Source organism: Poeciliopsis prolifica, unplaced genomic scaffold (assembly GCF_027474105.1).
Source record: "Poeciliopsis prolifica strain line A6 unplaced genomic scaffold, Auburn_PproV2 SCAFFOLD078, whole genome shotgun sequence".
Classification (NCBI taxonomy): Eukaryota; Metazoa; Chordata; class Actinopteri; order Cyprinodontiformes; family Poeciliidae; genus Poeciliopsis; species Poeciliopsis prolifica.
The window spans coordinates 725,103-794,316 of NW_026562453.1; the positions used below are offsets into that span (position 1 = coordinate 725,103).

General features: G+C 38.7%; 6 protein-coding genes and 1 long non-coding RNA gene across 7 annotated transcripts in view; 4 read left to right on the plus strand and 3 right to left on the minus strand.

The window, feature by feature from the left end:
* Positions 1 to 1,949: 1,949 nt before the first annotated feature.
* tm9sf3 (transmembrane 9 superfamily member 3) lies at positions 1,950 to 16,188 on the plus strand. Its single transcript, XM_055021660.1, has 15 exons — positions 1,950 to 2,169; positions 4,118 to 4,313; positions 4,425 to 4,547; positions 5,713 to 5,873; positions 7,339 to 7,416; positions 8,360 to 8,491; positions 8,588 to 8,754; positions 10,075 to 10,169; positions 10,240 to 10,370; positions 11,476 to 11,615; positions 12,690 to 12,758; positions 12,838 to 12,984; positions 13,508 to 13,591; positions 13,684 to 13,760; positions 14,720 to 16,188. Exons 1-15 carry the CDS (start codon positions 2,077 to 2,079, stop codon positions 14,785 to 14,787), a joined length of 1,761 nt encoding a protein of 586 aa, XP_054877635.1. The 5' UTR covers positions 1,950 to 2,076; the 3' UTR covers positions 14,788 to 16,188.
* Positions 16,176 to 21,254, minus strand: prdx3 (peroxiredoxin 3). The gene is made up of 7 exons (XM_055021661.1): positions 21,167 to 21,254; positions 20,251 to 20,362; positions 19,533 to 19,674; positions 18,632 to 18,767; positions 18,446 to 18,549; positions 17,990 to 18,155; positions 16,176 to 16,378 (listed from the first exon to the last, which is right to left on the minus strand). Exons 1-7 carry the CDS (start codon positions 21,200 to 21,202, stop codon positions 16,328 to 16,330), a joined length of 747 nt encoding a protein of 248 aa, XP_054877636.1. The 5' UTR covers positions 21,203 to 21,254; the 3' UTR covers positions 16,176 to 16,327.
* Positions 21,255 to 21,774: 520 nt separating this feature from the next.
* Positions 21,775 to 26,362, plus strand: sfxn4 (sideroflexin 4). The gene is made up of 14 exons (XM_055021663.1): positions 21,775 to 21,914; positions 21,983 to 22,048; positions 22,126 to 22,182; positions 22,262 to 22,288; positions 22,387 to 22,441; positions 23,157 to 23,182; positions 24,099 to 24,152; positions 24,229 to 24,291; positions 24,364 to 24,432; positions 24,523 to 24,613; positions 25,126 to 25,241; positions 25,319 to 25,404; positions 25,661 to 25,778; positions 25,850 to 26,362. The coding sequence occupies exons 1-14, from the start codon at positions 21,876 to 21,878 to the stop codon at positions 25,925 to 25,927; spliced, it is 945 nt and encodes a 314-aa protein (XP_054877638.1). The 5' UTR covers positions 21,775 to 21,875; the 3' UTR covers positions 25,928 to 26,362.
* A 70-nt stretch (positions 26,363 to 26,432) lies between these two features.
* On the minus strand, positions 26,433 to 32,820 carry dennd10 (DENN domain containing 10). The gene is made up of 9 exons (XM_055021662.1): positions 32,546 to 32,820; positions 31,507 to 31,703; positions 30,496 to 30,575; positions 30,266 to 30,414; positions 29,947 to 30,058; positions 29,776 to 29,876; positions 29,086 to 29,193; positions 28,555 to 28,649; positions 26,433 to 28,483 (listed from the first exon to the last, which is right to left on the minus strand). Exons 1-9 carry the CDS (start codon positions 32,589 to 32,591, stop codon positions 28,316 to 28,318), a joined length of 1,056 nt encoding a protein of 351 aa, XP_054877637.1. The 5' UTR covers positions 32,592 to 32,820; the 3' UTR covers positions 26,433 to 28,315.
* Positions 32,821 to 33,981: 1,161 nt separating this feature from the next.
* eif3s10 (eukaryotic translation initiation factor 3, subunit 10 (theta)) lies at positions 33,982 to 44,157 on the plus strand. The gene is made up of 22 exons (XM_055021665.1): positions 33,982 to 34,152; positions 35,379 to 35,569; positions 35,653 to 35,789; positions 36,471 to 36,634; positions 36,782 to 36,981; positions 37,286 to 37,494; positions 37,568 to 37,739; positions 38,287 to 38,391; positions 38,502 to 38,600; positions 38,678 to 38,794; positions 38,880 to 39,065; positions 39,305 to 39,652; positions 39,788 to 39,892; positions 39,977 to 40,090; positions 40,255 to 40,377; positions 40,456 to 40,609; positions 40,719 to 40,891; positions 41,382 to 41,455; positions 41,536 to 42,035; positions 42,741 to 42,876; positions 42,952 to 43,256; positions 43,859 to 44,157. Exons 1-22 carry the CDS (start codon positions 34,104 to 34,106, stop codon positions 44,047 to 44,049), a joined length of 3,852 nt encoding a protein of 1,283 aa, XP_054877640.1. The 5' UTR covers positions 33,982 to 34,103; the 3' UTR covers positions 44,050 to 44,157.
* Positions 44,158 to 47,126: 2,969 nt separating this feature from the next.
* emx2 (empty spiracles homeobox 2) lies at positions 47,127 to 51,020 on the plus strand. Its single transcript, XM_055021649.1, has 3 exons — positions 47,127 to 47,846; positions 48,764 to 48,948; positions 49,945 to 51,020. The coding sequence occupies exons 1-3, from the start codon at positions 47,456 to 47,458 to the stop codon at positions 50,110 to 50,112; spliced, it is 744 nt and encodes a 247-aa protein (XP_054877624.1). The 5' UTR covers positions 47,127 to 47,455; the 3' UTR covers positions 50,113 to 51,020.
* Positions 51,021 to 68,515: 17,495 nt separating this feature from the next.
* The window catches only part of LOC129352638 (uncharacterized), a 12,657-nt gene continuing 11,958 nt past the window's right edge, over positions 68,516 to 69,214 (minus strand). Inside the window, exon 3 of the long non-coding RNA XR_008604905.1 lies at positions 68,516 to 68,700. This is a non-coding gene — a long non-coding RNA (uncharacterized LOC129352638). The remainder of the gene's footprint in view (positions 68,701 to 69,214) is intronic.

Below are 69,214 nucleotides of genomic sequence, written 5' to 3' on the forward strand. Positions count from 1 at the left end.
TTAGATTAAAAAGGATTGAGGGTGAAAAAAATGGCAAAATACTTTTTTAAGATGGAAAAAAGAAGCTTTGAAAGAAAATCTTTGTCCAAATTAAATATAAATAATTTTGTAACAGAAGATTATTCAGTAATTTCAAAATATATATAAAATTTTTATCAACATCTTCATAACTGCACAGATGTATTACACTCTTTTGTAGAAGTGAACAAAGCTAATGACTCTTTAAAAGAGGATTGTGATTAAATACTCCATATTGAGGAGATAAAATGGGGCATCAGTCACCTTAAGTCATTGTCACCAGGCAGTGATGGTTTGACATCAGAATTTTGTCACAAATTCTCGACTAAAACTTCAGAATTTCTTCTTGCAGTTAATAATGAATCTATTAAAAAAGAACTACCTCCATCAGTGAAACAGAGTCTTATCACTCTGATCCTAAACCAAATAAAGACCATTTAATAATAGATAATTGGCGTGGCATCACTCTATTAAATAATGACTAGTTTTTAGATTATCAAAAGGTCTTTGATACAGTTAGTCACAACTTTATTTATGACACATTGTCTTTTTTTAAACGTTGGTATGTTTTTCATTAAAGCCTTTAAGACACTTTATAGAGATAATAGATCTATAAAACTTCTATATGGCACATTTATTGATTTAAAATCAATAAAGGGGTTTGTAAGAGACGTCTCCCATCCCCTCACATTTTTCTGCTTGTTGACCAAATTCTAAATTATTTAATCAGACAGAGCTCATTTGAGGGAATTAAAATATTTGATCAAGAACCTAAAATTTCACAACTTGCTGATCATACTACAATTCTAATGAAATTCCTGTTGCTCTGTCTGTTATAGCTAAACTCTCAAGCATTTCAGGATTGAAACTCAATCTCAAAAAATGTGAAATCCTTCCTTTATAGACAACAGCTATTACTGTGTAATATCCCTTTAAAAAACACTGTAACTTACCTAGGAATTAAAATCTCCACCACAATAACATGGGTATTAATTTTACTCCTGATTGTGAATCTATTAAAAAGAAATGTAACAGTTGTTAGATAGGGATTTAACTATTTATACTAGAGTACTATTAAGCAAAACAGAAGGAATGTCAAGGGCGTCTTATCTTTTCGCATCATTAGATGTTAGTAAATTGTTGTTAGTAATCTGGATAAAATTCTCTTCAAGTTTGTATGGAAAAATAAGGCCCATAAAATAAAAAAATCTGTTCTGTCAAACTCTTTACCTGAAAGAGGTTTAAATGTTTTGACTTTTACTATTTTTAATCAAATGTTAAAAATTAATTGGATTAAAAGATTTCTAAAAAAATCAAAATTCCATGTGGAATATTTTCCCAAATCATCTGTTTAGTAAACTGAACACCCTCAATGTCTGTAATTATTCTTTATTTGTTTTTTTTAAATAATATTTTAATATTTGTCTTTGAATTAACAGGTGAATGTATGTTCATGTTGTTTGAAATAAAGTTTTTAAAAAAGTTAGAATTCTGACTTTAATCTCAAAATTTTGATTTTAATCTCAGAATTTTAACCTTAATTTCAGAATGGTTACTTTTTTTCTCAATATTCTGACTTTAATGCCAGAATTCTGTGATTAAAGTCAGAATTATTTTTTTTCAATGGCCCTTATCCTCTTCCGTACTTTTAGGTATACTCCACAAATGTGTCACTTTAAGAATAGCAAACAGGGTGACAGCCTTAGGCCATTGAGAACAATTTAAAAGTGTTATTTTATGATAAACCCCCGCACCGTCCACGCGTGCTCGGGTCTTCAGAGGTGAAGCTCTGGTCTTGGCAGTCGGGATGACGTGGCTGAAGCCTGCGGAAGATGCGCCGACAGAGTTCCTCCAACCACCGCTGGAGCCATCGCTTTCTGCACTGATTGGACGCCGAGCACCACGTGACACTTCTCGACCAATCCAGTGTAGGTTTGGTGAGAGTGTTCAGAGAGCATCACTGAAAACTGCCTCTGTCATACAACCAGGAAGAAGGTGGGATATTAGCCCAACGTAGCTAACAACCCCAATCTTTCTGCATACTTTCACCAAAAAATAATGGGTTCTTCCCGGTGGAAGTTGGCAGTGGCGGCTTTCCTTGCAGTAATGGGCTCTTTATTACCTGTTGACGCGGATGAGCATGAACACACGGTAAGACGGCGTTTAAATGAGGCCGACTGAGAGAGGGGGGGATCGTTGAAAAATAATGGACGTTTGTGCTGTGGGGAAGCTGCTTGCTGCGGTTCAAGAAACGTGATCGCACACATACTAGGGTGTATAACTTTAGTCTGTTGAGTAATAAATCGATACTTGTTGTGCTATTGAACAGATAAGCATTCAATTAGCCAGCTAACATGCAACCCTTAATCGGCCTAACCACTCATGCTAACTGTTAGCTTTTCACAACGGCTCCACACTAGCTTTCCTTTAGCACCGGTGGAATTTGTTCGTATGGCACCAAGAGGCTTCCATTAGTCAGTTGAGTACATTAAAAGTACATTTAGCCTTAAAACAGAAGTAGAACCGTAAATAGGCTAAGCTGGAACACCGGGGAAACGTTGAGGCCTGTTGGTATTCACTCTGTTATACGTTTGATTGCAGTCAGATACTATCTAGAAGAGTTGAGCAGGTCTTGGACTCATTGATCAGTCTGAATAAAAAATAACCTGCTGTAGGTATGAGAGCAGTGGGATGAGCAGACTGATACAACGTGGAAGTTCACTTCCTTGAACGTAAGCAAACGCAGCCACCGCATATCGCTTTCTGGACAGGTGTACCTGAAAGTGATAACTGGTGTATTTTCATTAGTTTGCATTCAAATTTGAATACATCTGTTGTAGAATCAATCCAAAATATATCACGAATTTAAATTAACGTGTTGTACTTCTACTAGAGTATGATGGGAAACATAAGTTAATTGACATGTAGTAATCCTACTTTGAGTCCAAATGTTATCTTCGTTACTGTAGAATAAGACATTTACATAATTACAAAGGAGTATTTCTGCCTTAAATAAAAAAAAACAAAAAACATTCAGCTTAGATTCATTTTGAAATTAAACATTTTTAAACTCTGAAATGAATCTATAAATCATTTTCCGTTTTGGATGGAATGTGATCCTGATCTGGGCTAATATTTCAGAATAAAGATTCTAGAAAAGTTGGGTTGTTTTTCAAGATTTATTCTCATCTTCAGGTAAATTAAACATAGTTTAGCAATTAACTTTGGCTGTTTTGTAGTAGGTATTGAGAAGAATAAATACTAATTTTTGTGTGTTGAATTTGCATTTGAAAATATTAGACCTATAACTTTCAATAGCAAATAAAAGGTGTTTATTTTTGGAGACATCAGCTACTCACTCTTCAGATCTGCATTGTATAGAAAAGCAGGTTGTAGGCTTGTTGCAATAAATCAATTAATTGCATGATAAATTAAAACAAACTCAATAATTTCCATTTGCATGATTTGTCAATTTTCTCTTTTTTTACACCAAAAACTGGATCATAAAAGTCTTCAGTCTGCTGTTTTGGAATCAACTAGACCTTTTTTGAAAGCTAGTTTTGTTTATGGATACTTCATAATTCATTTTATTTGTTGTTTCTGTTGTTTTATTTATTTTGGATATTTAAAATGTCTTCCGGTTCTAGTGTTAAATGTTCATTAGAATTTACAGTTTATTGACCTTTGAGAATGTGTTCTTGTATAATATACCATTTGCATTATATTACTTGAAATATTATTGTTTACCGCAATAACTTCTGGGGCAATTTATTGTTCAGCAAAATTTGTTATTGTGACAGATCTATCAGGTTGGCATCTCAATAAAAAGATTTCACTTTTGTGCAGTTTTGAAACACTTTTAAAAAACCCCGTCATGCCTTGATGTCGGTAACTTACTGATGAATACTTTACGCTTTAATGGTTTCCCTATTTTTATTTAAACCTCACTATCACAGTCTGCTGAGTTGCCACTGATATAAAACTGTACCTAAAGGTAATTATGGCTCTGGACTGTATATTCAGAAACCCGATGGACCTGCAGAACAAGTGTCGCATTCTTGAACTGCTCTGAATAAATCCCTTTATTTTCCCTTTGTAGTACACAGATAAGGAGGAAGTTGTTTTATGGATGAACACAGTGGGGCCTTACCACAATCGACAGGAGACATACAAGTATTTCTCTTTGCCCTTTTGCGCGGGCTCCAAGAAGACCATCAGTCATTACCATGAGACCCTCGGAGAGGCTCTGCAGGGGGTGGAGCTGGAGTTCAGTGGCCTGGACATCAAGTTCAAAGGTTTTCTGCTTTGTTTGGCCCAAACGCATGAGTAAAACCGTTAATGTATGTATATATGTTTCACATTTTACGGCACCTAATTCAAAATGTTTTGTCCCATTATCTCTGCAGAGGAAGTCATGCAGAACACATACTGTGAAATTGACTTAGATAAACCCAAACAGGATGCCTTTGTTTACGCCATAAAGAACCACTACTGGTATCAGATGTACATCGATGACCTGCCCATCTGGGGTAAGAGACGCTAATTTCAACCTCTGGGTTTTGGTTGATGCTAAAAAGTTTTGGGATTTTTTAATATTGCTATGTTTTTCCTACCACAAAAGAAAAAACATAGTTCTGGGAATGAAGATGCATCACTGTGCTGTTTTACAGACTCTGATGCAAACGACCCACAGTAACGTGCCAGTAGTGTATCCACCTGTGCAAAAGAGCTTTGATATCACACAACCTATACTATTAGAGGGATATGAAAGACCCTTCTTAGGTCTCCTCCTCCACACGCTAAACTTGTCACTTATTTATTTTTTTCGCAATAGTAGCCACCACTCCTCTGGCTGATTAAACATCCACCCGTCTACATGCGGATGTTGCATGCAGTGGGTGGGGTGCTGATATTTACTCTGCTGCATTCAAGGGATTAAAACATGATTCATCACTTCTGAGATGCTTAGATATTTAGATCAAACATCTGAAATTTGTATCCTGAAACATGCCAACAATCCAAACACATGGATTCAGTTGGATTGAAGTTTTAAGATAACTTCATAAAATTCAGTGTGGGTTGATAAGCCCAGTCGATTTCACTGAGTCATTGACTTTGCAGCAAGCATGACAGTGAGCTGTATGCACAATCTCAAACACAGCGGACCTCGACTTTATTACTTTATGACCTTGGAGAAACACTTCTGACAGCGTTCTAAATTTGATTGAGTTCAAACCGGGATATTATGTGGATGGGAAAAACACTGGCTGCTATATTGGATTCTAAATGTTCATTATTTTTAGCAGAAAAGTATTTTCTTGTTCCTTTTTAATGATTCCGAAAAGCAAAGCAACAATTTCTGCACAGAAGCAGAATTGTTACTTTGCTTCTGAAAGTATTACAGAAAGTGTTACTTTTGCTTCTCAGCATTTTTGTAAATATTTGTGATGAATTAGTGCGATATAAAAAACTAAATTACTATTTTAAAAAGTTAAGATTTTTGGCAATTTTTTGTACTAAACAGAATAGTAAAAGATATATGGTACACTGTTGCCTTGGAGCAGAAGGTTCTGGTATGGATGGAAATTTATCCGTTGTCACATGTGATGATAAATTTGGATTTTCAGTTGTCTCCTGATAAAAATTTAATTAATGTTTAAGATCTCCCAAAATGATCCGTATTGTTTTGTTCAGGCATCGTTGGTGAGGCGGATGAAAACGGAGAGGAGCATTACCTCTGGTCGTACAAAAAGCTGGAGATCGGCTACAACGGCAACAGGATCGTTGACGTAAACCTGACAAGCGAAGGCAAAGTGAAGCTCATGCCAAACACCAGAATCGCCATGTCCTATTCTGTGAGTACTAAGAGCTCTTTGTACATAGTATGCAAATATTAGGCCTCTGTTTCGTGATTTTATTAGACTCTGGGAAATGCCAATACGTTTGTTTGATCTGTAAAATATATTGAGCATTTGAGACGACACCGCACTGAGTTCACCAGAGCTAAACTAATCTATGAATCTCCCCATTTTTAACAATTGGGTTAAAAAGTTCAGACGGTTAGGGTTAAATAAATAAATTGTTAAATTACAATCTATTAAATATTTTGATGTAATTAAATATACTTGCAGACAGGCTAGTCTTCAGGATACTCAAAGTGAAGATTAGTTTGGCTAACATTTGCTGCTTTTAACAATGCATATCTGCTTATGTTATACATTTGAATAGGTGATGACAGCAAAGCCACTGGCATGAAAACTGTTGCTTTGCATAAAAAGCAGAACTTCAGATCTTTTTTCTCACTGACTGAGTGAAGAAATATAAATACACATTCAAATGTTAGATTCATAAAAATGTGTATTTCAAGACATTATGATGACTTTTTTATATATGTAAAAAACAACAACAACAACGTGCAAAAAATCCAATCAATTGCAATAAAGCATAACAAAAAAACCTCAAAGTCTTTTTGAATTATTTGAATCAAAATAAATACAAAGTATTCTACTGGATTTGTAATTGTCTGTTCTTATTTTGGTGTTTAAAACAAAACAGATTTGTTCTTGCCCTAACTCTGTAGATCACAGAAAAAGTCCAGGAAATGGACGAAGCCTATTTGCAGTGAAACTAAAATGTTCTGAGCTTTTCATCTCTTCTGAGACACAATATTGTTGCTAAATAGAGAAATATCACCACTAACATCATCAGATAAGCAAAACTGTGCCAATATTATTCCAGCATTTATTTTATCTCTTTTTTTTTCAAATGTATTTACATTAGTAAAATATATATGATATTGGTTATCGGTCAGAGCATCAATATTAATACCTATTGGCCAAAATTTTCATATTGTTAAATCCCTACAAAAAATGTTAACAGCTTTACATGTTAGCACAAGAAGCTGACAAGTAACCACTTTTTGCAGTTTTAAAAAGTTTTTAAAAACATTTTACTGATTAGGCAAAAAAAAAAAAAAAAGCATTCCTGATTAAATTTTACTGATTAATAAAGTGAACTTGGAAACTTGCTGGGAGTCTTAAAACAACAAAATGTACAGCCAGTCAATCAGATCATAGAATGCTGATGCCAGTGGTTTTACAAATAAATGATTAAATATGATCAGATTGATAATAATAACTAAAAAATGTGCAATCTCTAGTGGGAGCATGATAGAAAGAAACACTTCTAGGAAATGTTTAAATCACTTTCTGATTAGCTGCTAAGGGAAAAGTGGCAGGAAGTGGGGCGTGTCGCTGGACTCCTCCGTAACCGTGGGTGATGGGATTTGACCTCAAATCCTGCACATTTGTTCCCACCCAGGTGAAATGGAAGAAGTCGGATGTGAAGTTTGAGGACAGGTTTGACAAGTACCTGGACCCGTCCTTCTTTCAGCACCGGGTGAGTGAAATGCTCCTCAGGTTTCATGCTGCTGTTCAGGAAGTGCAAATAAAACTGATGACTGTTTTTCTTTTTCTTCTCAAAAGCCAAAACATTTTTTCCTGCTATATAAGACTTTAATTCTTTATCTATTTATATGTTCTTCCTCTTCTATCTTTGTCCTTCCCTTTGCTCACATTCTGCTTCCATCCTGATCCACAGTGTTTGTCATATTTCCCCGTTTCATCTCTGAAACTCTCTGTTTGGGAACTTCAGATGATTCAGACTAAATCCCCAACATTTTCTCAAATCACCCCAGTTTTACAGCAGATTCACCGACTTCCAGTCATTTACAGAATTTATTTAAGGTCCTGTTGCACAGATTCAAAGCCACTACAACTAAATAAATCAATTAACTGCACAATAAGTTAAAATAATCTTGATCATTTCCATTGGCATGATTGTTTTGTTTCTCTTTCTACCAAAAACTGGATGATAAAAATCTTACATCTGGTGCTTTGGTTTCAACTAATCCCTTGTTTGAAGGATAGTTTTATTTACAGAGACTCAAGTATCAGTTGTATTTGTTGCTTTGTTTATTTAGTTTGTATATTTAAACTATCTTCCAGTTCCATTGGTAAATGTTTGCTGGAAATTGAAGTTGGATTTTTTAGGGGGTTTACTTGCATTATCATGCCATCATGTTACTTGAAAATAGTTCCAAAACAACAATAAATTATCACAGTATTATTGTGATCATTTCAGGGACAGTTTATCCAGTATAATTGATCAGAACAAGCCTTTCCAAAACAAATCAAAATGCTTCTGTTCAAGTTGCCTTTTCATTCTAATCTCCTGTTTTCATTTCTACTGAACGTTTTGTATAGTTTTTTATTTTTGTAAAGTGTCTGGAGATAAAATGAACTGTAATTATATTTATTTAACCCTTTTTTCCTGCCTTTAGATTCACTGGTTCTCCATCTTTAACTCCTTCATGATGGTCATATTCCTGGTGGGCCTGGTGTCCATGATCCTAATGAGAACCCTGAGGAAGGATTACGCCAGATACAGCAAAGAAGAAGAAATGGACGACATGGTGAGCGACCCGTGGGAACTTTGGTTTCATCATGCTGGTTTTAAACGCCTCTTCGTCGCTGACGCTGATCTGCTTCCTGTGGCCGTGTGTCGACAGGACAGGGATCTGGGGGATGAGTACGGCTGGAAGCAGGTCCATGGCGACGTGTTCAGGCCGTCCAGCCATCCGCTCATCTTCTCCTCGCTCATCGGCTCCGGCTGCCAGATCTTCTCCGTCTCCTTCATCGTCATCATTGTTGCGATGGTAGAGGATCTATACACAGAGTGAGTAACTGAACTCTGAACATTGTGTTGTTTTTACCTTTTTATTTTCATTTTTTATGGTAAATTAAATAAATAGTAGAGATGCACTGTTCCAAAATGGAGAAAAGTTTTAGATTGGGTATCAGTGATGAAGCTCCTGATCCATTAGGGAAGATCTATTCAGTCTAATTCTACGCTTCACAACTTGCATTATTTATTTTACATTATTGCTAAGAGCACTTTCTGAGCCATCTGGAAAATGTTTTGCTGCAGTTTATTTTTGATGTTTGATCTCCATAGTCAACCTATTTGCTCTGTCTATTCCATCTTTTTTTGTAATTGTGTGTTTTTTTCCAGCCGTTGCAGTTATGTCCCAAAAGTATCCATTATTGATTGTATTTAATGGGTTTTGCAATCCACAAACATCGTTTTAAATTTGACAAAATGTGTTGCTATTTACAAGTCAGCTCTTGATCTTGTATTGTGTTTTTTCCAAGTTTGACCACTTTACTGTAGTTTCTCTCAGGCTTCGTTTATGTTTTAGATCCTTAGCTAAAAACAAATAAGTGTCTTTAAATTGGATGTTTTATCATTTTTATTGCTTAACAAATCAATTATGATCAACAAAACTAGGAATTTTGACAAAGAAAATTACTTTTAAAAAATGAAAACAGATTTCTTATGACTTTTCATTCAAAAGATGAAATTCCTCCAGTGGTTTATTCAGATGTAGTTTGAAATTAAGGACTATAAATTAAGAGACAAGGATTTGTTTAATAAACTTAAGGCTGGGACAAATATTAAGAACAATTGGAGGAAAGTTAGAGGGATTCATGCGTGGAATATTTGCTGCGAGGAGTTAAAACTATTTTTCACTCTTTAAATTAGAAAAAAGAAGTATAAAAATAATTTGCTAAGAAAACTCAACAAGGCTTGATTCTGTTTTATTGTTTTCTTTTATGAGTTTGTCGACAAACTCAACTAGAATTGGAATTTGGAGACGTCTTAGAAAAACGTAATGCTGTATGTAATAAGCTTATTATACTACACTTTGTGTTTTTGCCATCAAAAGTCATTTAAATGTTTGTATATTTATTTCTGTATTAGTTTCTGCTTTCATCAAATTGTTCAACATTGTATGTTTTTGACAGGTTAAATAATTAAATGAGAGCCGTTTCAGGCTGTTCAACCATCTTTACTGTCATGTGGGACGTCAGGATTTAAGAGATGCGAATAGAAAAAAACAATAAACAAATCAAATACATTTTATGTGGAATAAAACTGAGACATCTTTAGAGGAAACTGTTCACTGGTCTGAATTCAAACCTTTGTTTTCTGCAGGAGAGGCTCCATGCTGAGCACAGCCATTTTTGTTTATGCTGCAACCTCTCCTGTCAACGGCTACTTCGGTGGAAGTTTGTATGCAAAACAAGGAGGTAATAAAGCATCCAAATCATAGCTCATTAAAAAGAAAACCCCTTTAAAATGGTGGGAATCTTATTTCAGGCAGGCGATGGATTAAGCAGATGTTCATCGGGGCCTTCATGATCCCAGCCATGGTGTGCGGGACGGCCTTTTTCATCAACTTCATCGCCATTTACTACCACGCCTCCAGAGCCATCCCCTTCGGGACCATGGTGAGTCGTTGCTTCACATTGCAACACGCAGAAGGAATCTGAGTCAACAGCTTGCGGTGTCGGCAATCTGCTGCAACCCGATTAGACCAATGAGAATAAAACGTTTGGTGGCGGTGATGAACAGCAGAAGTAATGAATCCGCTGGACGAACGGATTAAACTAAAGAGTTCAGCTGAATTAAATGCATTTCACAAGGCGTTTCCTGACTTTATCAATTCACCAACAGCTACGTTCTTAACTAGAAACAGCTGCTTGAAGGCCTGACATGCTGCTCAGTATCCAGTAAATAAGCAGAGTCAGCATTCACACCCTCTGTTTAAACCATAAACCTGAATGTACTTCAGTGGAAGTGTATGTGTTAGAACAAAAGAAACATCATAAATTCAACATAAAAATGTGTCTTTAGCCTCCTTTACTCTGATACCACCGAATGAAATCTAACACAATCGCTGTACTTTAAGCACTACTGACAGAATCTCACATCTCTGACTGATATGTGGCTTGTTTTTCAGTTTAATTCAAGAATGAATTAAACTTTTTAAATACAGGCAGAATTATTAACAATGAATTAAAATCTTCTTCCAGTGCAAAACACATTTGGTTTAAATAACCACATCTATCCAGTGACTTTTATTTTTTAATCAGAAACAGACTTTAAAACACCAAAATCTGTTTTGCATTAACATAATTAAACTTGGTTAAACACAGTGGTCCAAATCCTCGTAAATACCAGTTTTTTATCCACTTAACTAAACTTTTGATTTACAAAAGGACAAATCTTGGTTAAATTTTAAACATTCTTTACTTGCCAAAATGTCTGAAACTCTTCATTCTCCATATATTTATGCTCTTGTGCAGCTGAGCATAAAATCACCAGAAACGATTCAGTCAGTTTGCTCCGTTTACTCCACGTGGTTTTATCTCCCATCTAGTTTCATGAAGAAATCTTTCCTTTTATTTGAGATAAATGGGGAAAAAATAAACTGGACCAATCAGTTGATCTGCTGATCATCTGTGTTGATTTGTCTTTGCAGTAACCACAGTTGGGATGATATGAAACAACACAGCAAGTGTAAAATAAATATATTTTCTCTTTCCGCTCCAGGTGGCCGTCTGCTGCATCTGCTTCTTTGTCATTCTGCCTCTGAATCTGGTGGGAACCATTTTGGGGAGAAACCTGTCTGGTCAGCCCAACTTCCCCTGCAGAGTGAACGCCGTGCCGCGGCCTATCCCCGAGAAGAAATGGTGGGTGGATGATTGTTGCATACATTACAGAAAATAAATGTACAGATGGACAGATTGTCTTGCAAAAACACAAAATCTTACCAAGTATTGCTGCCTAGATTTTAGTGTAAATATCTTATCACACATGAAATAAAGCAAAACTAACTTACAAGCAACATTTCAGCAAAATATAGAAGCTTGTTTTAAGAAAAAAACTCATTATTGAACATCCACTTGAGAAAAGAAAAAGGTTTTTAAATATCTTCTCATTTGCAAAATGTAAAGATTTTGTTCAATTTTGACCTAATTAGTGCTCTGAATAATTGATCTCTTTCATATGGTCTTTTTTTAGTCTGGACTCTGCACAAGTTAACAATTGATTGATTATTAAAATAGTTGACAATTATTTCAATAACTGATTATTGTTTCAGCCCTCGACTTTATAACCAACAAATCCCTGCTGTTGTTTGCACAATCTTTACATTTTTAGAGTCTGTCATTATTTTAAACGCACACCTTGTACATTTCTTTAAAGGGACAGTCGGCATCACATCAAATCAACTTTTTTCAGCTTTATATCAGGTTATAATATTCCTGCATCAAAATAAAACCTGGAGTGTTGCCTTAACTCATAAATGAATGTTTGAGAAATCCTTTAGTCTCCATGGCAGGATGCCTGGTTGGCGCAGCTCCTCCTCTGAGCTGCAGTTTTCAAGCTACCGATCTTTCACCTAACAGAGCAGCCCCACTCAGCTCCTTCAGACTAGCCAGCAGCAATTGCACATTTGAGTATTTTAAGTACGTGCACAGGAGTTTTTTCTTATGCTGTAAATCTGCCCTCACTTGTTCAGTCTGGTATTTTTATTTTGGTGTTATATTTTACCTTTTGTTTGAATCTGGGTCTTTGCTGCTGAAACAGCTGAAGTTATTTCTGTTCTGTAAGTCTGACCTACTGACTCTGAGGACAAATTGCTGCGTTTCATGGAAACATCAGCTGTAAAACAGAAGACAAAAAACGTCTGACTTATCCTTCTTTAAGTGATGAAACATGTGGAAATATAAATGCTGACTGTGTTGAATCGCGTCCTGCCTCAGGTTCATGGAGCCGGCTGTCATCGTGTGCCTCGGGGGAATCCTGCCCTTTGGCTCCATTTTCATAGAAATGTAAGTGTTTCCTGAGGAATTGATTCGGTTCTCCTTTAGACGATGCGTCGCAACGACACTCTCTCTCCTCTCCTGTCAGGTACTTCATCTTCACCTCCTTTTGGGCCTATAAAATCTACTACGTGTATGGCTTCATGATGCTGGTTCTGGTGATCCTCTGCATCGTCACGGTGTGCGTCACCATCGTATGCACATACTTCCTGCTCAACGCCGAGGACTACAGATGGTGAGCGGTTTTTTTTAAACACATCAGGGTTTATTCTCTCCTTCATGTGTTTATGCTACAGAGGTGGCAGAGTAACCAAAATTGTACAGAGAATCCAGAAAGTTTATTCAACTAATGGTTAAAAAAAAATTTGGTAAAAAGTCAAATTAAGTACTAACTGATCAAAACATCAACCATTTCATATTTAAAAATTACATCATAAGATGGACCAAAATGTAAAGACAAGTGGAAACTTAACTTTATATTATAATAATTCATATAAGTAACAAAATCAGAAAAACTTTTTTTTCAAAATAATTTATTTTCAATAAAAGACTTATGAAAGTTTTAACACAAACGTGTTTGTTTCCTGTTGAATTCTCGGTTAAAAAAATACAGAAATTTTCACTCAACTAAGAGTAGAAATACTAAATTATAAAATTGAGTGAAAGTAAAAAGTGCAGCGTAGTAAAATATTCCTAATATTTAAAAAAGTAAATGTAACTGAGAAAATGTAATGTCTGTTTGTCTGATGTTTCTCCAGGCAGTGGACGAGCTTCCTCTCTGCTGCATCGACTGCGGTTTATGTTTACATGTACTCCTTTTACTACTATTTCTTCAAAACTAAGTGAGTGATGGCTGGAGCTTCAATAATTGATAGAAAACTGAAATAAAATAAAAAAAGTAGTGGATTCTAAAACGTTTTCCGGTGTATTTCAGGATGTATGGGTTATTTCAAACATCCTTCTACTTTGGCTACATGGCCGTGTTCAGCACTGCTCTGGGAATCATGTGTGGTGAGTTTCTGTTCTTCTTCTCTGATTTACACACCAAAATGTCACAAACTGAAGCAACATGAGTCTTCTGATTTAAAGTTGAGAACATGCAGCTTCCAATCAGGACTTTCTCTGCTTCCTTGTTAAATAACCACCAGGACTGCAACTAACAGTTATTTTAGGAATCCATTTCTCTGACGATTAACCAGATAAAAAGTGATACATTCTGCTGCTTTTATCCCAGAAATGCATTAAAAGATGCAAAAAACTCATTGCATTTTGTAATTCTGGTTATTTTTGTGTTTATCCAACTAATAATTAGATAGCAAAAGGTGCTCACTGGATTTCTTTTCACTCAGATTGAACCAGTTGAAGCTAAAACTGCAACATGAGGAGTTTAGTAAAAAGATTTGTACACTAAGATTTATTTCTTTTTCACCTTAAATGCAAAACGTGTGTATTTTTGTGCAGTTTTACCTTAATTATTGCTCTGATTATATTTTTTTTTTCAAAACTATTTTCAGTTGGTGCACTCTGGTTAGCAATTCATGACTACATTAGTTGATTATTTCAATAATCAGACTGGTTCAGCCTTAGTTTCTGCATCACAGCTGTTTTTGAAATGGTAACTATTTCTCGTGAAAAACTCAAAAAGCCTGCTTTTAGCCTGCTGACCAGCAGTATGCAGCAACAGGTGGGAGAAGGTTTGCACTGTTTTAGTTTGCACTCCATGCATTAGAACAAATTCTTCTTCTGCTCTTCAATGATGTGACAGGTTTGATTTTGGACCTCAAACTTTTTAAATATCTCCGCCTAATGCCTACTCAGACACACTCCACACAACCCGTTTTAAAAAGTGTTTGATGCTGATCAGGTGTTTTTTTCCTTTTGCCTTCTGGGCTCCCCGGGTCCGACTGCTGCTCAGACTTTCACTAGACCTTCTCTGCAGAACTGACGTGCTTCCTTCAATCTGTTTCCAGGCGCCGTCGGCTACATGGGAACAAGTGCCTTCGTGAGGAAGATCTACACAAACGTGAAAATCGACTAAGCAGCGCAGCAGCAACACGGGGATTTGACTGATCCACCTTCGTGTTCTGGAAGACGGCAGGCACAAGTCATTTATTCCCTTCCCTCTTGCAGAGAGATTGTGAGAATCTCACTTTGTTCAACATTGTTTTGTTTTTGTTTTGTTTTTTTCTGAATAAATTTCAACACCGTGATTTTCAGATCTGTGGAGGAGATGTAAAACTCAAGGTTTTTATTTTTTAATCAGTTGCTTTAGGAAACGGTTGGGAGGGTTGAATGTTTAAAGCCGAATTTTCTCTCTTTTCCCCCCCGAGCCAGTCCCAAACGAGACGACACGTTGACGGAGTAGCGTAGCTCTCTTCAGTGAAGAGGCCGGAGCGTTCGGAAAGCCTTGGTTCTGTTGCGTCGGATTATTCGGGAGCCGGGCTTGTTTCTATTTTGTACTCCTGGAAGTCACTCGAAGTGTTGTCGTATCTCCGCCGTACCGTAGTGTGTTCTTTTGCTTTCACTGAAAACGACAAAAACCTCCGTTTGGCGGCTTAATTCTCCAGAAGCAGTCCATCCAGTCGGTGAGGTTCTGGCCCTGCTGTCGGGTTTCTGAACTGGACAGAAACGGATCAGCAGCTGAGGTGCAGGAAGAACTGATTATTTTTGTTGTTTTTTTCAATGGCCGTTTGATGTGATCCCATCTCCAAGTTAGTCTTGTTTTCTAAATGTTTGGGTTGAATGAAGTCTACATGTAAAGATAATATATGGATGGGGTGGCGTGTATATAACCTTAATAATGTACCTTTAGATGTAGATCCCAAATGTATTTTCGTTGTACAGTTTACTACAGGGTGTCTTTTTTTTTTTTTAATGAATCCTTTAGTTGCATTGATTTGTTTTTCTCTTGGTTCGGTGCTTGGGGTGGGCGCTGTTACAGCTTGCCTGAAACTGCATGAAGTTTTTTCCACATTAACCATCTTCATCAAATTCTGCCTCCATTTTTTTCTGTTTTAAACCCTTAAAGCCACATTTTGACCCACTTTTCTTCGTTTGGAGGACGTTTTTTTGGATTTCAAAGCTTTAAAGAAGGCCCACGTCTTTCGGTAAGCAAAGCTTCGGTAAAAAGAAAAACATTGTTTATCTGCAGGAACGAGGCGGTGCTTCGTTTCTGCTACTGTACAAAGTAAAGTTTATGTACACCTAAAACTAGATGTTCTCATCACCACACTGTGCTGCAGAGTGTTTCTCCCTACTTTGTGTAAATACAGTATGTACCCTACTTGTATGAGAAGTGGCAAATGCCTTTTTTTCTAATTTCCAGTTCTCTCCCACGTTGGTTGATTTTTGGCACTTCATGTTGTGTACCAATGTCAGACATTTTGAACCTGCATATTAACTTGCTGTAAAAAGAAAATAAACATGTTTATGTACAGGGGTTACTCAGTGATTTTTATTATCTTCATACAGTAGAGATGTGAGTTGATAAACAGAAACAAACTGGTCCAGACGAATCAAAGCCGGGATTTTGTCGAACAGATTTATCGGTAAACTAAGAAGCTTTTTATTATTTCCGTTTAGTTGACCTTCTCAAAGTACTCCTTCGATCCTTCAGGGGTTGGTTTGATCTGAAAAGGAATGAGAATTAGACATTATGCTGCTCTAACTGAACATTTAATAAGAGTAGAAACAAAATCCAGCTGGGGATTCAAACCCCGGCCCTTCGTGTTGCAAGGCAACAGTGCAGCTCATTATAAATGATAACAAGAATTTTACATTTTTACTATAGAAAATAACCAGAAAAAGTGTTTTGTGTTTGATGTGACGATTTTGAAATTTTACCAACAATAAGATTTTTTTTGCTTTGCTACAACATGAGAAAATCTGATTTGGATTTAATTTGGTCACTTGACATTCATGTATCCATGGAAACCATCATTAAAGAGATCAAAACTTAAAATGTGTAATGAACTTTCTGTAGAGCAAGAGCTGAAATTCACATGAAATAGCTGCTTTTCTTAAACGCTAAAGCAAAATTAAATTTTACACAAACAGTCAAAAATATGGACTGTCACTGATGCTCATATTTAGTTTCCTTTCTAAATATTTTGATCTGAACTAACATTTAGTTTGAAAATTAAATGTTTAGTTGGGTACTAAATATAATCTAAATATTTATTTGGGAACCATTTAAGTTCCTGAAGGAATAAAATCTGATTGTCTTTTTTTCTTCTCTGTGGAATTTGGAATCTGTTCACTGGGAAAAAACATTTAAACATTTCTTGAATATATTTGCAAAGTAACTCCACACATTTTGACTACAAAAAAGAAAACTAAATTCAGCAGGACTCCTAATTTAACTTTTAGCTCCTTCCAGCAGAAGGTCAACATGAAGGTCACGCTGCAGCCAAGCAGATCTGTAACCTTTGCTCAGGTAAAGTAATGAGATTAGTCAAACATGAAGCAGACGGGCTGATCGACCTCTAACCTTGACTCACAGCTAATCTAATCCAAAACAGGAATGGATTCTTGTTGGTTGAGTAAAACTTGAAGACCATTTTAAAAGTCTGCAAAAAATGTCCTGCCGATTTACTTCTGGCGAACAAAAAGCATCAAAGTAGCTTTGAAAAGCGAAGAGACGCTGTCGACCCATTTCTTAGCTGAAAATGGTGCATCTTTAAAAAGCATACCATAATTTTATTGAAATTTGAAACTGCTTTATAAATCTATAATATTTTGACTAGATGGCATAATAAATCAACATACTTCTAATCATAAAGCAATCTAGTTTTAGATATCTAGTTGATCTGGAGATATCTTACAGCAATTTTGATTAGAAAAAAGGAGGAAATTAGTAATTTAAGTTTTTGGGAAATTGATGCATCTAAAATTAAGGATCTCTTGTTTTTATTCATATTTTTTATATTTTACAGATAAATTTATCATTTTTTAAATTACTTTTAATTAAATTAAATTTTATTTCATGTTTTATTCTTTATCTACCTGTGATGTGAAGCACCGGAAAACTCAAAAGCAAATTTGTAATTTATACAAGTCAGAACATAATTAGAGATATCTTAATTTTCCAATATGTCTTCTCATAAGCCAATTTAAAATATCTGGTTGTAAGAGTGGTGAAACTGATTTTATGTTAAAACGGCCTGCCATATTCCTCCTACTGACAGCATCAGGGATGTTTAGGTGCTGTAGGGATCTGCAGTTTTCCCAGAGATACTCACTGTGGGCGACTTCGGCGTCCAGCTGGCTGGACAAACCTCTCCGTGCGTCTCGACGAACTGGAAGGCCTTCACCAGGCGCAGCGTTTCCTCTACGCTCCGACCCACTGGCAGGTCGTTGACGCTCATGTGCTTCACCACACCGTTTGGATCGATGATGAATAACCCCCTAACACAATGAAACAGAATAGATAAGACAGATATTTACCACATATTTCAATGTATTTTAGACCAACACAACAACTCTGCAGACCCCACACATGCTGGACACGAACAGTTTAGACTAACTTTCGAGTTGGTGCTACAGCCTCATCGATATCAGGCCCATTTTCAATAATTTAACCTCAAATTTGCTGTTTTTGGAGATATAACTTTTGAAAAATCTGGATTTTTATTTCCACCATTAAATTAATAACAGAAGAAGTTAAAGATGTTTACAGGTATAACTCCTGAGCTCACCTCAATGCGATTCCCGGGCCGTCCAGCAGAACCCCGTAGTCTCTGGAGATCTGCTTGTTGAGGTCCGACAGCAGAGGGATGTGGATGTTTCCTAAACCTCCAGCCTGGAACGTCAATAAAAGCCGCTGACACACATATTCATCGACATACGCGCTACAGTCTCTGTGTTCTCAGAGTCATTTGCACCTTTCGTGGCGTGTTGATCCAGGCCAGGTGGGTGAAGTGAGAATCCACAGACACGCCCACCACCTCACAGTTGACGTCGTGAAACTCCTTGGCCTTGTCGCTGAACGAGATGATCTCCGTCGGACAAACGAACGTACTGAAAACAGCGAAAACGCAGGAATTAAAGGGGAAGTACTATCAAGAAAATATGGCAAGTTGTTACAAATGCCATATCAAATACAACAATTTTGTTTAATCTAACAACTGGCTGAAAGTTAGCTTAGCTTATTTTCATAAAGCTTAGCTCAGTTTAACATGATGCTAACAGGAAAAACTTGAATCTTTCTTTTTTAATCCTTTAATTACTAATTATTATTGTTATTATATCTGATTGAACAATCCAATCAAAAGCAAATGTGTATATATTTTGCAGGTTTTATGTGTTAAGCTAACTCAGCTAATTACATATAGACGATAGCTTGTATAAATGCAACAAGTAAGTACAAAAGCAGCTCAGAGTTTTCCAGATTTTGCTCTGATAGAGAAAAAAAACTACAAAAAAAAAGTAGAAAGTTTAAGCAGGAAGTCATTCCTCATTCAGTGTCATACAAATTAAAGGTGCAATTTATGTTTTCCAGGCACATACTATAATTTTATAGCACAATCAAGTAACTGTGTTAATTACAGTTGTTAATAAAGGCTGTAAATGTCAAATATGATTTAAAAAATTTTACTCTGTTAATTAACAGCTCAAAAAGACAATGTTGGAGCTCAAGCAGAGCTGGACGAAAAATTTATTTTATCGATTAATCACGATTAATCTTTTCAACCCAATGCCAATTATAGCAAATTGTTTTAGTTCTCTCTGTTTCTTCATCTTCACATCTGAAAACCCAGCTGGGCTTTTTTCACAGACACTCACAAGTCCAGAGGGTAGAAGAACAGAACAAGGTATTTTCCCTTGAAGTCAGCCAGACTCAGGTCCTTAAACTCCCCGTTGTGGACCGCTGTGGCCTTAAAGCCGGGCGCCGGCTGCGTGACGGCGGCCGCCCATCTGGAGGCGCCTGATAAACAAAACGTCAAACGATTCTTACTCTGTTATCTGAAGATTCGGCCAACAGTTCTCTCTGTAAACCACAAATCAGCAACTATTTGATATGGAAAGATACATTTTTCTCCAATACTAAAAGTTTTAATTTGCTAAATCTTTCTGAAGCTGAGAAAAATAAATTTTACACAGTTAGTAAATTCTTGCTGTAGAGTTACTATAGCAAGAATTCAGTAGATGCTAATAAACTTTGAAGGTAAGAAAGATACAATTTAATCTGTAGTTTGACACCAGTTGAGAAATAAAGAGCTAAGTGACGTACAATTATTAAATCCTCTAGTTGTTTATTCACCATTCGGCTGTAAATCCCTGCTTTTGGTTGCTTTAAAAGCTAAAATAAGAAAAACAGTTGCAAAACGATCCCAAATCATCACAAGACCACCACCGTGCCCAACAGAGCCGTGTTTACTTTAAACAAATAGAACTGGTTCAATCTCATCTGTAGGACTAAAACAATTAATCTGGTTAATAATCATCAACAGTAGAAAGAATAACATTGACTCTTGCACGGTGTTGTTGGTGCGATACCTACTGGTGGAGAAAAAGGATTTCTGGAGAACAGGAGCAGAAAGGACCCTGGCAGCGCCGCCGACTCCATGCTGGCCAGCAGCTGCAGCTTTCAGCCCTCCAGCTGCAACCTGAACCTACAAGACAATAATAAATACTTGAAAAATATAAATTATACTTTGGATGCATTGAATGAGCAAGAAAAAAGTAAGTCAGAATACAAAGGATTTATGCTGCCAACTATTCACTTCCTTCTTGTTTTTTTTTTTTTTTTTACTTAATTCTAAGTCAATTAACAGCATTTGACATTTAATAACAACATATATAAACAAACAAATCACAACTATGATTTTTTGTGATTTTGGTAAATTTTCATGAGTTTCAATGTAAATTGAGGGACAAATTGTCTTCATTTTATTGAAGACAATTTGTCATATGTCATATGGATGTCATCCATATGACATCCATTAATGTCATATGGATGCTAATCTGTTGCGATATTTTAACAAATGGAAAACCTGTGCCAAACATCTTATAAAGTAATATAAATAACTCCACTGTTTTTGACCTTGTTTTAACCTTCATCTTCATCATTTTAAAACTATTTCAGTTGCTGGCCAAATGAAGTCTCGCAACTCTTTTAAAAGTTTTGCAAAAAAAAAAAACAACAACATAATAATAGCGCACATTTACAAATAATCAAAAATAGGTTTGAATTTTTTTTTTTTTTTTTTTTTTATGTTCGCTTGGAGCGCCCGCGAACCAGAGGTTGGAAACACAGTGTCACATTTAGGCATATACGCAGCACATAAAGGCGTTTCTGAACAAATGAATGAAAAACTTCTCCTGACGTGAGTTCATTCCTGCTTCCTGAGCTGCAAACCGAGGTAAACAGAGCGAAAAAACGACATAAGCTGACAGAAACTAGGAGTTTTACTCACAGATGTCCTGAGCTGTCTAACAACCGTGGCCGCCATGTTGGATTATGTCACAACGGGAGGGCGGTTTGAGCCACGTGCGGGACGCAAATCAGTCATTAAAATCAATAAAATAAAATAAATAAATGTATTTTGTTACACTTGGAGAAATTATATAGCATAAAGAATTTAACACAAAATAAAATGTTTCCCAAAGAATAAAAAAAGGCGTCTATCGGTCAAGTTGCCTTCAGGTGCTCTTCAGAACGTCGTACGTCAACGTCGGCGCCATATTGAGAGGGGCGTATACGTTGAAGAACGCGTTGAAGTCAGGATTAATCATATTGTGATTTATTGCCAAACAGGACTATGCAAGAAACAAATATAGCTCAGCCGTTATTTTCTGGTTTCATTATGTATCTCATAAATAATTAAAATGTTTTAATGTCTTAATTCATCAAAGATATGTAACATTTTTCCAGTTTTATTTAAATTACATCAGTTTCGCATAATTACCTAACTAATGATTGATGTATTGATCTAAAATATAACATCTCATTTCTCTGTTTTTTCCTGTCTTTTGAATGCATCGTGAACGCTGATCACGTGACTAAAACGGAAGTCTCGTTTTAAACATCTTGACCTCAGAAGCATGAGAAAGGCATGGTTATAGGATCAGTTTTCAGTGGGTTGTTTCACTTTAATTCCTGTAAACTTTTATTTTTTATTCGCTATGGATGCTAATCTGTTGCAGTGGAAAAATCAAGGCCAGGTAAAACACGCGTGATTAAACACGCAGATCATCAATGATTGTTGCACTGAACCTGTTTGGTGTTTTAGTCTTTTCTCAGTAGGTTGAGGACTTGGGTTTACCTCCTGGATCCATCCCTGTTGCTCTCCTCCGATGTGAGATTTCATAGTAACTGGAGTTCTGCTCTGATGTTGGCCTGGTCATAATGATCTGCTCTCTCTGCTGTCCTCAGGCTGAAATACTGAAAGCCCATTCTCTTATTGGAAGCCCAGAGAAGCTGGATGAAAAGGTCAGAGTGCGTTTTAGTGTTTTTAGTTCGTAAAGTGGTTAAAAACACTGAAAAACTTTAATATATGCATTTCTGACAGGATGACGTGTCAGTGAACCTCTCACTTGTAAGTTTAATAATATTTCACATATTCTCTAATACAAATATCAACTTTTACTGACTGATTTTTTTGCAAATGATATTTATTCTGTCTTGTGTTTACAGTCTTCTTCCCACCCTGGTACTGGTGCTGTTCTTCCACTTTTGTTCCGCCCTCCAGGTACGAAATGAAAATGTGCATTTTTGTCTCAAAACATTCAAAGTTCACCTCAGTTTCTCAGGCATGCTGCAACAATTTAATGCCAACTGATGTTAGTTTTAAAGGACAAAAAATAGTGGTTGGGAACTGAATCTATTATACTGGAGTTAATTATGTGTTTAACCTAAACTTACATGTATTCTGCAATGTTGTTTTTTGTTTTTATTTAATTTCCAAAAAATGTTTTAGAGGTGTAAAGGTTATGGAAGTGAGTTCCAGCATATTTGGTCAGCTGGTTTTACTGCTGTATGCACTGCACAATGGCTGTTTTGTTGTTGACTCTTCATCCAGAAACTGCTTTCTGCGTTCTTGTTGGTTGTGCAGGAGGCTCCACTTCTGCTTTTCAAAGATGTGTGGTTGCGTAATTGCACATCTGTTTGCATCCATTTTCACATGTGAGTGTAGATGTTGAGTTGGGGAGGGCGTGGCCAACATCAGCTTATTTGGATTTAATGTGACAAGAGACCCTAAAGAGGTTTCAATAAATTCATCTGCAATGTTAACGTACTGCAGTATTTATACTGCAATTCCCCTCTCTACCGTACACCTCACCACCGTCTCACTGCTCCACCCTCACACACCTCCAGTTAGTGACGTGAAGTAAATTTCTGAAACACATTTTGTTTCCTGTAGAGTTGGAAAAAATTGTGACTTTCATTCTTCTCTTTCTTTCCAGCATATTTACCAATATCAGGACCTTTGGTAAGTGTGTTTATTACCCGAAGTCTATTTGCCTGCAAAGTAACAGAGCATGATATTCCTGTGTTAGAAAACATACAAAACAGATTTACATCTTAGTGAGTGAAAGAATTATTTTATAATTTTTTTTTGTTTGAAAAGTCCGACCATGTTTTTGTGACTTAAGTTCCAACTGCCGATACCAAATAAAACACCTGTATCCCTGATACTTATTATTTATGGTTAATATAACATAAAACTTATGACTTTTAGGTGTTTTTGTTAAAACCTGGCATAGAATTTGGATAAAGTTTATGGATGTTCACAAAATGCTTTGTGGAAAAATAAAAACATTTGTGGTTTGTTTTCTAAATAAATGTGCAAAAATTATATAATTTGAGAGCAAATTAAAACAAAATACATTTTTATCAGTAGAGTCGAGGAACTACAATACAAAAATAAAATTTCAAGAGGGAATCTGAAACTTAATTATCGATCAAATACTGATATAAACTTGGTATCAATATTATTAGAATTACAAAATGAATTCTTTATTTATTTTGAACAAGATGTTGGAGAAAAAAATAAAATGATTGAAAAAAAACAAAAATGTATCATAATAATCAAACATAAAAAAACTACATTTCATATTCAGTTCAAAAAGTTGTAGGAAGTTGACAAAGCTTATTAAATCCTACCTAAATCTCATCCAAATATGTCCAACATTATATATATCTACACATCAAATTTTTACTCATGTCACAATTTGTACTCTTTTCAAATTATATCTACACAATTAATTTATTACTATGCATTTTACATTGTGCTGTATAGACGTGCATCATGCTTGTTTTTAGTCAATATTCTTTCTCTTCACATTAAAATAAACCTTTATTTTATAGGCTTCAGCTGTTAAAGAGCGACCTTTTCCTGTTTCCAGGTCGTTGGGAGTCTTTTGCCTCACAGCGGAGTCAAAGCGGCTCTGTTCTGGCAGGTAGTGATGCGCGTCGCCTCGCATTTGCTGAGTTTGTTGATGCTGACAAACTGAAGTCATCCATTTTGCCGTTCAGTTTTTGCTGCAGAGTTACAACGCCGCCTTCAGCTACGTGCACAGAAACTCTTCAGCAGAGAAGGTAAAGTCTGTAAAAGCCGACAATGACTCAAAAGTAGCAGGTTTTTCAGTTTCACCTCATCTTTGTCTCCAGGAGAAGAAGACGTCGCTAAAGCAGCTCCTGCTCATGGCGGGAACCGTTTCCTACACGATGTGTGCCGGGGTGTGTGCGGCTTTTCACTGCAGAGTTGGTCACCGAAAGCTAAACAGTTTGAAGAGTTGCTGATTGGATGTTCTGTGTTTATTATTTTAGGCTCTTCCTCAGCTTTTGATCGACAGACTCCACATAAGAAGCTCTGCGTTGCAGACGTTCTGCAGGTCCATTCTCCCCATTCCGCTGTCAGGTGAAGCTCCTGTCCTCAAATTCGGCTTCAGTCGCATAAAAACATCTGAACTTATGTCTACAATCGCATCTCGCATGGGACGTCACATTCTGAAAATTAAGGAGTAAATATGAAAAATTACATTAATAATTTAATAATAATAATTTGAAGTAACATGAAGACCAAATAAGATGGGAGAATCTCTCGCATGTAAAAAGTTTTCTGCATGTTTTTCACGTGTGCAAATTATTTTGCGTCTTAACCAGAGTTAGAAGTTTTGGGTTTTTCATTGTAGTTTCAGTTATTTCATTGACTTTTTGTTTGTCTATGTTCAGTTAGTTTTTATTGAGTGTGTTTGCTAGTTACTAGTTACACTAGTAGTTTAGATGCAGAATTCAAAAAGGTCAAAGTGTTATGAATCTTGTGTGGCCATGTTTTTGATCTTTTTTGTGTTTTGTGGGTCTTTTGTTTGTTTTTCTGTTCTTGACTCTTCCCTGCTGTGGATTCATGATCTTTTCCTTCACCTCCCTCAGCTGCTCTGGCATTTTTCAACGTCTTCACCGTCAGACACCAGGAAACAGAAACGGGGATCCAAGTGTTCGACTGTAACGGAAACCCTGCTGGCGTCTCCAAAGCAGCAGGGTCAAAGGTTAAAAAAGAAGCTAAATAAGTGGAAAAAAACATTTTAATGTAACAGTTTTAGAATTAAAAGTTTGTTTTAATTAGGCCGTGTGGGAAACTGCGCTGTCGAGAGCGGTGCTGTTTGGGACGACTGCTGCCGTTCCCAACCTGTTGGCTTTATTCCTACAAAGGTGACTTTAATTTTTATTATTTTTATATCATTACTAGTTTTTCCTTGAAAATTACTTTAGATGGAGTTTATCTGAGGAAGAACGTCATCTCAAGTTCAGTTTCTCTATTTTACTGCAAAGCTTTCCAGATTATTTTAGTAATTTAATTTAATCCAATAAATTATTTCAGTCTTAGTTTAAACCCTGTGAAAATGTCTGACTGGCTGATATTTTCAACCACATTTGGACAGAAATATAATCTGTTTTCTTCTTGCAGGAGAAGCTTTTTTCAGAGGAACTCTCTGCTGATGGCACCGTGTCGCCACATCGGCGTGGCGCTCGTCCTCGGATCCATGATCCCCGTCTCCTTCAGCCTCTTCTCGCCGGCGGGAACGGTGAGGTTCGGGGTTTTCTGCTTCCCGTCGGCTCTGAGGTTTTCCAAACTGACTCCGGCTTCGTTTCACAGATAAACCGGGACAGAGTGGAGAAGGAGCTGCAGGCCGGAGCGTCGGGCCAAACGTTGTTCTACCACAGAGGACTCTGAGCAGCAAAACCTCAGGAAATCCTCAAAATTAATTTATTAAACCAAGTCATTTAGATATTGACTTTATTCAGTTGTTATATCAGGCGTCTTTTATTCCAAACATTTTATAAAATCATTAAAATACATTTACTTTGATGTTACATGAATTTTAAAATGTAAAACCAACTTTCTTCTTCAAGAGAATGAGGCAAAAAAATTATGATTTTGCAGAAAGAATCAACAATGAAACATGAATAACCTGAACAATAATTTGTGTGAAGCAGCAAAATCAACAGTGCAGTATGTAACGTTTATAAAAATGTTTTGTACAAATTAAATCTGTCACCCTGTCAGATAAGCAGCTGCTTAAACACAAGTATATATACATAAAATAACACTGAATAATAAAAATTTAATGGCATTTAGTTCAAAAAACTAAATGTCATGGAAAAACAACCTCTCTATTGTTATAATTGTTATATAAATAATTGTTAATCTCTTCCTGCTGTTACTTTTGGAAAAATACATCAAACTTGTTTGCTGTAAATTTAGTGTTTATCAGCTGATGTTACGGTCAAATAGTGGAAATAATCTGGTACTTAAACATCACTCTCCGTTTAAAATGTCCACTTTTACTGCTGTAATAACCATAATAACACTGGCATGATGTAAACTAATTGCAGGTATGTTACACACAGAGTAGATTAGGAAGAATAGAACTGCTGAAAAAGTAAAAATGTCCAAATTCTGGTCAGTTTTGACCTGAGATTTTCCAGATATTTGTTAGATTTGGAGAACTTTGCCAGAATTAGGAGGGTTTATAAGACCAATTGCTTTAATCTAGTTTTAGTTTAGTGGTTTGTAAACTTTTTAATCCAGATTATTGTAATGGATTTTTCCCCCAACGGGTTTATTTGGTGTCAAGTTAACAACAAAAAAGGTTTGGGAATAATTTCAAAGTCTCAGCCATCTTGGATGTTAACTGGCTGATGCATTTAAAGGCCGATAAATGGTGGGAATTCCCAGTTTTCACTGAACGGGACAAGAACGTTGGTGTATTTCAGTATATGGCCAGATGATGGAGGTAAAAATCAGCCGGTTCTGATCTCTGGTGCTTCTTTTTACCCACAGCATTTTTCCTATTAGTGAAAAACAAACGTTAAACTGATTAAGAGGGAAAAACCAGCCGTGGTTCTTTTTACTATCTCAATTTTGTAATATCTTGTCACATGAGGATCATTTTCACTCAATCTCCGTTTGAACAAGAAGCTAGAATGTAGTTCATGTAATCAGAAGCACAAACTGAGACTCCTTTTAAAACATAATATAAAAACCGATGTATTGATAATCTGACTGCAGCAATAAGCAGAGATTAAAATTTAAGATTCACCTTTACTTTTTGTTAATTTGATGATGATAAAACAAACAATTTGGTGATAAAGTTTGAATTGTGGATTTTGTTTTTAATCCAGAGTGAAAATTATACATACAGGCTGAGATGCATTCATGGCATTTTCTCTCTAGTTTGGAAAATATGTAATTTTTTCAGAATAGGAATCGGCACCATCAGCCCAAACGAGTTTCTAACTGATTTCAAACATCACAACGTACAGATATTAGGTTTAAATATATAAACTTCAGAGGAAATAGTAAAGGATTTTACCAATGTTAATGCAAAAATGTTGCATTAAAACCCAAACATAAAAATAAAATTATGGTTCTTCAAACAAAAAGCCACTTTTTTTTCTCTTCAAAAAAATCCTGTAAAATTTGCAACCAAGTTGTATTTTAGCTGGACTGAGCGTAAAACGGCTCTTCTAATTATAAAGATTGCAGACGAAGTTTATTTCACTTGACAAGAACAAAACTTATAAACTTCTGGTTTTATATTGACAGAAGCTCATTATTACTCTGTGGCAACGTAAAAGTGATTTTTTTAGACTCCTTTGCTTGAGCAAAAGATGAAAAACTTAAAGAAACACAATAGAGATCGAATCGTTCCAAAATTACTTTTATTTGTAACGTGAAAAATCTGCCAGTGGAACGAGAACGTTTTTATCAATATCAAGGAATTATTTACTTTAAAAAAAGCTCCTATATGTTTCATCTGTAGACAAAAAATGTGTTATTGTTTTAAAGAAAATAAATTCAATGAAGTTGCATATTAAAATCCCATAATAACAAGACATCCATGTCTATGATTTCTGCAGATTCTTACCGTAAATCGTACCACAGAAGCATTAAGAAATAAAACCCTTCAGGTTTTAATCGCATTCAGGATTGAAAACTTTGAATGAAACGTTAATTATCAACGACCTGGAGTCTTCCTCAGGTTCCTCACCTTCAGCAGGGGAAAAAGGCCGTTGAGGAGACAGGAAGTGTCCGAGATTACGCGGCACAAGCTCCAGTTTATATCCGTAGGAGTTGCTCTGCAGCTGCCAGGTGAAACAGGAAGTTCTCGGTGGCCGGGGGGAAGTGATGCTGCTTCAAAACCTCCAGCGTGAGCTTGGAGTCTTCGCAGGCGTCGGCCAGGGCGAACAGGCTGGTGAGGATTTCCTTGGTCTTGATGGAAATGTCCTGATGATGAAAGTTTGGTGTTCAGAGTGGAAGGGAGGCAGAGAGGGAAGCGACTCTGCGTCGGTTCTCACCTTGATGACCTGACTGTCGGGTCGCTCAGCGTCCTCCGCAGACTGGACGATGACTTGAGCCACGTCTTTGTGCAACTTCCCCATCGCCATGGCGTCTGCGGCGACATGCAGGCGCGGCGCAGCATTTCAGTCCAAAAGACGGAGTTACATCAATGAAAACCTTTATTTCAATTCATCAGAAAAACTCAACCAGTAAAATAATAGATTTTTGTCTAATTTATACAGGTGCACCAACTGCACCTTAAAAACAAATTCTGTCCAATTTTTCTTAAATAATACAACAACTAAGTTTATTAGTTGGTATTTTCTAGTTTTTTGTTTTATTATTATTAGTCATTGATTAGATATTGTTCACATTTAGTTGAGTTTCCTAGTGCCAGCCCGGTTTTGATTCCTCTTCTATTGAACATTTGGGTTTTAGTTCATTATCCAAGTTAATACAGATTATTTCCTGAATCACTAAAGAAAATATCCTCTTTGTTGACATGAATTAAAAACCGAGTGTATTTTGTTTTCTTTCAGTGAACATACCTTTGGCCCCCTGGGACACGGTGATCACACTGTCTGGGAGGCTCACAAACACGTCAAAAAGCTCCAACCTGTTGCTCACTTCTGGATCCACAAACCCAGCGATGTAACCTGAGCAGAAAACAGAAACATTAAAACATCGATCACAGATGTTTCCTGAGAAAGGAGCAGAATTGCATGTTTTCTTGCCACATGGAGCCATTTTATAGCACAAACTAACAGCTACGTTACCTTCAGTTGATATAGAAATGCTATATATCAAATATGACTAAATTTTTTTTAAAATTAGGCCTAAGTCTCTTTAAAATCTCCTGCTCTTTCTGAAACTCCGCCTTCAGAAAACCATCCCAACATGGCTCCTCTCTTAGCCCTTCAACAACCTTTTTTTTTTCCTTATTTTTTTTTACCAGACTTTCCCTGAGAAGAAGCTCCTATAATGAGCTCAGGTGTTTGCTAATAGCTGCTGGATAGTCTGAAGGAGCTGAGTGGGGAGGAGCTGTGCCTGACAGGCGGAGCTAGGTCCACCCAGCTCAATGGTTGCCATGCAGATTAAATGATTTCTGCATAAAAGAATCAAGACAACAATCCAGTTTTGTTTTTGATATGGGAATAACTTACATGATGTAAAGGTGAAAAAAGTTAATTTTACATGATACTGCCCCTTTAATTGGTCGGATCTGCAGGCGACCTCACCGGGGCATTTCTTCAGGTCGTCCAGCTCCGCTGCGGTCAGGTGAACGTAGGGATGCAGGACGGACCAGTCCTTCCTGTGCCAGGCCAGCGCCGGCAGCACTCTGCCCAGAAAGAGACGGAGACTCAGAATCATTCCCAGCAGCAAAACGAGAGGAAACATCCGAGCTTCACCTGGTGAACTCCAGCAGCGCTTCAATCCGAGGATGATGGACCACAATCCTCTTCTTCAGCATCAGGGCGGTGTACAGGATGATGGTCTCCATGCCGAACTGAGACACAACATCTGAGGCAGAAGAGAAGAAAAAACAACAAGTTTAGGTTCAGTTCAAAGTGCTTCATCATAAAACATCATAAAACATCATACAGTCACCAACTGAGAAACAAGAAACATTTTGCTACTTTTATCAATAACAAATCAATAATTCTGATCTGGTAGATTCATAATTGATGTGAAGGAAAAGCGTTACAGGTGATTCGTGGACGGTTTTACCTTTGATTGACCCTGCCAGGTACGCCTTTCGGACGTCATAATCCTTGATGAGAAACGAGCCGTTTTCATCATTCTGACAGACGCCTTTGGTCAGGACGGTGATGTAAGCCTCCATCATCTTCACCGGACTGCCGTGTTTGACGTACATCCTGAAAAACAAACCAGCCGCACTGATAAGAACGAACCGCGAGCGTTGAAACGGTGGAAATGAACTTTAGAAACATTGTTACCTGCAGAGTACGCGACTGAGAGCAGCGTATTTCTCAGGGTTGAAGTCTTTTGCTGTGACAACGATAGAAAAATGGGTGACCTGCAAGCAGAAGACAAAACATCAGCATAGATGTATCATTTGTACTGGGCTGGGTGATAAATAGAGTTGATCAATTAATTTAATATTTTGGTTTTTGAAGATTAAATCTGTGGATTTGTGGAAAATCTGGATTTTTTTCCACCAATTGGTTTCCATAGAGTGATGTCAGCACAAAACAAGGCGGCCATCTTGCTTGACAGCCATGTTTTACAGACATCTTGTATTTATTTGGACTTTGAATTCAACTCAACTCTGTGTGGGAATATTAGAGCCAAGCTACAATTTTTAAAAAAAGTTAATAAGAACAAAGTGGAAATTTTATGAGAATTCAAACACTCAAAAAAATAAAATTACCACAAGGAATTTTGATCAACAAGTGAAATTCTACTGTGGCACAAGTTTTATACATTACACTTAATATTTAAACACATCAGCATCAAACCATTCAGTAGGTCTTTGAAACAATCCTTCAAAATACTCTATTTCAAAATAAGAATGACAGACTGAGGCGATCAAATCTGAGAGTTTTAGGAAGAAAATTCTTGTTTTTCTAGAATGTTTCTGAGATTCTGGAGGGATTTTCTAGCCAACGTTCAACCTTTTGGAGCTCAGAAATTCTCAAGTTTTTCTGGAATATTTCTGAAATTAACGTCAAAATTTCACAGTTTTTCCCACAAATTTATTCCTTTTTTCTCTCTTTACAAATGGCCCTAATATACCATCATACATAAGATTCTGATAACTCTATCCAGGCTTTTTTCTCATTAAAACAAAATGTTGTAGCCTACAAAACACTTTTAGGAAATATTTTCTGTCAATTCGAATTTCTATTTTAGAAAAAAAAAGCAATTAAATTGAAAACAATCTGATTTTATTTTCAAGCTTTATTTTAGAGGCGTTCTGATCCAGAGACAGGCAGCCGGGTCAGCACCTTGTTCAGCGCCGTCGGCTCCTGGACCTCCAGCGTTGTGATGTAGTACCAGGTCCGGCTGAACTGGCCGAACACGAAGGTGTGGAAATCCCGTCCATCCTGCGTCAGGCAGCACTTCCTGAGCAGCAGCTGCCTCAGCTCAGGGCTGACGGAGGGATAACACCACACCCACAACGTGTCTCCATTCACGTCTTTCTCTAACGGTGGAAAAATGAAAGACAAGATTCAGTAACTACTCAGGACAAATAGTGAGGAGCAGATAATCTGAACCAACAGCTGCAGCTCTGTTATCTCCACCCAGAGTCAAACTTAGTTTCATTTTGGACCGTATCAATATGACAAACATCCTCTACGAATCGTTTGAGGCGGAATGTGTTGATAAAATAAAACTGTTAAAATGTGACTAAATTACATTCTCTGCATTCGATGAGTATTTATTTAAATCTCACATTGATGAAATTTGACAGCACATTGAGAAAAAGTGCTTTGATTTGATTTATAAAATAAAATTCAACAAAATAACTTTTTTATGTGGCCTTCTGGAGTCTTGAGGGCCGCGTAAAAATCTAATGAGGGCCAGATATGGCCCTCGAACCTTCAGTGGCACACATGTGATCAAGACATTTCTGTTGGTTCTTCTGACCAAAATGTTTTAAAGATGAGCGTCTAAGATCACCAAGTTTAAAGTTTTGTCCCCGTTTCCCATTCAAATTTAGGTCTGGACTTTGACTAGGCCATCATGCGTTGCTTTCTGTCTATCAAATAAATCTTAAGTGAGAAATTTGAGGCGATTCACTGAAGCTTTTTAGTGACTAGATAAAGAGTAAAATAAAGAATGGATCATGATGAGTTATTGAATGTTTGGTGCTTTTAGCTCCAACCTGCAGGATCCGCAGGGCCCTGCTCCTGCTGATGAAGCATATCTGGGTCACACTGGTGTCATGTGATCTCCATAAAGTCCTGAAGCGCCAGCTTAAGTTGTTTAAATTACTGTACACTTTAATAACAGGAAGAAATGTCCTGATCAATACAAACTTACCAATTAATCCGACGCTCAACATCAGCTGAGTCTCAGTCGTTGCCATGTTCCATTCCAGTAGGAGACACAAGTTAAACCACAGCCAAAACACAGGAAATCTCCTCGTTTTTGGAATAAAATTTGTCCCGGCAGAACCTCCAGAATGCCTCAGATGGTTAAATGACTGAAAACAAATCTGGATAAATTCAGAAAAAGCGGAAATAGTAAGTCTGGGTTACTGGGTTTGAGACAGTTCAGCTGTCAATAGACTCCCCATCTCTTTGCAGAACCTCTTCCTTCTTCCGGGACTGGACGGCTGGAAGGGCGGAACCTCGGTGCTCTCAGCCAATCACAGCTGTCCCTTCGGAAGCCATGTTGCTGCGTTCAAGGCCATTGGATAATAGAGCTTCTTCCAAAAGAAAACGACGTTTGCTGTTCTGTAAACATATTGTATTGTATTATATTATTTCTTTGTGATTATTTCTAATGCTGAAAATGGAAAATATAGGTTATACTTAAAACACTATTATTGGGAATAATTTTTATTAGTGTTGTATGCAAGAAAAATCATATTGAGGCAAAAATTAACAGAATACTTCATGTGTGAATTCAGTCATACATGAAAGGGAGAGAAAGAAACGTAAGGTGGTTAATTCCACCCTTTAAAATTAAGGCCTTGCAACCCACCTATTTTGTGTCTTAAATGCCTATTTTTTTTCATTTTAATCAATAGTAGTGACACCCGAAGGACAGTTTATAACTAACTAACGAACGAACGAACGAACGAACGAACGAACTAACTAACTAACTAACTAACTAACTAACTAACTAACTAACTAACTAACTAACTAACTAACTAACTAACTAACTAACTAACTAAATAAATAAATAAATAAATAAATAAATAAATAAATAAATAAATCTTGTATTTTGTTCTTTCTTCTGACAACATAATTCTAAGGCTGGCCATTACCAGTGTCTAGAATTTTCAATAGACTTGAACGCATTATCGGGGAGCACATCCGGGAGTTTTGTTCATCCACCGATGCCAGGTTAGTTATAAATCCCCGTTTAGGAAGAGTGGTATTATAAAGACGCAATCTTCAAAACAGCTAAAATACACGAACATTATTGGACAAAATAGACTAGATTATTAATAGACGACTTTTGGTGCAGGTGTGCCATCTCCAGGATATTGGTATTACCCACTCTGGCAACCCCTTACAAAGCTTTTTGGTGGCGCCTGCTATTTAAAAGGAATATTACTCTTTTCAAACACCAATAATCGAGGAATGTGTTCATACTCATGTTAAATACCTATCATAAGTGATAAAAAATTATTTCAACCAACCCAATTGGTAAAGCAAAAAGCTGATTACACGTTTTTCACTCTATCTGTGGCTTTTCCTAAAGGGGGAGTGTGCTTCGTACCTGGCAACCTCTCTCCGGTCGCTCACGCGGTTCATCCTTTCAGCCAGCGCCGTCGCCCCGAGTGGATGCGTGGCCTGGATGGACTGGTGAAATTACTGCAGTTTTAACCAAGTCAGTCACTTTTGAGTTGCACTAGCACATCACCAAGATGCCGGCGTATTTCCAGCGGCCAGAAAACGCTCTCAAGCGAGCGAACGGTGAGTTTGAGCTGCTCCTGGATTTAATGCTGACTCCAGCCGCGTCACCTTAGAGATGCTAACCGCTAATGCTAGTCGGTAAGCTAGTAGTAGCGAGATCTAGGTCACATTTATACCTGCCACAGTGGTAAGTAAATGGTAACATCGTACATTGTCAGTGTTAACATCATTTGAAAAGACATTGTTGACAACATTTTGTTGCACGTGTCCATTTTTATATAAAACGAACCGACGTTGTTAGCATTTATATGGTTGCACTTTGGGCCTAGTTGCTACAGTCGGTAGAAACAGCTGTGTTTAACGGCTCTCGGCGTTTTTCCACATTTTTGTGGATACCGCTGATATTACCAGTCATGTTTTTATGCAGATTGAGCTCTGCTAATGATATTGGATAGGATTGTTTCTAAACTTGATTTTAGGCAAATTGGATGTTTCGGTTGGAGATCGAGGATGTAAAACTTAGTGGGAAAATGTAATCAAAATGGAAAACTTGGAGCAAACCCAGTGCCACAATTATATAAATATTTACTAAAATTATTAGCAGATGTCTTTATTGTTCAATTTAATTTTACAAATGATCATAGTAATAAATCCTGGCCTGTTACATTTTTAAATAGAAACCATTTTTTCTGTTTTTGTCATTAGAATGTCAGTGAAGTGATTTAAGTTTTAAATAACTTGGAAATTACTTAATTTTTTTACTTTGTGCAGTTTGGTGAAAAACATGACTTTATAGTGAATCTCTTTCAAAAAGGTTTGCAGAAAATGCTAAATTCACAACATCTTCCTCCATTTGGCATCGCTTGAGTTGGATTTTAGTTGTTTTTTTAATTTATTTAAAAGGCTGAAGAAAGATGGAAACACATTTGCAGAATAAGTTCTAACATAACAAACGATTCCATCCATTTTGTGTTTTACCAGAAACACAAAACTTGCTAATTTGCAACTTCTACTTCCTGTTTATTACTATCTTACAAAGTTACGTTTGCATGCTGTGGTTAATTTATGAGAAAGACGGCTAATTTGCATATTAAAAGTCTACTCAACAGTTATAAACAATTGGTTAGAAACATAATACAAATGGTGTTCTATTGAAGCCAGTTTAAAATAGGTATTTACTGCATAATTACCTATACAACAGTATAAATGAGAACTATATTTACTGTTCTGGTTAAATAAAGTTTTATTTGTTTATTAAGGAATTTCTCTGACTTGTTTTTTAACAGAATTTCTTGAGGTCGGCAAAAAGCAGCCAGCCTTGGATGTTTTGTACGATGTTATCAAGAGTAAAAAACATCGAACATGGCAGAAGATCCACGAGCCCATTATGCTCAAGTACCTGGAGTTGTGTGTGGATCTGCGCAAGAGCCACCTGGCCAAAGAGGGTCTCTACCAGTACAAGAACATCTGCCAGCAGGTTGGGAGGAACCAATAACAGCGGCTACATCTGAGATGTCTGTTCACATGGTGGTAAATTAAAGCCTTTGTCTTTCCTCTCAGGTGAACATCAAATCTTTGGAGGATGTGGTCAGGGCTTACCTGAAGCTGGCAGAGGAAAAGACGGAGACAGCTAAAGAAGAGTCGCAGCAGATGGTTCTGGACATCGAGGACCTGGACAACATCCAGACTCCAGAAAGGTGAACTTATGGTTTAACAATCTAATCCAGCATTTCCCTAAAGAACATAACGACTTGCAGTAATTGTTGGTGTTCTCAGTTGATGCTGTTCATTTTGTCAGCCTTTCTGGTAACAGATCACTCTGTGAGTGATTTCTGTTCCTAAGTGGCCGATTGTCTGTTTGGCTTGTTGAACTGAGAGCAATAGTGTTTGCACCAAGTCACACCGCTTGAGTGAGCTCAGCACATACTTTCAAAAGAACGAACACCAAAGTTGACAAAAAGTCATGGGATCCAAATGACCCGACTCTGAAGACCTCTGGAGCGTTCAAAGTTTTAATGGCAGCAGCTTGCAGACCTGCAGGCGTCATCAGGAATAGCTGTCATTACTGTAGTTAAAAGAAATGAAGAGTGCTTTCTGACTGAACTCCGATATTTAAAAACCTGACTGATTTTAACTTATGCCAAGTAGTTTCCGTACTAAATGTTGCAAAAAATTACCAAAGTTGGCAACAGTAGAACGAAGCCTTCTCTTAGAAAAGACAACATCAATGTATTGGTAGAAAATATCAGTTTCACATGCAACTATCAACCAATCATCCAAAATTAGAGAAACTGGGGCTGATCAATCTTCGGTCCCCTAAAGGAAACACGGTAATTAAGGAACCTTTCTGATATTTCATATTCTTTGTGACGTTGCAGCGTGCTGCTGAGCGCTGTGAGCGGGGAGGACACCCAGGATCGTACCGACCGCCTGCTGCTCACGCCGTGGGTGAAGTTCCTGTGGGAGTCGTACCGCCAGTGCCTGGACCTACTGAGAAACAACTCCAAGGTGGAGCGTCTGTATCACGACATCGCCCAGCAAGGTAGCAAACTCTGCAGTAATGACGTTAGCAGACGAATTTCTACACAAGTGCTTAAAGTTTCTGCTACTTCTAGTTATTTGATTTGAAGTTTTTGACAGAAGAAAAAGCTCCCAGAAAACCCAATTCTTGTTTCTTTTTCTCCTGCAGCTTTCAAGTTCTGCCTGCAGTACACCCGAAAAGCAGAGTTTCGCAAACTGTGTGACAACCTGCGCATGCATCTGGGTCAGATCCAGCGGCACCACAACCAGAGCACCGCCATCAACCTGAACAACCCCGAGAGCCAGTCCATGCACCTGGAGACGCGGCTGGTGCAGCTGGACAGCGCCATCAGCATGGAGCTCTGGCAGGTCGGTCAGAACCTCTCCAACAACAATCCCCTGTTTGTTTTGAGCTGGATCCAATCTATTTTATTTAATATTAGTGCTGGGACTTTGTTAAAAGTTTTAATCAAGTTATTTGTTGGATGCACATGAAAATGTACCCTTTTTTAATTTGTTGTTAGTTGCAGTCCTATTGTGAAGTTCGACAATAAAAATAAGCTTTCATTGGAAAACATGAAACTGTAATCTCTGATGTTTAAACCATGTTTAAATTCAGCTTCACAACCAAAACACTCCACTGACGCCTTTACTCCTTGTTTTTGTCCTTTAGGAAGCGTTTAAGGCCGTCGAGGACATCCACGGCCTCTTCGCCCTTTCCAAGAAGCCTCCCAAGCCACAGCTCATGGCCAACTACTACAACAAGGTTTCCACAGTCTTCTGGAAGTCTGGGAACGCTCTCTTCCACGCCTGCACTCTCCACCGCCTCTACCATCTGTCCAGGGAGATGCGCAAGAATCTGACCCAGGATGAGATGCAGAGGTATGGCTGTTGTTTGACAGAGCAGAGTAATGAAGTGAGAACATGCAGTGAAACGGTTTATTTTGATCTCCAGGATGTCCACTAGAGTCCTCCTGGCCACTCTGTCTATTCCCATTACCCCTGAACGCACCGACATCGCTCGGCTGCTGGACATGGATGGCATCATCGTGGAGAAGCACCGCCGTCTGGCCACCCTGCTGGGCCTCCAGTCCCCACCGACTCGCCTGAGCCTCATCAACGACATGGTGCGCTGTAGCTTAGAGCATATGTGTCAAACTGGAGGCTCGCAGGCCAAATCAGGCTCGCCGTAACTGTTTCTGTGGGCCTCCACAATCTAGAGAGTCACAGAAACAGAATTTCAAGCTGATAGTTTGCTTTGCATGATGGACTCATGTTATAAAAACAGACATGCAGTATTGCCCGATTTCAAGACGTTAAATTGAAAAGTCAAAATTTCTTTTGTGTCATATTTGATATATATACATATATTTCGTTTGATTATGTTTGAAGCTAAAGCTAACCAGCTACCCCTGCTAGTTGGCTAACGCCCTGAAAACAGGTCTATCATGGCTAATTGCAAAATTATTGGCCAGTTGGCTGGGCTGAGTCACTTCTGTTGCAACCCACACAAGGCTAAATGCTAATCAAACACTCACCGTAACCCTTAAAGTCTGAAATTTGGCTTTCTGAAGCTTGATTCAGATTTTTAACCTTTTGAAACAGTTTTTTTCTCTTGGCTACAGTGGAATGTTTGAGTTTATTCTCATAAATACTTGAATGTTTCTGCTCTAGGTGAGATTTAACTTGCTGCAGTACGTCGTCCCTGAAGTGAAGGAGCTCTACAACTGGCTGGAGGTCGACTTTCATCCGCTCAAGCTGAGTGGGAGAGTGACGAAGGTAGACAACTCCTCACCATGTGATAATTAATGCGGTTAAAGTTAATTTACGTGTGTTTAGAGAATCTGATCTGGGTCATTTTTTGTCCTGTTTTGTGACTTTGGTCTCAGGTGTTGAACTGGGTGAGAGATCAGGCTGAGAAGGAGGCAGACCTGCAGCAGTATGTCCCTCACCTGCAGAGCAACACCATCCTTAGACTCCTGCAGCAGGTAAATCCTCTTCCTGCTAACCGTAACTTTACTAAAACCTGATAAAGTTTTAATTTGTCTTTTTTTTCTGTTTTAAGGTGGCTCAGATCTACCAGAGCATCGAGTTCAGCCGTCTGGCCTCCCTAGTTCCCTTCGTGGACGCCTTCCAGCTGGAGCGCTCAATCGTGGACGCAGCTCGCCACTGCGATCTCCAGGTAAGCACCTGATTGGACGACAGAGTCCAGCTGCTCTGAAGGTTTTTTTACACAACGTGTCTCGACTTCCTGATGCTTCCTGTAGGTCCGGATCGACCACACGTCTCGAACGCTGAGCTTCGGCTCCGACCTGAACTACTCGACCAAAGAGGATTCTCCGGTCGGTCCGTTCCTGCAGAACATGCCGTCGGAGCAGATCAGGAACCAGCTGACCGCCATGTCTGCTTCCCTGGCTAAAGCCATCCAGGTCATCAAACCTGCCTCTAACCTGGTGAGTTTCCTCGCTCGTTCAACCCTCACCGCTTGCCGTGACCTTTGCCCCCACGGCCAGTCCATGTTAATAATCCGTCATCGTACGTTTTTATGTTCAACACAACATTTTTGCAAGCCTGCTTTCTTTGTTCTGATGAAAATTAAACCAGAATTTGTTCAAAACCATGTTTTTCATCAAGCGATTGGTTCTTATTACAGGTGGATTTTTGAACAAAACTGTTTTTTATTCCTTTCCAGCAAGAGCGCGATGAACATAACCAGCAGGCCATCGCTGCGTATCTGAAAAACGCCCGCAAGGACCACCAGCGCATCCTGGCCCGCAGGCAGACCATCGAGGAGCGCAAGGAGCGCCTGGAGAGCCTGAACATCCAGCGGGAGAAGGAGGAGCTGGAGCAACGAGAAGCCGAGATGCAGAAGGTCCGCAAAGCCGAGGAGGAGCGTCTGCGGCAGGAGGCCAAGGAGCGGGAGAAGGAGCGCATCATGCAGGAGCACGAGCAAATCAAGAAGAAGACGGTCCGCGAGCGACTGGAGCAGATCAAGAAAACGGAGCTGGGAGCCAAAGCTTTCAAGGATATTGACATTGAGGTGAAGTTTAATGACATAAACGCTAATTTAAAGGGCTGAAACGATTAATCTGATTGATCATAATTAATTATTTATTTAGATAATCATCAACTAATTCATACAGACTCAAAAATGTTGATTTTTACTCTGAAACAGGACCTGGAGGAGCTGGATCCTGACTTCATCATGGCCAAACAGGTGGAGCAGCTGGAGAAGGAGAAGAAGGAACTTCAGGAGCGTCTGAAGAATCAGGAGAAGAAGGTTGGCCTCTAATCTGCAGCAGAAGTCTGTCAAGACGTAAGAAAACTGGATGGACGTTAAATTCTGACGGTTGATTTTCTACAGATTGATTACTTTGAGAGGGCAAAACGCCTCGAGGAGATTCCTCTGATCAAGAAGGCTTATGAGGAACAGAGAGTCAAAGACATGGAGCTGTGGGAGCTTCAAGAGGAGGAGAGGGTGTGTGAGGAAACGCTTGGAATCTGTTTTACTCTAAATATTTTGACTTTTGCTCTCATAAAGTTAAAGTCTGAATTTCCGGATTAAAGCCAGAAATGTATTTTTCAGTGGCTCTAATCCTCTGTGGTACTGTTCAGAGTGTAACAGCATGTTTCCTGTTTTAGATCAACAACCTGAAGATCGAGCGGGAAAAAGCTCTGGAGCATAAGAAGCGGATGTCCAGGATGATGGAGGACAAGGAAGGCTTCCTGGCCAAGATCACGGCGGCGCGCAGCTTCATCTACGAGGTCTGCAGCCGCTGAGGGGGGAAGCAGAACCCGATGAGTTTACAGCAGAAATTCAGCGTCTTTATTTGGTCTTTAAAGGAAAAACTAAAAGCGTTCGAGGAGCGTTTGGTGGAGGAGAGGAAAACGCGCATGGAAGAAAGGAAGAGACAGCGCAAAGAGGACCGGCGTAACACCTTCTACCGCCAGAAGGAGGAGGAGGCTCAGCGGATCCACGAGGAGCAGCTCAAGAAAGGTTCTGGTCAAACGATCACAGTTTAGTTTACCGCAGACGGATAACACTTCAAATGAAGCCGCTTCTTCTTACCTGTTGGTGCAAAATGATGATTTGTGTTTTCAAACAGAGCGCGAGGAGCGAGAGCGCCTGGAGCAGGAGCGCCGCGAGGAGGAGGAGCGGGAATACCAGGAGCGTCTGCGCAAACTGGAGGAGCAGGAGCGCAAGCAGCGCGCGCGGCAGCAGGAGATAGAGGAGCGCATCCGGCAGAAGACCATCAGCCCACAAGATAAGAAACCCAAGGTAGGAATGGCAGTACCGGAGTACTGAGGTCCGACGGAACCGGAGGATCAGACAGAACCAGAACAATCTGAGGAATGTTCTTTCTGTAGAAACGAGTTTGACTCTATTCTTCCTTCCTTCAGTTTTAGTCTCTCCTTACATCCATTCTTCCTTCTGTCTTTATCCGTCCTTTTTCCTTATTTCTGAACTTTTCTTTCTTACCTATGAATTTCTCACTTCCGAAATTCAACTGTCCAGCAATTTGTTATAAAAAGGCAGATTTTCTCAACATGTCACCATAGAATCACTTATTGCCATATTGACTAATTTGTTTTTATTATAACTTGACTAAATTTTTATAAAACTCAGTAAAAACCAGTAAGAACCAGTTTTTAATGGTAAAAAACAGTTTTTACTGCTTTAAAGTAAAAACGGGTAAAATAAGTAGAGTCACTGGCTGATGCTGCTTCTGCGGACACTGATTCTGGACCAACACCTTGTCTTGTCACAGGAGGAGAAGGACGAGGGAGGCTGGAGAAGGAAAACTGAAGGCGACTCAGAATGGCGCCGCCCAGTTCCTGACAAGTGTGTATCTTCACATGTGGACACATGGCAGCAGCGTCTGTTTCAGTGTCGGTTTTAAACGGGAAGCGTTTCCTCTGCAGGGACTGGAGACAGGAGGGCCGAGAAGACAACCGAGAGGAGCGAGACGGCCCCTTCAGGCGTGGGGAGGGTCCTCGCCGTGATGGGGACGACCGCGGGCCTCGCCGAGGCTTTGACGACGACCGAGGTCCGCGTCGCGGAGGAGACGACGAGCGTCCGCCTCGCAGGGGGATGGATGAGGAGCGCGGGCCGCGCCGAGGCTTCGACGACGACAGAGGTCCCAGGAGGAGCGGGGACGACGACCGCGGACCCAGACGAGGATTCGATGACGACCGCGGTCCCCGACGCGGTTTCGACGACGACCGCGGACCCAGACGCGGCTTTGACGACGACCGCGGACCGAGACGCGGCTTTGATGATGACAGGGGTTCTCGCCGGGGGCTTGATGACTCCAGAGGTTTCAGACGTGGGGCTGATGACGACTGGGGCCCCAGAAGAGACATGGACGATGGCCCGCGCCGCGGCGAGGACGCCAAGCCATGGAAACCCCTCGGCAGACCCGGTACGGTTCTAACAAAATCATCCTACAGAGAACTGAAATTAAATTCAGGATAAATTTAATTTACCCTGAATTAAAATAAAAACTCAAAACAGAGCAAACCAGACAGAGCATCAGGTCAAACTGTTGCAGGGTCTTATTGACCCATCATATAAGACTGCAGGAGGGCTGGAAAAAAAAAGAAATTTGTGTATCTGATATGAATGTCTTAGATTTATTTAAAATTTTAAGTTGGCCTTAAACACAGTAATCACAGGTCTCATCTTGTTGAGGCAGGACTGTTTACTCTGGTACATTCTGCGTAATTTATTTTTCTCTCTGGACTTTTCTGTCAGGCAAACAGACATTTTCATTAGTTCTATGGCCCAAGGTGGTTGAGGCTACCGCTAACTGGCTGCTAATATAACCTTGCTAGCTAGCTCACCTTTTTGCATCTATCGTAGAAAAGTGTGAATTTATTGCCAGTTGTCTGAACGACGTTCGTCTTTGCAACCGACTCCCTCCTCTTTGTGTCTCGTTTGGCGATACGTGCATTCTGTGCTAACAGTTATTTTCTCATGATGCAGGTCTTAAATGTAATTAATAATGGTCATAAAAGTCTTAAAAAGCCTGAAACTTTGGCTCACAAAAAGAAAAACTGTCCATTAGAGGTCAGAAAGGTGAGATCTGTGTTGAAATGTTACTGATGAGTGAATTTTTGTGTTCCAGGTGGCTGGCGTGAGCGGGAAAAGGCCCGAGAGGAGAGCTGGGGGCCGCCCCGCGGCGGCGCCCAGGACGACGACGAAGAAGAAGGCGATGGAGACGAACGATCCAGCGACCGCTTCAGAGACCGTCGTCCACCGAGGTGAGGATGAGAAAACAGTCACACATTTCCTGTTTCCTCGCATTTTACCAACCTGGAATCCAAAACCGTTTTCAGAGAAGAGAATCCCTGGAGGAGAGGAGGAAACGAGGAAGGAAGCTGGAGGGAGTCCCGCAGAGAAGAGACCGACAGGGAGGAGCGCCGTGGCGACAGGGAGGAGCGCCGTGGCGACAGGGAGGAGCGCCGTGGCGACAGGGAGGAGCGCCGTGGCGACAGGGAGGAGCGCCGTGGCGACAGGGAGGAGCGCCGTGGCGACAGGGAGGAGCGCCGTGGCGACAGGGAGGAGCGCCGTGGCGACAGGCGAGACAGAGACAAACGGGACGATCGAGAAAACAAACCTGCACCTAGAGATACTGATGAAGGTGAGGAAGGCACGGCCCATCAGAAAAAAGAAAAACATCTGCAAACCACAAATATTAAAACATTCCCACTTTTCTGTTTCAGAAACTAATTTTTGTTTTTTGGACAAGTTTTTAACTTTGAAGTAGGGATTCATCGATCCACTGTTTTCACTTTCTGAGGGTTAATAAAGTGAATAAATAAAGCATGATGTCTCTCAGCATGAAGCATAGAATCAGACTGAGTAGATCTGCCCTTACGGATCAGGAACATTGTCACTGATGCCAATCTAGAATTATTTTACGATATCAAGAACGATACCAATAATATCAGATCGGTGAATCTCCTAAATGCACAAACCTTTCAACTGCACATTTTTATATGCAACTAATCTATAAAGTTTTTGTCTTGAATTACTGAAGGAAATGCAACTTCTGCTTGGTCTGATTTATAGAAGTACGACGTTCAGCCAGCAGAGGTCACTATTTACAAATATAAAAACAGCTATAAGGGGCTTCTTAACACACAAACTTCCTGTTTTGAAAAGGTTTTTTACTGTATCCTTTCTTTAATTAGAAAAAGCAACTTATTTTAACTTACACACTTGTTTCTGCGCTGACCTCAGGAAGCTCCTGGCGCCGCGGCGGCGACGACAAACGGGAGGAGCGTGAGCGGGAACGCCCCAGAGAGCGGGAGAGAGAGAGGGAGCGAGAGCGTGACGATGACGGGGAAAAGGCTTGGCGTACCGACAAGGATAACCCTCGCCGCACCAAGAACGAGACGGACGACGACGGTTGGACCACCGTCCGGCGCTGAGCGGCTGCTCCGCCTCCTGGGACGAACTGCTCCAGACAAACATGACAAGAATTACTATAATTATAAGAGAAAAATACTCAGCCAGTGGGTCACAGCTTCTAGCTTCTAATACTGGATGAAATATTTGTAGACTTTAGTTTCATGGGGATTTATTTGATCTTTTTGTGACTTTTTTTTTGACTGGTTCCTCTAATATCAGTAACCAATGAGCTTGTGTGGCCTCATAAACAATAATCTAAAAATGGTCTGACGTTCAATGCAAACTATGTATCACCAACTGCCTCTTAATCATAGACTGCATCGATAATCTGACTCAGATTAGCATCTCCTGTAGTTTAATCTGCCAATGGGTTTCACATCTTGATTTGCATGTTTCAGAAAATTCAGATGGTTTCTTGATATCCAGCGTTTCTGTCCTGCTTCAGCCGCTGGACGCATGTTAACAGAACGACTTTACGTAATAAAAATGTTTGCTCACCGCCTCTGTCTTATTGTCTTACTTTGCAAAATAGACATCTTAATAATTTAACTTCTAAAAATTTTGTTTTGATTGCAACTCAGATTTTAAAAACATGAAAGTCAAATTTATCACAACAGACATAATAAAGTATAAGTTGATTTTTTTTCTGAATACATTTCAAATGTCATCAGTTGGACATAAGAATATAAACCGCATTTTTAAAAATGTTTCAAAAAAGAATATTCAAAAATATACTTAACAAATATTAAAATAATTTTTATACGAACCTGAAAATGCACTGCATTTGATAAAATGTATATTTTAAATACACTCAAGATATATTTTTGTTGATTTTGTTTTTTAAGCAGTAGAACTTTTTTAAAACGTTCCAGGTATTTCCAAATAATGTACTTTCACTGGTCCAGTTACTGTTTAAACTGGAAAAAAGACTTAAAACTCAAAGATCTAGTTCTATTCACTCCTTTATTTAAGCTAAAAGAATAAGACAATTTAATTTTAAGATATTTTATTCCAAAGGGAAAAGCAGTGTAACTCAAATCCAATATCTTTCAGAGTCGTGGATGACGATGTGGGAAGGAAAGTTTTCCAGTAGCAGTCAGTCTTCCATTGAATCTGAAGAGGCTTCTGACTGAAAACTTCCTCTTTGACCATTTCATAGCACGCTAACGCCTCAATATCTGGGCAGCATAGATATTTAAAAACCAGAATTTTTTTTACTTTTGGAGCTAAAAAAATTCCTTGTTTGAGTTTATTAGTGGAAATTTACTCAATTTTTCTCATCGACAGTGAATCTAATGCACGTCGTAGTTGACCATAAAATAATGGGAAATATTTTTAGAAAGATAAATACATTTCTCCGTTATTAAATTGAGCAATAGATGCACATGTTTCCTCCAATATTCTTACAAAGCCACAACAGCAACTAAATCAGCAACTTCTTGCTCCGGATGCAGGTTTGTTTTGGATTTTGTGCCGCTGTTCCCTCGGCGACCACTAGAGGTCAGTAAACCCTCGCAGAAAACACCGGAACCCGCCGGACCACGTGCGCCACGGCGCAGCGCTTCGGTTCCTGCTGCTCGTGTTCAGCAGTCAAGCAGCAGCGCGTAAAAGTTTGGAGGAAATAACAAGCAAGCAGGCCGGGGTCATGACCTGGTGACCCACCGGAGGGTGGAAAAAATATAACAGGTTAATGTTATTTATTAGGAGTCAAAATATGAACCATGCAGAAAAAACAACGAAGTTGATCAATTGCAAAACATTAAATTTATTTTGCAATTGAATATATATATTTATACACACACACACACACACACACACATATATATATATATATATATATATATATATATATATATATATATATATATATATATATATATATATATATATATATATATATTATATATATATATATATATATATAGTAGGAAAAGACAAAAGAGCTCAACTACTCCCAGACTAATCTATGGACGCGCTTGGTTTTTTTCAAATATATATATTTTTCTTTTAAAATGTAAACATGAAAAAACACAGAGACCAAGAACAACAACACAATCACATCGGAGACGCAATTTGCTTAACATGGATATATAAATATGAAGTTTATATATTAAGAGATTTGCATGCATATATATATATATATATATATATATATATATATATATATATATATATATATATATATATATATATATATAATATATATATATATATATATATATATATATATATAAGTTTCAGTGGATGTGCTGCAGTGAAGCTTTTGCTTTTAATTTTAATGTCATAATTTTTTTTCCCACGAAACAAAATAATTCACAGAACATTTCTATAGTAATATATTAGCATGAATATATTTATGCGACACTATGTAATAATAATAATAATAATAATAATAATAATAATAATAATAATAATAATAATAATTGCATGATTTCCAGCTCCTCCGTTTCCCTGCAGGCCTGCATGATGCGTGGCCGTGGACCCGCGTGTCAACTGACCCACGCACAGGTTGGCTGCTCCAAACACCAGAGCGTGTTTTTGTCTTAATTCTGACACGCAGAAACGTTTTAGCGTGTAAAAATGTCGAACACTTAAAGAAAACCGTGAACGCAGCTCGGACTCGTTCAAAACTTTTACTGGTTGTTCTGTTAAAAACCAAAATAAGTGCAAGGAAAAATAAAAGTTTTTCTTTTTTAAATACCCGATGTGAAACCAAAAGAAATAAGTATAATAAGCGGAGTTATATGTTCACACGGGTCGTTAATTGGAGCGAGCTGTTGTGGTTAATTAAAAATAATTATTGGCCGAGCAGTGAGAGCGCTGCACGCGCTCTCCCTCCTAAAATCAGTTTCTGTGAGTCATTTATGATTCTTCCATGCAAACAAGCTGCAAACCTGCAGCTCTCCATGGTTCGGATGAATGAGTTAAATGTCCCGCAGATATGTGTGCGCGCGCGCGAATGAGAGAGAGTGCGCGCGCGTGTGCGGGGGGCCTCCTCTCTGGACGAATCCGTTCCGTGTTGCGCGCTCGAGTCCGCCTCTCCGCGCCCCTGCTTCCCCGTTGACGCACTTTTTAAGCGTCTTCCCCGTCTCCACCTCAAGGCGAGCAGCAGCGGCGGCGGCGGCAGCAGCGACCAATCACCATGCCATTACAGCCTGCAGAGGAAGCTGTTTATGGGGCTGCAGCGCTAATTAGGCTCATGAACTAACAAATCTGCTTGCACCAACCCGGCCGGGGAAAAAAACCAGCGCATCCATGGATTAGTCTGGGAGTAGCTGAGCTCTTTTTCTTTTTTCCTACAAGCTTCCCAACTTATTTCGCAGCGAAGAAAACTTTCCCCCCTTTTCTTTGGGTGTGGAGGATTATTTTAAGCAGCGGCGCCTTCGACAACTTCGACCTAAACTGGGGAATCTGGACTATCAGACAATGTTTCAACCCACACCCAAGAGGTGTTTCACGATAGAATCGTTAGTGGCGAAGGATAATCCGGTACCGGCGTCCCGCTCAGAGGAGCCCATCAGGCCGGCGGCTCTCAGCTATGCAAACTCCGGCCAGATGAACCCGTTCCTGAACGGTTTCCACTCCGGCGGCAGGGGCGTCTACTCGAACCCGGACTTGGTGTTTGCAGAGGCGGTCTCTCACCCGCCGAACTCCGCCGTCCCGGTGCACCCGGTGGCCCCGCCGCACGCGCTGGCCGCTCACCCGCTCTCCTCGTCGCACAGTCCGCATCCGCTTTTCGCCAGCCAGCAGCGGGACCCGTCCACCTTCTACCCCTGGTTATTACACAGATATAGGTACCTGGGCCACAGGTTTCAGGGTAAGTTCTCCTCATGGCGCAGCTTTTACGCGTGACGCGCTCTGACCGGCCGCATTTGGGGCTGACTTTTCTTAAAACTTCCGAGTTTGTTCATAAAAACATGAGAAATTCTGGAAAATCGGTCAAACAAAAAACGCGTTCGAGGCTCAAGTAAAACCTGAGTTTCCACATAGACTGGTGTGTAAAAATATGAGAAATAGATTGAATAAAAATATAATGTTCACTTACAATTATCTAAAGAATAAAAATGTATTAAAACTGAAATAAGGCTTATTTCGGTTTTAATGAAACTAGAGCTAAATAACAACAGATTGTAGCCTGCAGTGTTTAGTTTATTCAAAACTTAAAAAATAAATGTTAAAAATAAACTCTTATATATATATATATATATATATATTATATATATATATATATATATATATATATATATATAATATATATATATATATATATATATATATATATATATATATCAGAATTAATACATATTAATTAAAAATAATTTAGGTTTTTGTTCGTGATGTTTGACTCAGATGGCGTTTTTGTTTTTATTTGTTCGTTTATATTTATTTTATTTGTTCAGCTGCTCATGAACTGTAATATAATGTATAATGTAAAATTATTTTTATTGTACATTATATTTGCGGCTAAAACACATGTAATAAATTCGCTGTAGAAAATTTCGATTTTGTTTCTCATTGTTCAAATCAATAAGACCATAATTATATCCTTGCATAAGGACAAACAAACGTTTTAAACACACATTTCAGTTGAATTATATGCTTTTATTCTCCAAATAATAAACTATTATCCAACACTTCCAGTGTTTCTCTGCGGATGACTCTTTTGGCCTTTTGTTCACGTAAACATGTGAATTGAGTCATTTTCAAAAATCCTCGTTTTCTGCTCGTTTTCAGGCAACGAAACGAGTCCAGAGAGCTTCCTTTTGCACAACGCGCTGGCCAGAAAGCCCAAAAGAATCCGCACCGCTTTTTCCCCGTCGCAGCTGCTGCGGCTCGAACACGCGTTCGAGAAGAACCATTATGTGGTGGGAGCGGAGCGGAAGCAGCTCGCCCACAGCCTTAGCCTCACAGAAACTCAGGTAAGAAGCAAAAACTCCTCCAGGTTCAGCAGTTTTAGTTTTTATTATTACTGTTATTGTTTGTGAATGACAGAAATAATCTGCTTTTATTCCGTTTTGTTTGTATTTTTGCGCATAATGCTGCTGCTTAATGTCACGTTTATTTATTCATGTCTCACCTGATTCCTGATGGGAATCACATGTGACGTTCAGATATTTCCATCGTGCGTCACGGTGTTTTTATTGTTTTTCCTTTTATTGTTATTATTATTATTATTATTATTAGGACTCCATGTTCATCTAAAGATGGCTGTTGACATTTGCAGAACAATAATTCCCAGCGATCAGCGCGCAAAGTGTTTCTGCAGCCGGGCTCCTGCATGCGGCGGTGGGCGGAGGGTGGGGGCTTTCTGCCGGTCATTGTTTTGGCCCCAACCTCATTTCAGAAGGGCTTGGATTACTTTGTTTTGGGGAGGTGGAGGGGCGATGGGTGAGAGAATGTTGCCTTTCAAAATGGAGGGCAAATTAAGCAGTTAACCATTTTATGGGACAGTGGACACAAAGAGCGAGGCGCCGCGGTGTTGGAGCCGCAGTTTGAGCCCGTCAGGCCGCCGTCTTTTGTCCGCTGGAGCCGAGGGGAGAAATGAACCGTCACCTCCTTCAATTAGCCCCTCTGAAGGTTTATTAAACGCACCTCAGCGGCCATTTAGGAGTTTCAAAGCAAAGCAGCAGATAATTAATCGATTTAGACGTCGGTATTGATTATTGACAAATCCATTTAGAGTGTGTTGACATCAGATTGACGTTTTTGCCGATAATAAAAATGTAACTAGTTTCATCATGCATGGTGTATTTATATTTATATTTTGCTCTTTGTTATAATTTGGTAATTTAATCTCTTTGACATTTAAGCGCATTTTTTCTTCTCTCCTTTTTACGCACCGACCAATCGCAGGTTTGTCTGCTGATACTGATCCGGCTCGTTCTCTGTCTCCCTCTTTGTCCCTCTGCTCGCAGGTAAAAGTCTGGTTTCAGAACCGAAGGACGAAGTTCAAGCGGCAGAAGTTGGAGGAGGAGGGCTCGGAGTCGCAGCAGAAGAAGAAAGGCTCGCATCACATAAACCGCTGGAGGCTGGCGACCAAACAGGCGAGTCCGGAGGAGATCGATGTCACTTCGGACGATTAAAACAAGACAGAAAAGAAAAATCCAAAACGGGACTGACTTTCTCAGAATAGTCTGAATGAAGGAGGATCAGGATACAGGATGCGGGGCAGAGACTGATGGAGGAGAACCGGAGGCCGAGGCTGGTCCTGCTGCACGGAGCGGCTCTGTCGGTCCAACCGGACCGGGAAGCTGCGCCTCGGTCCGCCTACCCGAACCACCCCGCTCCACCACTACAAGCCCGCACACCTCCACCTAATTTTACATTTTTCTCCAATTCTTATTGGACGTTTGCACTTCAGAAGATTTTTTTTCCACCCAAGAAACCAAAACACCAAACTACTTTTTTTTTCTTTTTTCTTTGTAAAACTTGAAATGCATGGTTTAATATTTTCCCCCGTAATTCTTTTAATTTGACTAAAGAGGGAAAAAGAAGAAAATCCAACTTGTTTTTCATTTTCGTGCTCCTTCCTTTCTCCAGTGTGCAGTCAGTCTTTCCTTGATGATTCTCGTGTAAAAGTGATTGTGAACACATATGAAGTAGCGGTGTTTTGATTTTTTTAAAGCAGAAGAAAACATTTTTGAATTATTTTTGTTTCTAAAAGGTGAATCTTAGCGCAGCAGTGAAATATATCAGGACGCTCCTTCAACCCAAAGCTTTACCAGAACCAGAACCAGAACCGAGTCGCTCTGCAGCCTCCTGTCAGGACTCAGTGAAGGACTAGAAAAAAAAACAGAAAAAACAAACAAACTTCAGGCACTGAACGATTCCATGTACAGAAATGCTAAAAAGTTCCTGTTTCTGTTCAAACCCCCTTTTACAGAATGTAAATATTTTTGTGTTTGTGTTAAGTTTGCTACAATTTTAACACAAAGTATACTTCCAAGAAGTATGTAATTGTCAATATTTTGTCAATAAAGTTTTATCAGTATGTCGCGCGCAGTACAATTGGATGACTTTTAATTAAAACCGCGCAGCCGCAGTAAACGAGGCTTCTGATGAGGAAATCGGGAAAAAATGCGCAATAATTTGGCGCAGCGAGAGTTTCTTTTTCTCTCTCTCTCTCTTTTCCATTTTGGAAGCGGGATGCTGCAGCGCGTCTTCAGACTGACTGCGCTGGTTTTATTTTTCGGGGGGCGGCTGCAGAGTCTGCTGCGCTGCAGCTACAAAGAGGCCCCCTGTGCAAGGCTTTTGTGGAAGTGCAAATCAGTTTGGGCAATTATCATGCGGGTAATATGAGGGGGGAAAGGGGATGCATTGCCCAGTGGTCCACTTTAATCTCTTAATCCACGGATCCGAAGAGGAGGGGGAGTTAGAGTGGGGGTGGGGTGGGGGGGGGTCGCTTGGACATAATTTAGTACAATCTGACTACCCCTCACGACGCGATAAGGGAAGGTTGCAACGCGCCGCAAAATGGGATCTTTGTCTGAAAAAGTCTTCAGCCTGGGAAGGAACTGTTCATTAAAATCAAACAGAAACACAAAAATATGAAAAAATAAATTCAGCAAGGATTGTTAGACTTTTCCTGACTTTCCAGAAAAACCTGCAGCTTTATGTTAAATTGCTTTATGAAGAGAAACGAGCGTTTTAGACATGAATGAGAATTCTTAATAATCGACCAACAGATTATAACAGCAATAAAACCTAGAAAGAGAGAGAGAGAGAGAGAAAGAGAGAGAGAGAGAGAGAGAGAGAGAGAGAGAGAGAGAGAGAGAGAGAGAGAGAACACCATTAGCTTTAGAGAGAGAAAAAACTAAAAGCTTTATTACAAACCCAGCTTTGAAATAGGGGGGATTAGAGGACTGAAAGGGTCCCACAATTGTTAGAAGAAAAGGTTTCATGCTAATGAGGTTAATGCCCTTTGTATCTCCGGACTCCACAACTTCATTACTCCTATCTCGGGCAACACGGAGCGGCTCAGAGCCTCACAATCCACTCGAGCTTTTCCCCACCCTGCCTATAAAGAAGGATTTGATAGCAGTCCTGTTCAAACTAGATAATTATATCTTTTCAAGTTGGAATTAAGATAAAGAAAGTGCAGTGGAGGCGGTGAGCCTTGATCCGCCGCAAACAAATTTGGCGCACAGCTCTCCCCCAAACCCAGGCTTTGTGCGCCTGTTTGGACACAGAGCGGGATCCTCATTAGCGGAATCTGATCACACACGTTTATTCTCACCTGGAGGTTTTTTAATTAGGCGGAAGTTGACTAAAAACAGAGCAAATTTTAGACACATTTTTGTTTTTTAAACCGGAGATGAAATCTTTGTTTTCTATGTGAATACATAAAAACGTTCCCTCTAAAAAAAAAAAAAAAAAAAAAAAAAACAGGCAACTTCTTCGAAACAATAATTCAAAATTTCTAAAACAACTTTTAAAATTTTATATGACATTTTAAATTATTTATAAAAATAAACAGGAAGCCAAATAAACCTAAAATCCACGAAAACAAAAAACAAAACAAACAAAAAGTCATTTTATACGCGACATTTTCAATAATTTAGATGTAAAATAATTAATAAACCGCGTTACGATCATTTAGTGAAAAATTTAGCACAATAATTAGTTTTTCTTATTTATTTGGTTTCAATCTTTAAAAAACATTAATGATGGGGGGAAAAGCAGAAAATAGATTTTTTTTCAGTTTTACTTTCAAAATATAAAAAAACTTTGAAATTCTTATATTAAAAAAACTTATTTTACATTTTCTAAACGTTAAATAACTTTTTAAGAATAAACAGAATGAAACATTATCTAAAATAAGTTTTACTAAAAAACATAAATATATATTTTAAATAAATAATAATAAAATTCAGACATTTGTAAAGACCAAATTGAGACATAAACATCATGCAGTCCATTCAAACCAACCAGAGCCTGCAGAGACACGTCACATCCTCCCACGCGCTCGCGCTGTGGGTTTCGGGGGTCAGTCCCTCGGTGACCCGCCGCCAGCAGATAAACTGCCCATAAAAGCGAATAAAACACCCGAACTGAAGTCTGGACGTTTTGGACCTGCACGGCCCGCTGCATTAAACATTTATCCCGCCACGTGAAATGATTATCCGGCCCAGAAACGAGTAGCCGGGGCCTATCGAGTGACCCCGCTGACCCAAAACCTCTAATCTGCAATTAGTAGGGATAATTACGTCCGCTGACACCGCTAATGTGAATAGTAGCCGAGGGAGGAATATGTGCGGAAGACAGGGTTCCTATCGGAGCGAGAAGTCAATAATTGATCGAGGTGAAATCTCTTTAAGATGGAGAAGTGGCTTTTCAAAGGAACGCCAGTCTGCATGCGCTGCGTGGAGCGGGTTCGTGTTTTATTCCACTGATCCCATCAGTTAGAGGATCCAACTGAAGGGTGGCACCTGCAGGCCGGCCTGTCCCCATCACAAAGCCCAGCAGGTCCAACCTGATCTGTCCTGTTTCACAAATTGCCTCTGAAATGGATCCATGAAAGGAGAGAATCCTCCCACAGCTCCTCTGGCCCTGACAGAAGGTGCAGCGACAAATATACAAGCCTAATGAGCAATTACCGTCCAATCACTCTCCAAATAGCTTACATAATAATGAATTAAACATCGCAGCTTCGGATTCAGTTTCTCTCTGTATTATGAAGGACGCAGGGAGGGGCGCTGGAGGCCGCGCCGCGCTGCGCGATGTGCGCATGATTATGTTCTCCAAACGCAGCAACTTCCACTTTAACATCGGCTGCAGTCAGCAGTTCTGATCAACTCAGCAGTTCTGATCAACTCAGCCTGACAGAAAGTCAACGAGATGCGGGATCAGTTTTATTTCATGTCGGATTTGTCGGCATCCCCTGTTTAAATGCGCGAAGATGAGGCGTTTAGGTGGCCTGCTGCGTTCAATGACCCTGAAATGTTGCGTCATTATTCACAAGGGGGTTAAGAACAATATAGTCACATTTCAATAAGACTTGATCTTTAAGTTTTCAGTTCTGATTTTAAATTTTAACAAGCAGCTTCTGGAACATTTCAGGTTTTCAGGGAGTTGAGGACGAAATTCCTCTTTTTCTTCTTCTTCTTCTCCTCCATTGTTCATGTCAAAGATGTAATTTATAAATGTATCTAAAGACCAAAATCAATCAATTAGTTTATTATCATTTACAACCAGAAAGCCAATAAAAATTACACGATCAAATACAAAAGAAAAGATAAAAGCACATCAGATGAAACTGTAAATTACCCATGATTCTTAGCACACAAACCATCAGTGGAAAAACAGAAATTAACCATAATATGTGGATGGATTTTCATCAATAAGTTTGAGTAGAAATTATTATCATGCAGGTTTTAATTAGTTTAAAATTGAATGAATAAAATTTGCTGAATTTGACCAAATTTTTCTATAAATTAATATTAGAATTAAAATGTCAAAACGTTTCTTCTAACTTTATACCTTTTTATCAGCTTCCAATACAAAACATTTAATATATTTAAAAGGATTTTTCATTAATGTACATTTGCTATTTACAATCTCAGATCAACTAGTTTAATAGTTAAAATGTTTTAAGTGCTGTTTAGTTTTCCTCTGATAATTTGCTATAAATCAATGAATAATGAAATAATTAGTTTTACTGTTTCACATGAAGACGCTGCAGTGTTGCTGGGAACGTCTGCTGTGCTCAGAGTTCGTCTCTTTTTCTGTGTTTTTACTTCACGGCTGCAGGAAATCCCTGTGTGGCGTTTTAATGAGACCACTGCAGGTTTCTGGGTAATTTATGGAGAAACAGACGACCAGGACGGGGCAGCTTTGATTTCCACCAAACCAGGCTCATCATCGGCACCAAGTGCAAAATAAAAACACCAAGCAGGCAGACGTCAGCAGCCCAGCGGCGCTCTGCGTCCTGACAGTCCAGACCAGCTCAATTAAACTCATTCAGTTCTGCTAATTTCACACAACTTTTAAAATGCAGAGGAATTTTTTTAAAAACTACAATTTTATTTCCATCTAAAATGAAAAGAAGCATCTACCTTTTTTTCTACTAATATTAATCTTTGAAGAAGATAAAGAAAATATTTCCAACTTATTAAGACTTTTAGTCTCAAAACAACAGAAAAACTGAATTTGTGATGAAACCTTAACTTTTTTTAAAAATCTCCCACAAAATTAAGTCTTCAACTCTGTTTACGTCTAATTAGGTTTATTAATTTAGCAACAAGGTAATTCAAGATGAAAACCCAACACAATAACCAATTATGAAACAAGCTTTAAACATTACATGTTGTCAGATATACATCGAATATATTGATCAATGCTCCAGTTATTAGAAATCAAACGTAACTTTAAATGTGGGGGTTCAGCCTGGATTCAAAGGAAATCTGTGTTTCGCCTGTTTTGCACTTTTCTGGCGGTTTGCTGGTAGATGTAGTTTATTGTTTTCACGTCACTGCTGTAGTGAAAACACAGCAGGCACATGCGACCCATTTACCTGCTTTTCATGGCAATCTGAACGACCCAGTTTCAATCTCCTCACCTTCAAAAACCCCGATCGTGTCCCGTCCATATGCAGAACTAAATCAAATATGTGTGGGATTATTTTCAGAGCTTTTGCAGACTGAGCAGCCATCATGGTGCAGAATTATTACGAGTCATGATTCTGCACCAGAAGAAGCCTGACGCTGTAAATCTGCATGTAAACAATGACTGAAAATTATAATTATGACCGAATGAAAGACGTCTGTGTCACTGACAACCACAACATGCTGTTGCTATTAGTTGTGTTTTCTCTTTACTAGCTTCCTTCATCTTGTTATGATCTTGTCAGTTGACCTCCATCGCTGAGTAACTTTAAAATCAATCCAAAGATGGCGGCGTCCGTTATTACTCCCATAAACAGATTGCTGTCAGGGCTTCGTTCTTCTTCGGGTGTTTTTGGGTTGGAAACCGTTTTCACATTTAATTAGTAGCATGAATAATATGAAAAAAGGGATTTTAGCAAAAAACTGGGAATTGAGCATCAATATTTGTATTGCGATCGTGGCCCTGTTCTTCAGAGACCCGTTGGTACCGCAACAGCTGAGCCCTTCAGGATCATTTCAAACTGGGCTGGTTCCACAGATTTGTCACCAAAATTAAGGAATTGATGTAAAAATATAACGATTACCAAACATTGAATTTACAAAATATCAAATTTGATGTAACATAGTAAAATATTTACTTACAGTTTGTTTACAATTCACATTTTGTATTTTTTTTGTTTTTTTTTAGCAATGAATCAAATGTTTTTGGTGTCTGGAAAATGAGTCGTTTCAAAAACTTTCCGATTGTTAAGTCACATTTGATGGGCACTGTGGTGTGACCCTGAGTTCCAGCACGTTTGGTCAGCTGGTTTTACCGCTGTGCAATGGCTTCTGGAAACAACAAGCGCTGGGTTGTTGACTTACCAGCCAGAAACCAACCAACAAGAGCACGTGTGCTCTTGTTGGAGGCCCTGCTAATGCTTTTCAAAGATGAACAGTTGCATAATTGTGGATGTGTTTACAGCCATTTTCAGGTGTGGGTGTAAACATTGAGTTTATACAGCAGCTTATTTGGATTTAAAGCAACAAGTGGCAGAACTGAGGAAACTAAAATCTTATCTAAAAATGACTTTGTGCAAAATATGTGATGAACACGTTCTGTATAGCCAATAGAGAACCCAATCTGTTCACGGAGGCATAAAGGGTCACCTTTAAATTTAGAAATAAAACATACTTGTCTAAAGTTTGATGTACCATAGAACAATATTTACTTCTTTTAAAGTTAGAACAACAAACCTCGATGAGCTGAAATTATATCTATATATTAAAAGTGACTGAAATGAGTTTTTACAGTGTTCTAACTGTTTCACAGCCATGCAGACTTTTGGTCTGCAGGTTCAGGAGCTTCACTGCTTACAGACACATATAGTATGTGGCTGAACTGGGCCTGAACTGGACCTGCTCCCTGCACTGACCACACTGTCCAGACAGCTTCAGGTCCTCATTAGCTGCTTTCCTTCTGCAAACATCTCCTCTCACCGCATTAATATTCCTGCCTTGTGTTTATTTTCTTTAATGATACCGGGGCAATTTGGGCTGTAATTTGCTGCAGCCTCATTTGCATATAAGTGTTTCCCCCCCAGTATATTCCAGCTCTGAAGAGAGTAATTGTCCAGGCGAGCCAACCAGCTCCTCCTGTGAAGCTCAAACCTTCAAACATTTCATAGGTTGGATCTGCGACCAGCTTTCCCCCCTCTGCTCTCTAATGTGTAACACATGGCGGACTGTACACCTGATAAAATACCTCAGGGGCTCTGCAGTTTGGAAAATCCTCAATTCGCTCTCTAAATAAAACAAACAATGGCCTCGCTAAATATATAACACATGTTGGCTGAAGTATTTTTTGCGTTTCTTGACCTTTGGGTCCCCTCGCTGCTCATCCTCGCCGTCATCAGTGCAGGACAGCGTCAGGGGGGTTCATGAGCTGCTTTTCCCTGCTTCTCCGATCTTCATGTGTTGGTGGGTAAAAGCAGAGCTGGATGTGACGTAAACATGCTGAGGTTTTGTTGAGCAGACAGGTGAAACGATGGGCACCTGCTCCTCTGCTCGAAGCTTCGCTGTGTCTCCCCCTCTTGGCGGCTGCAAGGCAGCAAATCTGACCCCCATGTTGGAGGTCGACCAACTGGTCAGTGGATAACAAATAATAACAACAAAATGTTGGGATTTCGTGAACTGATTTCAATCACAGAGTCAGATTAACGTATTGAAGCTGCAGTGCTGCAAACCCCAAACCAAAAAGGTTCCTTCTCACTTTCTTGTTTCACTGTTGAGCAAATCCAGTGTAGATGATTGACTTCTCTGGTGTGGATGACACTTTTGTGTGTTATCAAAAATAAATACAAATAAACTATATAAAAGCATCTGAAATAAGTGAAACGTATTTTCATTTTGGGCCAAATAAAGTTCCTAAATGTCAGAATATATTGATAAAACCATTTACAAACAGTTTAAAATGTAGGAAATAACTGTTCCTGCAAGTTCTTAAAACATTTAAAATATTTAAAATATGTTTTAGATATTTGTTGAGAGAAAATGTATGAAAAAAAAACAAAACGTTTAATTGGACGGGTGTGGATAAGACCAGCATGACATAACATGAACACAAAGGAGTCTTCATGAATGTTTGAAGTGTCATTCTGTAAATAACATTTTTATGCAAAGTTGCACCAAAAGTTGCATTAAAAGTTTCAACTTTGCATTAAAACTCTCATTATTTACTGAATGGCAACAGTTATAAACAAATGAAGAAATAAATGTAATGTTCATGTCGTGTTTATGTCAATCTTTACACAGCCAATCAAATGAAGTGCTTCCAAAAACGTTAGCTCCTCTGCTAACGAGAACAACCAATCAGAGCCAGGAGGCGGGTCTTATCGCTGTCAATCACCTGTGACGCTCTCTGCTATGGTGCAGCTAGCATAGCGTGTTCTGAATGCTAACATAGCCACCGATGACGGAAGATAAACGTTTTTTCTGCAGCAGTAAGTTGTTTCATTAGCACTTTTAGCAGAGAACATGAAGTTGACTGACAGCGGTAAGGCTTATTTACTTATGCTCTGCTGTGTTACCCATTTTGAGGAGTTTTTACAGTTTTACACAGAAACACAGAACAATCAGCAATGCACAGACATTCACACCAAAGGGGAATCTAGAGAGAAAAATGAGCGTAGCACTCATGTTGTTTTGTTTTTGGTCTGTGGGAGGAAGCTGGAGTACCCAGAGAAAACACATCAACTCCAGAGACAGACTTCAAGCAGCCAGAGCAATAAAATCTAAAACAAAAAATGTTTTTGTTGCATTCATCAGCGATGGATTTTTCTGAGGTGGCACTAATAAAAGAAAAGAACAACAATTACTCCTTGAATGCATCACAAAACAGAATAAACTAAAAACATTCACTGACTTCAGGGAAACTTCATTTGAACTTCACCTTAAAAATTAAAGGGGACGTAATTTAGCAAGAACAAAATAACACACCAGATGTTTAAACGAGTTCTGTGCCAATAGATTACGATTTGAAAATCTGTTTTTATTTATTTATGTTCACTCTCTGATCTTTCTACAAACCCGACCAGAAAGCCGAAGCCAAAGTTGCAACAAGAAAATTTTATCTTTTTTGTTTGTTTTTGACAGTTGTGGGGAGAAAGTTCAAGTTTCCTCCTGGTGAATTTTATTTTCTGACCTCTTGACCAGCCAAAAATCTTACTAGTTTTAAGCAAAATTGGAGCCACACCTGCACTTCATTAGCCTGTATTGTTAGAAAACACGTCAAACCAAACAGAAAACTCTAAACAAAGAAGCAGGAATAAAACATGAATCTAGTTTATAAACTCATCTACGCAGTTAAATGGCCTGTGAAATAAAACATCTCATACAAGGTCACTTTAAAGAAAATTAATAATACAATACAAAAACAAAAAACTCCATTTTGTTTTGCCCTGTTCCACAATCAGTGACATCATAACCAAAACAGGAAGTGCCCATTAAACCCGTCCTGGCTGTAGCATCTAAAGGGACGAACGATGAGTGTAAAAGAAGTAATTTACTAAAAATGTACCGATTAAACCAACAAAACATTAAAAACCGGTGACTGAAGCAAAGTTACAACAAACTGAAATGTGCTATAAAAGTAAAATTGATTGATTTATTGATAATATAGCCTCTTTAAGGGACAAGTGTTAAATAAACACAATTTGAATTATTTTGTCACAATGACACAAACTGTGTTTCTATTAGAAACTTTGTAAATATTTCACTAACGAAAAAACACACTATTTCACCATTATGGTGTTTTCATTAAATAAAAAACTAAATTAAAATCATACATAAACAAATTTGTTTATGTGGTAAGTTGTGAAAAAAACCATCCTGCAACCACTTCCTGTTTTCTTCTTCGTGGTTTCCTCCAGTAGTAACATCCTGTTGCTGATCATGTGACTCGTGTGACATGAAAAATTAGTTTCCATTACAAATCCATTGCAAATCTCCATACGGCCCAAAAAACCCACCTCATCCCAGCAACAGAAGGAGAGTCTTTGAAATTATATTTAAATGAATTGATTTTCAAAATGTCAAATTGCTCAAATTGAACTCGTCGTCATCGTCGTTCAGTTCAGGAGCTTCAACTTGAGGGTGACATGACTAATTTTCAGACAATAGTCTGAGAGGGGATTGTGTGCCTCCGCTGTGTGTTCGTGTCCGACCAGATGCTCTGTGGCGGCGTGACGGAGGGTATTAACCCATTCTCTCCTATTTCTGCAGGAAACTGCGATAAAACAGATCAATCTGTGGGTTTGTTCCAGCAGACCGACTATCCTGCTTGTGGTCGGCAGCATTAAAGCGGACGCTGAGCACAAACAGCCGACTACAGACTCGGTTAACATGGTGAGCTTTGAAGCCATAACCTCAGCCCAAGCTCATGTGCAGGAAGTGAGATTTCTTTCTCTTTTTCCGCCGGCAAACAGATGTTCCTGAATCAGACGTCTTAAAAACGGAGCAGCCATGTGTCTGAAGCAGCAGGAAACGTCCTGATGACTGAGAGCAGGAGGTTCAGCTGGTTGACGCGTCAATGATTGGTGGAGGTAATTCAGGTTGTGACATTCATTATGGGCAAATGAACAACTTAGCAGCTCCACAGAGAAACTAACCCAAATTACACCTGCTGATCGGTCACTCATGATGTTCTTTCTCTGAACCTGGAAGCTTAGACATTGCAGGACGAAGAGACGGTGGGGTGGAGATTCACTGTTATGAATAAGAAGAGAAGGAAAAGGCCTCGAAACAATTTCATCTTTTATTGGACTAGCATGACCTCACACTGAAACAATTTTAAAAGAAGTGCTTTCAGCTTCAAATGAATGTCTTGTTAGTCGCTGTTACATTTGACAGTGATCTGTTTTCCCAGAGAGAATCTCTCCAGACCAGAAAGGGACAAACGTTTTACCTCCAGGGAAAAAACCGTCAACTTCAAAAGGCTTCTGGGCAATTTTAAAGGATCTGCTAAAATTAAAAATTGCAAAAAGATTTGCAAATGTTTCATTTTAAATGCACAACTAATACAACATTTTAATAAATAAAAGTCAAAAAACATTTAGATGATTTCTGTTGATTTCCATAAAACTGTACAACAGCCGAAACACTGAGACCAAAACCCACCTGGTTAGAGTTAGAGTTGCTTTTCCACCATAATTTATGAAGCACAACCAACATTTTGACGGATTCCAACATTATGTAGAAAACTTACCCAGAATTCCAATGATTTTCTGGATGATCAACATTCCCACAGCATCACGGATCCTCTGCCATGCTTAACAGTGATGAGGTGCCCTTCTGTTTTACTCCAAACTCACACAGCGTCCATCAGAGACAATCTGACCAAAACACAGCTGCTGTTAATGATCTTTGTTTTATACAGGCTGTAGTGATGCATCCCACAATGCATTGCACCACCAGCAGCAGGAAATGGAGAAGGCGGATGCAGGTAGTTGTTTTTGAAATGGTTTAATTTGGGAAAAAAAGTAGTTTTAGGATGTTTAAGTTGAGAAAGTAAACGCCTCGTGTTCCATTCGGTCTAAACTTTGTACTGATGTTGGACTTTGACAGCATGTTCTCATGTGTTTCCTGTCTTTAAGCGTGTTTTAATCTCGTATCTATAACCCAATGGATTACAATGTTCTTTAAGCTTCTAGTAAAGAAAAATCTTTAACACATTTTTATTTACATCACAATTAAAATAAACACAATTACAATACAATAAATATGTTAAAAATGGAAATTTTCCCAAATAGAGTAAAAAGAGAAGGAAGGACAAAAAATGTTTTTTTCAAAATGGCAAAACTTATATTAAAATTTAGGCTTTTCATTTATCTTCAGGATGAACACCAAACATTCATGCATTTTCAATTAATAGAGTGTAAATGTGAAATATTTAGGAAGCTACTGTTGGAAATTGACTAATATAAACCTTCCCTCACTTTCTAATCAGAAAACCTAGCTGGTAATAAAAGGTGAATTTATTTTACACATCTTCACTGGCGGTTTGCAGCGAGTTCTGCATCTGGAGCGATTTGAGCTTTGAAGTCTGACCAGGAGATGGTTAAAACCTCTCCAACATGGACATTTGTGCAGCACTCCATTATGCATTAAAGCTCCGCTTCACCTGGCTCTAACTGGTGCTAACTCTCACCAGTCCAGCATATAATTGCATGCAGTGTGAACATATGAACCCTAAATGCATGCAAACCCACAGAAAGTGAGTGGCAGCCGGCTTTGAAGCCGAGCGCGATGTGTGATGGTCCACACACCCCTTCAAATGAATAATCTGGAGCAGCAGCCCCAATAAAACAGGGTGGAAACATAAACGAGGTAATGTGTGTCTTCTCCCGCCAAATTACCGCTCAGGCTGAAGCCGCAGCCGCCGCGGCGTCCGCCGGCTGTCCCGTGTGTTTATAAGTGAGGTATAATGGTGGTAGAAGTGCTGCGGGTTGTTTAGTGTTTGGAGGTGAAGACACGGCGAATCGGAGACTTCACACATGAAAGGCAGCAGCAGGTCAATTTAATTCTCTGCCTCTCTTTCCTGGATCTCGCTGTCCTTTTACTGCGACTCCAGAGGCTAGTTAAAAGGTGTCTGATTCTCACCATGAATCTAATTAGATCTCTGACGAAGGTCTTAACATCTTCTTTAAAAAAAAGAAGCAGTACGGTTCTAAAGCACACACACACACACACACACACACACACACACACACACACACACACACACACACACACACACACACACACACACACACACACACACACACACGCACCTCGGCTCCTGTGCACCTTGGCCTGAGCTGTCCCTGGTTCGCTCCGTTTTTTTGGAGGAAAACAAAGTCCTTCAGGCTAATGAAGTTTGTAATTAAGGAGATTCTGTCAGGCTGACTGAGTAATTAGGACGAGGTTTCTCAGGGGTGTTAATGGTGGTCAGGCTCAGCGGAGCTAAGGAGAGTTTCATACCTCACAAGGACAGAAAATGCAATAAAACGGAGCAGCTTTTGTCACTCTTTGCTTAAATTAAACCTCTTTTGACTGAAGATTTTGTCTGAAAAAATATCCACCAATCCTAACAGTTTTTCTGGAAGATTAAACCCATTTTAACATCAGTATCACCAGCTGCTTTCACCACTGACTGCATGAATGCAAAAATAAATGTGCTTAATGGAAACAAACCAATATTTCACTGTGATGAGGTGTGTGTGATTTTTGGGGCAATATCTAAATTGGTTTAAACACATGATCAACACGTGTGGCGCAAACCATGAAGAAGAAAACAGGAAGTAGATGGCGATAATGAGGCAGGAGTTTTAATGACTTATTCAGGTGTGATTTAAAAAAAAAACCATAAAAACAACCCCCAAAGCAATTGCAAATTGTGTTTTTGGAGCAAAATACTTCACATTTTGTGCGTATTTCTAGTATTATGTGCTAAAGACCGACTCGGTTTTGAGACAAAAGGAGGAAATTCATCCAGAAAGTTAACATTTGTTCTCATCTTTAAAAACGTCGCAGCAACTTTTAAATGAGCTTTAATGTTGTTTTTCTTCAGCAGTGGAGTCTTCTGCTGTGAATTTATATCATAGGCTGATGTTCATTTCTTATTGGTTTCTTTAAAGGTATTATATTTGCTATTCTAATTGATCTTTGGTTCTGGAAAAGCTGGAGATCCCATACAGATTATCAATTAGAATAAAACGAATTATATTTATCATTACTGACAGGCAAATTTCAGCTTTTTGCACTCATCTCTTCTTCTTGGTGTAATCTCATGTTATCAATAAATTTATGGACTAATTTAGTTTTACTGATATTTGGTGTGAATTTTCATACTAACAGCTGCATCAAAACTATATTTTCTAAAAATGAATGTCTGTACTATCAAAGAAAACAAAAAAATAAAAAGAGCAATGAGCTTCAAAGCTCCTCTTTTTGTCCTTATTTTAAAATTAACATTCCAAACATACTTGCGCGCAGTTTTATTCACATCTGCACATAAACGCATCGCCACACATGTAAATCTAAACAAACAGGCGCACAGACTCCACAGCTATGACAGTACATCTTGTTTAATGCTCTTATTTTCCCTGAGAAATTTATGCAGAACATTTGCAGCGTCGTCAAAGATCAGAAACACATGGCGGTCGACGTTAAAACCGTTTAAGATGTCCATCTCGCTCGTCTCTTTCAGATTATGTTTATACATCTTAACAGGAAACATCTTCAACATGACTAATTCAGCACAGATTTCTGATGCGTTATGAAATTTAGATGTAATCTGAAGCAAATGGCTGCAGGACCGGACCGCGCGCCGCGCTCAGTGAAGACATCTCTGTTCTAATTATCACATTTATTTCAGATTGGTTCTCTGTGTGGCTGATAAAGAAAGTTCACCTGGCCTCAATTAACTATATTTATCTGAGATTATCCCTCCATGAGATTTGAGCTTTGGTAAAGAGGAAAAAAAAAGATTAGCATTATTAGGAGTCGCATGTGCAGGATGAATACATTTCCAGACAAAGTGACAGCTCATAAGGAGGAGAAATTAAATCAGCGAAGGTGGAGAAAAAAGGAAAGTAGCATGTGTCTTAAGCCTTATTAGCTGCTCACATTTCTGCTTTCAAATCACTTTTTCCTTTCACCAACAAGGTGTTTTCATTTGAAAATTAAATCTGATAATAATCCACTATTAAATGTGGCCACCAAATAAAAGGGAGCCTCAAGATCAAAGATACACTGTAAAAACACAAAATCTTACCAAGTGTCTTTGTCTGGACTCCAGAGCAAATGTCTTTTAGTTCCTTTGAAATACGGCAAAACTAACTCACAAGTAACTTTTCAGAGGAGAATGTTTTAAGTTAATAATTCCTTCATATTGATGAAAAAGTGGCAGATTATTTCACTTATGACATGGGAAAAATGTTTTAAGTTAAATAATCTGCCAAATATTTCACTTATAAATAAGCAAAATAATATTTTTTTGTTAATATTAAGAAATTATTGACTTGACACACACTCCTAGTTTTGTCTAATTTCCAGTGCACTAAGGTATTTTCATTAGAAACTACAAAGAAATACGTTTTTGCAGTAGATAGTGTTTCTGTGTATTATCTGTTCATAAATAAACATAAAATAGTTTATTTTACTTCTGTTTTCATAGAAATAAAGGTTGATGAAGCAGTAAATTTTATTTCTAATGTTTGGGAAAAGAGCAGTTCTTACCTGATTGCTTCTTGATTTAGAAAAATAAACATTAAACTCATTAAAGCACAAAAAAACAGATAAATGTAAGAATATAACAAAAGAAAGATGGGAAACGCAAAGGAAATTTAGATTTTACTTTTGGTTTTGCTTCATTAAAAGTAAATATGACCCATTTCTTATTCAGTCTTGTTGATTCGTGGCTTAGAAAATGTTCTTATATAAATAACTGAGTCAAGCAATCAAGCAGTTTAGGAACCTCAAGTCAGAACCAGAGTTTTTATAAAGAAAAAGAGGAAGAGAGAAAACTATCCAGTTTGTGCAGAAAGCATCGAGAAAACTAAACCAACTTTCAACAAATGATCCAAATTAAAACTGTAATAAGTTTCTATATTTATTCTAACTTTAGAAAAACAGAAGATCTTAATTTTCTTCAGAGTAAAAATAAAAATTATGACAAATAATAAATTTATTTATCAAAGTTTATGCAAGAAACCATCAATTAAGTTATGACACAAATATTTTTACTATGCTACATTTTTACTTTCACAACGTCAGCCATTTTATTATGAAGCTTCATTATTATGACATTATTATGAAGCTTCACTACTTTTCAGTAAAATGTCTGGATTTTCGACCCACTGGATGAAAAACAAACATTAAACCAAAAATTCTCCAAACTCACACCTGAAGTTTTTTTTAAAGCTTCATAAGTTTTTTTTATTGAAAGAAACTAATTTGGAAAAAATGTAATTTTGTATTTATATGAGTTATTCTCATGCCCACATTCTCCTAGAGTCTAATTTTTAAATATTAAATTATGTTTTGATCAGTTGGTACTTTTTTCAGTATGTTGTAGTTTAATGTATTTTAAGTTGTAGTTTTTAAGTTTGGTTTGATGTAGACATGTTTAACTGGAGAAAATGTGTTTCATCCTCTGTCATGCTGTGTTTTATTGTCCTGTCTGCAGGTGGGACCTGGATGTGTCCTGCTGTGAGGCACAGCACCTGGGATTTGAACCCGTGACCTCACTGTGAGTGCTGCTGATGAAGCCTCGCGGTCACCTGCAGGATCAGCGCCGACAGACAGACCCACAAGTCTTCATTTCCTGTTTTGCCTTAAACCAACTATTTCCAATCTTTGGGGAAGAAATGCTACCTGTTTTCAGGTAATATGATAAACAAACACGGAGGTCAGGAAAAGGTCAGACTCAGGTATCCAGATTTAAAGCGACATCACTCCCATTTCATCAGCTGTTTTTCTGTTTTCTTGTGGATTCCCTCACAGTGTGTCAAACTTGAGGCCCGCGGGCCAAATCTGGACCGCCGTAGGTTTTTATGTGGCCCTCTAGACTCCGAATTACATCAACAAATCTCTCCAGTTTCTCACAAATCTGCAAAATTCACTCAAAATCAACAAATCTCCACATTTTGTTTTGCCAATTTTTCTCCAAATTGGTCAAAAAGGTTGAGTTCGAGTCACTGCTGCCTCAGTTTTACTGAACGTCAAGTAACAACAAGTCACATTTAACGTCAAACATTAGTGCAACATTCCTCACAAATGTCTAAACTGATTAGAAACTTTCATCAACGCATTCTGGCCCTTTAAGAACGTTCAGATTTTTGATATGGGCCAAAATGAAAGTGAGTTTGACTCACTGACGGCTCCTCAGACTCGTCGCAGGTTGAGGAGAACAGGTGTTTGCCGCTCCAGGCAGACCTGCACAGACTTCCTCACACATCAGTCTTCTGCCAAATGGCTCCGAGTGGAGGCTTCGCCCTGCCCATCCCTCATCGTCCAGCGTGACCTCGCTCTCCTCCGCGCTGCAGGCAGGGCTGCAGATAAAGACCAGGAGGGAAAAAAAGCTGAAAAACGGCTCTTGGAATCCTAAATATTAGCGGTTGTAAATCAGCCCCCAGTGGCCTATGAATAGCAATTATCTTTTTCACACTAATAAATCCGCCTCTTTTCAGATAAGATGGTTTCCTTCCCTAACCTGCAGTTAAAAACAGCGCTGGGTATTGAGCAAGCAGAAGATGGGAGGAGTGCAGCAAATAAATGAGAGCTATTCAGCTGTGGATTACACTGCGGGGAAAAAACAGTCTTTTGTGCTGAGGCTGAACAATATATCACATCTGACCTGAGAGGGGAAACTGTGTACGATCACAGGACTCGAGGAATTCAGATGATATCAGGAAGCAAACTCTTATCGGCTTTTATCAATACCTGCTAAACACGATTCAGTTCAGCGCACGGCGACTTGATTTCCTGAAAGCGTCTCTGAACAGAGGCCTGCGAGGCAGCAGAGGGAACGATAGCGAGGATACACCAATCTGATGCTGACATTCTCTGATTCTTATCAGCAGACGAGGTTCAGCCATTAGAGTCTGTCGGCTGCTTAAAGGGAAAGCTCGGATGTTTACAAGCCGGGTTAAAGGGGCGGTGTCATGGAAAAACTGAGCTTCACATCATGTCGTAATGTCATTCCCACATTGGAAACATGCCTGTTGTGTTGCTCTGATTCTTTCGTGCATCAGTCTTTAATCTCCATGGACTTAGCCCCGCCCTCGAGACGAAGCTCCTCCTCCTCAGCAGGGTCAGAACAGTTTTGGCTTTTTCTTTATAGTTTAGCTTTATTTTTTTGTGAATTTTGTTTGTATAATTCAGTTAGTTTGTATTAGTTTTTAATGTTTGCTGGTTATTATTAAATATTGTTTAGTTTTAGTTTAGTTATAGTAGCTTTAGTTTAGTTTCATACTTTTGGTTAATCTTTAAGAGAAGAATTAAAAAAGACAAAGATTTGTAAATATGTACACATCAATAAGGTATTAATACTATAAATTATAGATAAGTATATCTATAATTTCAGTATGTTTAGTTTCATAAACATTATAGTTCCAGTTCGTTGTGGTATTAATTACTGTTTTTCTTTATTTAACTAAATGAAAATGTTTTCAGTTGTTTAGTTTGAAAATGTTGCTGCAGTGATTAATCCCCTCAGCTCCTTCAGACTAGCCAGCAGCAATTAGCAAACATGGTAGCTCATTATCAGAGCTACTTCTCAGAGTTTTTTTTTTTATCTCTGGAAAAAGTTTTATTTTTTGAAATCATAAAAATTATAACAGCACAAATGAATATTTTTGCCACACACCAATTTTGTGTAACTGGAAAAAGGTCACTCTGCTTGTGCCCCTTCCAGTTCCCCTCGCTATCCTCTGCAGGGCCAGTCATGATGTGGCTGGAGTGCCACGCTAACATGCAGCCGCCGCCAGGGAGTCACTTCCTGTGGACCTCTGCGCTCCGGCGGGATTTAAACGACTTAATGGTCATCATCTAGTTGGGAGAAAAACACAGCAATCAGCAGCTTTTCTCCGCCTTTGAGGCGACTGAAATCCTATTCCAAAGACTCGAGTTAACCTCATTAAGCTCGCTCACACACAAGATACATAATTATCCCTGAGAGGATAGCAAGTGCTAATACAAATTAGAAAGATAATTAAGCTACTGAGACTGGCCATTGCATCTCCCAGAGCTTTAGACCTACACAGCCATTATAGTAAATTAGAGCCATTGTTTACAGTCAGAAGCAGAGCCTTTTACCAGTGGCCATGTTTGTCAGACCTGCTGGATAATAACCGCTGGTCTCCACATAGTAGCTTCTGATATTTATCAAAGTTTATAAGCAAAATTTCTTATCAGGTTTCATTCCAGCTCAGGGAGAAAAATCCAGAAAGAAACTCATCGGTTTGAGAATGTTCACTGCAAAAATACAAAATATTACTAAGTATTTTCATCTAGTTTCAAGTTCGAATATATTAGTTTACTTGAAATAAGACAAAACTAACTT

What these genes read in the sequence shown, in the direction of transcription:
- eif3s10 (XM_055021665.1), top strand. Translation starts at nt 34,104, where the DNA reads ATGCCGGCGTATTTCCAGCGGCCAGAAAACGCTCTCAAGCGAGCGAAC. An exon ending in TCACGACATCGCCCAGCAAG is followed by an intron (nt 36,635 to 36,781) that starts GTAGCAAACTCT and finishes TTTCTCCTGCAG; the next exon opens with CTTTCAAGTTCTGCCTGCAG. An exon ending in CGCGCAGCTTCATCTACGAG is followed by an intron (nt 40,378 to 40,455) that starts GTCTGCAGCCGC and finishes TGGTCTTTAAAG; the next exon opens with GAAAAACTAAAAGCGTTCGA.
- emx2 (XM_055021649.1), top strand. Translation starts at nt 47,456, where the DNA reads ATGTTTCAACCCACACCCAAGAGGTGTTTCACGATAGAATCGTTAGTG. An exon ending in CCTGGGCCACAGGTTTCAGG is followed by an intron (nt 47,847 to 48,763) that starts GTAAGTTCTCCT and finishes GCTCGTTTTCAG; the next exon opens with GCAACGAAACGAGTCCAGAG. An exon ending in TTAGCCTCACAGAAACTCAG is followed by an intron (nt 48,949 to 49,944) that starts GTAAGAAGCAAA and finishes CTCTGCTCGCAG; the next exon opens with GTAAAAGTCTGGTTTCAGAA.
- prdx3 (XM_055021661.1), bottom strand. Translation starts at nt 21,202, where the DNA reads ATGGCGGCCACGGTTGTTAGACAGCTCAGGACATCT. An exon ending in GAAATCCTTTTTCTCCACCA is followed by an intron (nt 19,675 to 20,250) that starts GTAGGTATCGCA and finishes TTTGTTTATCAG; the next exon opens with GCGCCTCCAGATGGGCGGCC. An exon ending in GGATCAACACGCCACGAAAG is followed by an intron (nt 18,550 to 18,631) that starts GTGCAAATGACT and finishes TTGACGTTCCAG; the next exon opens with GCTGGAGGTTTAGGAAACAT.
- dennd10 (XM_055021662.1), bottom strand. Translation starts at nt 32,591, where the DNA reads ATGGCAACGACTGAGACTCAGCTGATGTTGAGCGTCGGATTAATTG. An exon ending in GTTGAGCGTCGGATTAATTG is followed by an intron (nt 31,704 to 32,545) that starts GTAAGTTTGTAT and finishes TTCCACCGTTAG; the next exon opens with AGAAAGACGTGAATGGAGAC. An exon ending in CGTGTCCCAGGGGGCCAAAG is followed by an intron (nt 28,650 to 29,085) that starts GTATGTTCACTG and finishes ATGTCGCCGCAG; the next exon opens with ACGCCATGGCGATGGGGAAG.
- sfxn4 (XM_055021663.1), top strand. Translation starts at nt 21,876, where the DNA reads ATGGATGCTAATCTGTTGCAGTGGAAAAATCAAGGCCAG. An exon ending in CCCTGTTGCTCTCCTCCGAT is followed by an intron (nt 22,049 to 22,125) that starts GTGAGATTTCAT and finishes TGCTGTCCTCAG; the next exon opens with GCTGAAATACTGAAAGCCCA. An exon ending in GAAACTCTTCAGCAGAGAAG is followed by an intron (nt 24,292 to 24,363) that starts GTAAAGTCTGTA and finishes CTTTGTCTCCAG; the next exon opens with GAGAAGAAGACGTCGCTAAA.
- tm9sf3 (XM_055021660.1), top strand. Translation starts at nt 2,077, where the DNA reads ATGGGTTCTTCCCGGTGGAAGTTGGCAGTGGCGGCTTTCCTTGCAGTA. An exon ending in TTTGTATGCAAAACAAGGAG is followed by an intron (nt 10,170 to 10,239) that starts GTAATAAAGCAT and finishes ATCTTATTTCAG; the next exon opens with GCAGGCGATGGATTAAGCAG. An exon ending in AACGCCGAGGACTACAGATG is followed by an intron (nt 12,985 to 13,507) that starts GTGAGCGGTTTT and finishes ATGTTTCTCCAG; the next exon opens with GCAGTGGACGAGCTTCCTCT.